We start from the raw sequence: 71,679 nt of genomic DNA, 5'->3' as shown, positions 1-71,679 counted from the left end.
CACAGTCTCAGCTTTCTTCCGCCAGGCGCCCTAGACCCAACTTGCCCATTGAGGGTAACTCCGATTGCCAATCGAGGGACTTTCATGTCGAGACATATTTCGATCACTCTCTGATGCGACAGCAGCCTGAGTTGCGGGATTCATACCGCCTACTTAAGAGGTACCATCTTGTACCCTTTATGACTCTGCCCCGGTTCTTTTATCCTCGAGTAGCTTTAGACTTTTACCAGTCTATGACTACTCGTGGCGTCCCGGTACCAACCTCGATCCTTTTTACCATTGATGGACGCTAGGGTATTTTGGGGGCTAGACAGATTGCCGACGCCTTCCATATCTCTTTTGCACCAGCAGATCCCGCTACATTTAGATGCTGGGCCCCACTTTCTGAGTGGGACATGGTTCGTATCCTATCTCGAGGGACATCTTCCCAGAGGACCATTTTGAGAAGAGAGCTTCCCCCAGAGATGCTCCTAGTTGATGTGGTGCTTCGTGCCAATCTTTTTCCTCTTCAGCATAAAGTGCAAAGGCGAGGGGCCATTATGGAGGCATTATTCCGTATCTCTGAGGGCTACTACTTTGGCCCCCATCATTTGATTATGGCCGCTCTCCTCCATTTTGAGGAGAAGGTGCATACGCGGCGTCTTGCGAGGGCAGACTCCATTCCTTTACTTTTCCCTCGGCTGCTATGCCATGTTTTGGCGCATATGGGTTTTCCTGCAGACCCTCATTCTGAGACCCGCCGCCATTGTCGAGAGAGCTTCTCTCTTGACCAATGGACTCAGATATGGCTCCATCGCCAGTCCCCAGAACTTCCCGAGCCAAGGGAAGTCTCTCCTGCTCCGTCCACTTTAGATCCTCCACAGCCAGTACCGGAGGCCGCATCATCTTATGCCCCACCTGTTGTCCCTCCTACATCAGAGCCGCCCATTACTATCTCTGGTGCAGAGTATCGTGCCTTGCTCGCTTCTTTCCAAACTTTGACCACTACTCAGACGGCCATTATGGAGCGGATGGATCATTTCCAGCTGCAGCAGGACCAGCAGACTCTCATTCTCCGTGAGATTCAGCAGCACCTCGGTCTTTCACGACCAGCTCCACCTGTAGCGGTTCCTTCCACAGTTGCAGCGGGGGACCCCTCCTATCCACCAGAGGAGCCTACTACTTGATCATGCGATCACTCCTCTCCTTTTTTGTATCTATATGCTACGTTTTTGGATGTCTTATATATTTTGGACCACTTTTATACTGGGATTGGATGTATTCCATGTTTATTTTGTATATTGTACTCTCTCAGTTTATATAGACATCTTCTCTTTTTGTGTATTTTAGCTTCCATTTTATTTCCTCTATTCAGCACACTTATGATTTTTCTTTTCTTATGCAACATGTGGTTTCTCTTGTTCATTCAGAGTCCCTTACTATCAGGAGGTATCACTTCCTCCCTTATTTTATCGCTTGCTTTTAGAACATTGGGGACAATGTTCATCTTAGTTGGGGGGAGAATTGAGGAAGTAATTTGTTGAATTTTTTTTTGTTAAGTTATTTTGCTAACAAAATTTTTTGCAAACTTTCTTTGTTTTCTCAAAGATAAATTCTCAAAAGTAAATGAGAGAAATTAAATTCTTATCTTATTGCCATAGTCTCAGAGTTTGTATTATGCTTATTAAAGTTGATAAATTGTTGAAGCTCCTTTTGTTTTCAATCTTAAGTCTTCCACTCTAATCTTTTCACACACTGAACACATTAGATTCCAGTTATAAGATGGAAAACTTTCTCATTCCTTAAACTTAGGAAATTTTCGACTTGGTGCCATTGACCTCATTCTATTAGTGTTGGGACACCTTATAAAAGGCCAATGTGTCTTATGAAAATAATTTTTTGCTTCACTTGCTTTGAAACCCGAGCAAGGTCCGAGGGGTATATGGTGAAAATCTTTAAAGCCTGGTGCCCTAAGCCTTTACTGGTTGGGAGTTCACCGACCTCAATGCTCGTTACATGGGTGGATGGGTGGAGTATATTATAAAATAAATAAATAAATAAATAAATAATAAAAAAATAAAAAGGGTGCGTTCTTAGCCTTTTATATATGAGTAGTGTTGCTAAAGTTAGAGAAAAACCTTAGTTGGGGGGAGAATATAGTTTGACATACTATAACTGGAAACTAAGCACCTTAACACTTAGATTTTTGTGGAAGATTAAGAGTTGATCCTTTGGGAGTGGAAATTATTTTGATACTCAAATTTGCATAATGCCCGCTCTTTGCAAGTTGTGATTGGTAAGTTATTTGATAACTCTTGTTGATGATTGAGTTTTATATCCTTGACTTGCCATGTGAGAGTTTGATCCAATCATGCCACTTGATTATTTTTTGGAGTGATCAGCATGATTTTGTGAATTATTTTTATCTATTTTTCTTTCTTTTTCTCTCCTTCATTGCTTAGGGACTAGCAATGTGTCAGTTGGGGGGAGTGATTACTACCCAAAAAGTGCTATTTTACACCTTTAAGTCATTATGTTTTAAGCACTTTTGTGTAGTAATTCTTCATCTTTATTCCAATTGGCATGTTAAGGACCTAGCAATGACTTCTAATCATATTTGTGGCTAGTTTTAGTGTTTTGACATCTTTTTGGATCATTAAGACAAGCCAACCAAAGAAGAAAAGCAAAGAGAAGCAAAGAGAAGCAAGGAGGAAAACAGATGACAGCAGTTGCAGTCTTCTTTGGCACTTTTGGAGCACTTCCCGAAGTCCATTTTCTACATGCTATATACCATTTCAAAGCTCAATAAGTCAAGAATCCAACGCTTCAAAGCGTGTACGATTTGGAGCTGAAACGAGGAAGATATGGCCTTCGAAAGACAACTGCTCCAGGTGTGCGAAAGGTGTGCAAATGGTGTGCGAAATTCGCACACCCCCTCAGCCGTGCGAAAGGTGTGCGAATGGTGTGTGAAATTCGCACACCCCCTTCAGGTGTGCGAAAATTTTGCACACCCCATGCGTGGTGCGAATTCTCCTCTGTTTTTGCCGACTCCACTTTAGATATTTTCTTAAGTATTTTTTTATGTAATTTCCTTTCTTCTCCTTGTAACAAGCCAATCACAAGCTTTGCTTTTGTAAAGACTATATAAGGGGTGGAAATCACCTCTTGAAGATGTATCATGCGTGTTATGCTCAACACTTAGAAATATACAGAGCTCTCTCGTTTTCTATTTTCTCTTTACTATTTTCTTTTTCTTGGAAGCCAAACAACCTCTGAGGATGTTTTCTCAGAGGATGAGAGGCTAAACTCTTGGTTTCTTGGAGTGAAGGAAGCTAGGTGAAAAGTCCAGATGCAAAGGTGGAAAACGCTCGTGCCTTTAATATAGGTAGTTGAAGTTCATAAATGGCTTTTAAATCCAAAGTTTTGCTTTAAATCCCTTAGAATCACTTTGAATGGCCAATACATGGTAAGCTCCAGGTCTCTGTGGATGTTTAATGCTAGATCCATATCAGTCCATTAGTTATCATGTACGAGCCATTGGAAAGTGGTTCAAGGTGAAGACCCATAGTGTCTAAAGCCATTAATGGACCTTGACTACCATTTCTATTGACCTTTTATGGATTAAATCTTTATTGTTAAACCTATACTGGTTCGGGAAATAACTATAAGTTAAATCCCTAATGCGAGGAGAAAAATCCGGAATTTTCCACTTTGCATTCTAAACTTGATCCTAGCAATCCTTAGCTCCGAGAAACTTTCTTTCTTCCATTTTTAATTAGTTTATGTTAATTTAGTTTCAAACACTTTCAGAACAAATTTTATTTTCTTTTAAACTTTAAGTTTTTGATAAAGGAAATCATTAAATTCAATTTCTAATCTCGAGTATATCACTGGTAGAATGAAAACCCATCCCAGAGTTCGACCCTAGAGCCACTATACTATAGTAGCTTTGCTACACTAGTATGAGGTCAGAGGTTTTATAAATGTTTTTGATTAAATGACCCGACTGGATCATTTTGCGCGAATCAGTCCCTACGGATGTGCATAGACTACCGGGCACTCAACAAGGTGACAGTAAAGAACAAGTATCCTATTCTGCTCATCACTAACCTGTTCGATCAACTTGGAAGGGCAAGATACTTCACAAAGCTAGACTTAAGGTTAGGTTACTACCAAGTCAGGATTGAGGAGGGGGACGAGCCGAAGACCACATGTGTGACCAGGTACGAATCATATGAATTCTTAGTGATGGCTTTCGAACTCACCAACTCCCCAGCAACGTTCTGCACCCTCATGAACAAGATCTTCCACCCATACTTAGACAAGTTCGTGGTGGTATACTTAGATGACATAGTCATCTACAGTAACACCCTAAAAGAGCACGTAGAGCACTTGAGGAAGGTCTTTAAGATCTTGAGGCAGAACGAGTTATACGTGAAGAAGGAGAAGTCTCATTTGCTAAGGAGGAAGTGAGCTTCCTAGGGCATCGCATCAGAGATGGCAAGCTGATGATGGATGATAGCAAGGTGAAAGCCATCCAGGAATGGGATCCACCAACCAATGTACCATAGCTCAGGTATTTCCTTGGTTTAGTTAATTACTACCGATGGTTCATAAAGGGTTATTCGACAAGGGCAACACCACTCACTGATCTTCTTAAGAAGAATAAGGCATGAGAATGGGACGAAAGATGCCAACAAGCCTTTGAGGACCTAAAAAAGGCTGTAATTGAGGAGCCGATGTTGGCACTACCCGACCACACCAAGGTCTTTGAGGTACACACAGATGCCTCAGACTTCGCTATTGGGGGAGTCCTTATGCAAGAAAGGCACCCAATCGCATTTGAGAGTCGCAAGCTAAACGACACGAAGAGGCGTTACACGGTATAAGAAAATAAGATGACTGCCATCATCCACTGCTTGTGCACTTGGAGGCATTATCTTCTGGGGTCTCACTTCATAGTGAAGACCGATAATGTTGCCACTAGTTACTTCCAGACATAAAAGAAACTAAGTCTTAAGCAAGCTAGGTGGCAAGACTTCCTGGCCGAGTTCGACTATACGTTGGAATATAAGCCAGGAAGTGCTAATCAAAGCGGAGCTAGCATCCATGACGAGTCAGCCCCAAGGAGACATAATGGATCTTCTAAGGGAGGGACTACAACATGATCCAGTGGCTAAGAGTCTCATCGCCCTGGCTCATGAAGGGAAGACTAAGCGGTTTTGGGTGGAGGACGACCTACTCTACACCAAGGGGAGACGACTCTACGTCCCTAAGTGGGGGAACATAAGGTAGAATTTAATAAAGGAGTGTCATAACACCAAGTGGGTTGGGCACCCTGGACAATGACGCACGAGGGCACTATTCGAGTTGGCTTACTACTTACCTCAGATATGGGATGAGGTTGAGGCCTATGTGAGGACTTGTCTTGTGTGCCAACAAGACAAGGTGGAGCAACGACAACCTAAAGGCTTATTAGAGCCACTATCTATAGCAGAGCGCCCATGGGATAACATCACCATGGACTTCATCATTGGGCTACCCAAGTCGGAGGACAGCGGCTCTATCATAGTGGTAGTGGACAGGTTCTCTAAGTATGCAACCTTCATAGTAGCCCCGACTGACTGAACAGCGGAAGAGACGGCGAGGCTATTCCTAAAACACGTAGTCAAGTATTGGGGGTTGCCTAAGTTCATCATTAGTGATCGCGATCCGCGCTTCACTGGGAAGTTTTGGACGGAGCTCTTCAAGCTTATGGGTTCGGAGCTTCACTTCTCCACAAGCTTTCACCCATAGACGGATGGGCAGACTGAGAGGGTGAACGTTTTATTGGAGCTATACTTAAGGCACTTCATGAGTGCTAACCAGAAGGATTGGGCTAAGTTGCTAGACATAGCCCAGTTCTCATACAACTTGCAAAGGAGTGAGACGACCAACAAGAGCCCGTTCGAGCTAGCCACGGGGCAGCAACCGTTAACTCCTCACACTCTAACGATTGTCGATACGGGGAGAAGTCCAACGACTTTAAAGTTCGCGAAAATGTGGCATGAGCAAGCTGACATAGCACGCTCATACTTGGACAAGGCAGTTAAGAAAATGAAGAAGTGAGCTGACAAGAAGCGACGACACACGAAGTATAAGGTCGGAGACATGGTGCTTGTCAAGCTCCTTCCTCAACAATTCAAATCCCTAAGGCTGGTGCATAAGGGCGTTGTGAGGAGGTATGAAGGACTCTTCCCCATACTTGGGAAGGTCGGCAAGGTGTCCTACAGAGTTGAGCTACCACCAAGGTTGAAGATTCATCTTGTCTTCCACGTAAGCTACTTGAAACCTTATCACGAAGACAAGGATGATCAGAGCCAAGGGTTGTCTAAGAGGGCACCTACAGCGGTCGTGACCTCCTATGACAAGGAGGTGGAACACATCATTGCAGACCAAGTCATCAGGAGACGAGGTGTACCTCCTGATACGGAATACTTAGTGAAATGGAAGGGACTACCGAAGAGCGAGGCTAGCTGGGAGCCAGCAGATGCCTTATGGCAGTTTCAGGAGCAAATTGAGCAATTTCGGGCAGAAGGCGCGACAAGGACGTCTGCGACTTAGGTGGGGGAGAGTGTCACAAGCTGATTCAAATGAGCCTCCCCATGGGCTTATAGAGAGCCAGGAAACTTCTGGAGACTCCTAGAGTGGGAATACTGTGGAAGGTTCTAGAGAAGCTTGGGAGAATCCACACAATTCTACACTATGGTGGAAGGCATGAGAAGAGTCTAGGGCTTTCTAGAGAATTCCAGAAGTCTCTTGTACATAGGCCTGTACCTAGAATGATGTAGGACATTCTAGAATATACTTGAGTTGTAAGGAACCCTCCAAGGTTCCAAAGAGTTCCCTTGGTGCCTATAAATAGGTGAGGGCCTCATTTGGCCAAGGCACCAAGCAAGTGAGCTTCCAAGCACTTGTAAAGGTTTCCTTGAGTTAGTAAAAACTTCCATTCTTTAAAGGGTTGCCTACTAAGCTTCTTAAGCTTTTGAGTCGCGAGTGTCATAGCCAAGCAAGCTAAACATTGGGGGAGCAAGGTTGACTTAGCAAGATCAAGCGTCTTGACTTGCCTAAGTGCCGCACGAGCTTAGTGAACGACTAAGTTCGTGACATTAGGCCCACTTAGGCACCCTAGGCCCGCTTAGGCACCTTAGGCTCGCTTAGGCACCCTAGGTCCATTTAGGCACACTTGGCCCATTAGGCATCACCTTAGGCCCACTTAGGCACCCTAGGCCCATTTAGATCATTTTTTGCATGGATGCATGGTTCGCATGGCTTGCACAGTTGCATAGCTCGTATGGGTTGCATGTGCTTGATTTTGTTTTTATTTTTTTTTTGTTTTTATCTTTCTCTATTTATTAGTTTTATTCATTTATTTATAGAAAGTTGCATGAGCTTAATAATCATATTCATTTCGTTTTTTATTTATCTATTTATTAATTTATTTTAATAAGGAATTGCTTGAGTCGATAATTCATTTTAGTTATGCATGTGATCTATATTTTTAATTTATTTTAAAATGACGTAATTTGGATTTTTAATTATTAGTTACATGTTTTTTTTTTTTTTTTTTTATTCTAACCCTTATTTCTTTTATTTTTTATTTTTTATTTTTTTTGTTTTGTTGCCCAGGATTTTACATATTCCATATTGGAAAGAAAATTATTGAAAATGATGATTATGGGAAGAAAATTAAGAAGGTTGGGTTTTGGCAAATGAAAGAAAATGGTGCAGCGTGTATGTAGACAAGAAGTGAGGTTGTGTTCAAGAAAAAAAAAAGAAAAAGGAAGAAGGTGGTCTGAAAAGAGAGACGCACTCTTGAGGAAAATTTGAGAACAGTTGCACCAGTCTTGGCGTGAGAGACACACGATTGAGGGAGCGACAACTAGATCATTCTGGGGAGTGAGGGTGCACGTTTGGGGAAGGTACAGAAGAGAAGAGAAGAGGTGAGGCTAGTTTTTTTGGAGGAAATCAGTCCATGTTTGAGAGGGAAAAAGTGAGGCTGTCATTTTTTAGAATTTGAGGAATCAGTCCGTGTTTTGGAAAATGGATTTTTTTTGTAAGGAAATCAGTCCACGTTTCAGAGAGAAGAAGTGAGATTGTCATTTTTGAGAATTTGAGGAATCAGTCCATGTTTTGGAAAAATGGATTTTTTTTTGGAGGAAATCAATCCATGTTTCAGATAGAAGAAGTGAGGCTGTCATTTTTGAGAATTTGAGGAATCAGTCCATGTTTGAGAGAGAAGAAGTGGAGTTATCATTTTTTAGAATTTGAGGAATCAGTCTGTGTTTTGGAAAGAGGATTTTTGAGGCTGCCGTTTGGATGAAATCAGTCCATGTTTCAGAGAAGAAGTGAGGCTGTCATTTTTGAGAATTTGAGGAATCATTCCATGTTTTGAATGGACATTTTTTAGGCTGCTGTAAGGGTAATCAGTTAGGGTTTTTGAAATAGCATTTTGGGGCTGCTGTAAAGGTGATCCGTCCGGATTTTTGAGGTTGTTGTAAGGGTGATTAGTCTGGGTTTTTGAAAGAGCATTTTGGGGTTGCTGTAAGGGTGATAAGTCTGGGTTTTTGAAAGAGCATTTTGGGACTACTATAAGGGTGATCAGTGTGGGTTTTTGAAAAAGCATTTTGGGGCTGTTGTAAAGGTGATCAGTCCTGGTTTTTGAAAGAGCATTTTGGGGCTGTTGTAAGGGTGATCAGTCCAGGTTTTTGAAAGAGCATTTTGGGACTCCTGTAAGGGTTATTTGTCCATGTTTTGAAAGAGCATAGGAGGCTGCTATTTGGGAGAGGATCAGTTCGTATTTAGGAGAGGGCATAGAAGGCTGCTGTTTGGGACGGAATCGGTCCAGGTTTCAGAGAGATTCAGGCTGTTATTTGGGAAGGAATCAGTTCGTGTTTAGGAGAGGGATTCAGGCTTTTAGGAAGGAATCCTAGAGGTCTTTAGAAGGTACATATTGTCTTCCACGCACTTTAAAAGTCTCCTGTTAAGCAGTTTACAGTTTAGAATTTAGTTTTATTGTTTTTAGCCATGTTATTTAAATCTTTATGTTGCAAAGTTTGACTAGTTTTAATATTATTTTATGTACTTATCTATTTATTCATTATTCATCGTCTCTTGGTATTAGAATGCTATTCACTCCCATGTTATGTAATTTTGTATCTTATGAAGTTTAATAGATTTAACATTTACTTGTTTTTGTCACGCTTAATTTCATGTTATTAGGATGCTCTCCATGCTATTAAAAAAAAAAAAGATTTTATCTTGCAAAGGTCGATAATGGTTTTTAATCTTGTTTTAGGTTTGTTTTATTAGTTTATTTCCCATCCCATAAATAATAAAAAAAAAAAAAATTGAATTCTGTTTAGTGTTGTCTTTGATTCATTGTATAAATTCTAAAGGTTTAAAATTTTGCTTTGTTAATTTAATTCGTTTCAATTTGAAGTTGATAATTAGTTAGTTAGATTACTTTTTACTAGTTGTTAATTATAATTTTAGTCTTTAGTTTAGTTCATACTTATTTTAAACTGATAATTGGCTAGTTATATTAATTCTAGTTAGTTATTAAGTTAGGTATAATTGTATTTTTAGTTTAATTTATGCTTATTTTTATTTGATAACTTGCTAATTTGATTAATTCTTAATATTTGTTAAGTTAGTCATAATTTTAATCATAGCTTAATCCATGCTTATTTTTTTAATTGATGATTCGTAAGTTTGATTGACTATTGCGATTTTTAAGTTTTTTTGGGAATTTCAATTGATTAATTTAGTTAACCTTATGTTATTGTTTGTATGTTTTCAAAGTTTATTAATTTAGGTTTTGAATTGACATATTAATTTTGCTGCCATTTAGAATTGTAGTTAACTAATTTAGTTAATCTTGTGTTTCAGTTTGCATATTTCGAAGTTCGTTAATTTAGGCTTTGATTTATCAAATATTTTATGTTGTAGTTAGTTAGGGTTTGAGTTAATTAATTTAGTAAATTCCATGATTTTGTTTGCATATTTTTTTAACTCGTTGATTTTAGTCTTTAGTTTTTAAATATTTATTTTGTGTTTGTTGGAATTTCAGCTAATTGATTTAGTTAATCTCATATTTATTGTTTCCATGTTTTCAAGTTTGTTAATTTTAGTTTGTGATCCAATCGTGTTTTATTTTATGTGCTTTCGATATTCTAGTAGATGGTTCTTGATCAATGCTTCATTGTTTAGTTTGGTCCAAAATTCTTAATTTATTGTTTTGGGTGTTCATTTGTTAAAATTCAATTTTTAATGGCTATTGGAAAATCATGAAGATTGACCTCTACCCTCACCTTTATCATTTTTGTTAATTACTAAAAAAAATTTACTTTGTGATTTCATTTTCTTTTGTTTTTGTTTGGTATTTTATTTCTTATATTCTATTGTTTTTTTAAAATTAATTTCTTTTATTTTAAAACAAAACACTTTTCTCAAAAGACCCCTTTAAAATTTTTATTTAAAAAAAAAAAATCATTTAGAGTCCTTAGAATCAATTTTTTTTTTTTAAATAACATGCAATCATGTCTTGATTGGTTTGCATCTTTCTCAGTTTTCAATAAAAATTATGGTTTTGAGTAAGACACGAAGCCAAGCTTGTGGTCCCAAACAAATGGGATAATTTTAGGCTAGATTTGTGCATATCAATTGGGGAATTGGTGAAACCCCTATATAAAAATCATTATTTTTCAAATTTTATCTTTGTTTCCACCTTTTCTACTTGTTGTAATCTATATATTTTTTTTTTAAGAATTGTATACAAGATGTATGTGAAAATTGATTATTTTGTATATTTTGATCATTTTTGCTATGCTAATTAGATAAAAAAAAACATACTAGGATTTCTTTATTTTATTATTTATTATCTAACCCCTCATGTCTTGTGGAAGCACATTACAAGTTACTTATGCTATCTAGGTACGCCCCCTAACACCCACTATCTAAATTCCGTGAATATGCTTGTCACTATGAACTATGTCTATGTTTGATAGTGCTTGGGTGTCTTGATATATTTGCTTCATTGTTCGATTATTTATGATAAAGCGCATGCTGGATGATATATTATTTGAACTAACTTCAATGTTTTATGATAACGCTTGAGAAGTAGTTCAGGTACACACTTTGACTCTCTTTTATGATCATGATTGGACTTTCTGGCTTGGTATGTTAATTCTGAAATCACCTTAGTCTACCTAGGTATCTATAATTAACCAATTAATTGCTACATTTCCCTTAACTTAGTCAGTGGAGACCTTTATGGGGCTTAGAGGGGTGTTTCCTCCTAGAAATACCTTCCCAATAAGTAACTTGATCCCCGGACCTAGACTCAGGTTTTTCAAAAGACACATTTTTCCAAAAACTATGGAATCATTTTTTAGGGTTTTATTTTCCCTTTAAAATAAAATAAAATAAAATAAGTGGTGACTCTGACTTTTCCAAAACAAAGTTTTTCACCAATAAAAAGCGAGTCTCGCCGATCGAGTGAGGCTGCACGTGAGAAATGCGGGTCCACACCAAGTCTTAGACTTGATTCTTTTGCATCCACTCCAATTCATCTTCCATTGTTTTTCTTCATTCATCCTTAGTTGGACAAGTAAGAGTCTCTTGAACCAAATTAGGCTCAACATCATCATATTGAGTGACAATATGAATTTCCCCTTTAATCTCAAATCGTCGTCAATGAATAATTTATTGAGAACTTTTTTCTCAACATTGACTCTTTTATTGTACTTGTTACAAGTACTAGTTCACTCCCACTCGATTCAAGCATCAATTGATGTTTGGGTATGGATCTTATTTCGAGATCCATCATTTCATAAAGATGTAAATCCCTATCAATCTCACCTATGCGTGGAAAATCGTCCTCTAAGAACGTGACATCTCGTGATTCTAATTTAGTTACTATTCATCTTCATGTTCACCTATGAACATATACCCTTTGGAGTGTTCACTATATCTTATGAAGATACATTTCTTTCCTCTAGGACTCAATTTTCCATATTTATGAGAAGGCTTATGAAAATAAGCCATTGACCCTTAAGGTCACAAATTGCTAGGATCAGGCTTTTAGTTATTTCATAACTCATATGGAGTAGATGGAACAAACTTTGAGGGTACTTGGTTAAGTACATGACAAGTAGTCAACAATGCGTCTCCCCAATATGAAATAAAAAGATTTGTTTAAGCCACCATTGACCTAAACATGTCTAACAACATTCTATTCATCTTCTTAGCAACACCATTTTGTTGTGGAGTCTTTGGAATAGTTTATTGTGTGCTAATAATCTTTTCATCACATAAATCTTTCAATTGTTTTGATAGATATTCTCTACCCTGGTCTGTTCCTTATGTTTTAATCCTTTTGTCCAATTGATTCTCAACTAAATTAATGTAGTGTCTAAAACAATCTAATGTTTCCAACTTATGAGAAATAATAAAAACATGATTGTAACGAGTAAAGTCATCTATAAATGTGATGAAGTAAAAGATCCCATACCTTGCTCTAATACTCATAGTACCACGAGTATCAAAACAGATCAATTGCAATGGTATTTCAGTTCTAGTTCCCTTTCCGTGTGGTTTTCTTGTAGTTTTATCAACTAGACAACATTCACAAATTAACATATCAATTTTTGTTTTTTTAGTGAATTTACCAAGAAGATTTTCTCTAACTAGTCTATTCATTCTTCTTTATCCAATATGTCCAAGTCTAGCATGCCATATGATCACATTATCACACACATTTCTAGAAATAGTCATTAACAAATAATAACTATCATTAGTATTAGACAACACATAGTTATCAATGTGAAGAATCATAAAACCATCCAAAATAAATCCAGAACCAAAGTATGTTGTTCCCAAATATAACTCCATTATTGAATCATGAAAGTTTAAATTGAAAAACTAAACCAAGAAGGATGAACACAGAGACCAAGTTTCAATCCAATATCTAGAGCATTATATATATATATATTGTATATCATGTAGAAATAGGGTACATCCTCTACACAATTCCAATTTACACATTCTAATACCCTTAACCTCAACTTTAAAGTCTTTTGCTACATAGATTCATCTTGTACTGAAACTAATTCGTCGAAACTTTACATATGTTCCTTGGTCTCTAGCTATATGATTAATGGGAACTAAGTCTAGTTTGACTCGGTGCACTCATGAGTAAAGTGACCTTTGTTGCAACAGTTATAGCATTTGAACTTGCTCTTATCCTTCTTAGCATGCTTAAACTTCTTGTGTATCTCAATCTTTCCTTTCTTTGAAGCATCATCAAATCTCTTGTTCTTCTTAAAGAATTTTTTTGTTACACTTAAAGACGAAAGTTTTGTTAAAATTGGATTTAACTACATAAGTTTGTTCATTAGGCCTAACAACCATAAGTCGCTCAACTTACAATTCAAGATGGCAAACAATACTATCAAAGGTCTTGACACTCTCATTATGTGTCATATTCAACACCATAGGTTCCCAACTCTTTGGTAGAGATTTGATGATCGCCTCAACCTGTTGCTCATCAGTGAAGACATGCCAAGATGTCTTAAGCTCTCTTATCATTCTTTTCATCTCCCTGGGATGTTGTTTCATTGTATGGTTCGGTTGCATCTTGTAACTTCCAAATTTCATTACAAGTTCTCTCAACTTTATAATTGAAAGTCCACCATACTTTTCCTTTAGAGCTTGCCACTTTTCATGAGCAATTTGGTAAACCTCATACTCAATCAGGAAATCATCTTGTATATAGCTTAACAATGTAATGCAAGCTAAAAAACTCTTTTTCTTCCATGTTGAGCAAAGTTTATTGTTGAGCAAAGTTTCCTTATTCAGGTTCTTACATGCATGATTTATTGTTTCAAGAGCCTCTTGCTCTACAAGGATATACTGAACTTTGCAATGCCAAACCTCGTAGTTATCACAATTCAGTTTCTCATCCTTGTTTAATTCTACTATGATGTTCCTAGTTGTAGTCGACATATTCAACTACTTAGAGATATTGCATACTGAACTTTATGGATATTGATACTTTTACTTGCTCTAATCATCTTCTAATATGTAATAACCTTAAATTGCAATAGAAATGAAAGCTCACTATGTTCCTAGTCAACTCCTATATACAATTTTAATTATTAAAAATTAGAAATAATCTATGCAAGTATTTCTAATTTTAGGCAAGAAATTACTTAAATTTCATTTTAGCCTAAAACCTCCCACTCCATAAAATAATATTATACAACTAGCATATATCAATAACATATATAAAAGAATTGAAGACATGTATGTAAATGAAATATATACTCATTTATGAAATGAAAAAATAATCATGTCATATATTGCATATAAGATATTTACATTTCATGTACAAAGCTTAAAAAAGTAACATGTAGAAAAAGAACTAATCTTCTCTTTTGAAGCTCAAATGAACAATATTAGGATTATTCACAATGTCTTCCATAACTCTAGATGTTGTTTTCTATAACCGTAATCTTCTTATGAAAACAAAAAAACATCTAGCCTAGTTGGTAGAATACAAGACTCTTACACTTATGGTCAAGGGATCAAGCCTAAAATTATATCAGACACTAAGTCAAAAATCTTGTAATAGGAATGAGGACATCAAAGTGCGAACTTAGGTCTCAAGTGAGCATGAGAGAGGTTCTAACCAAAAAAACTAATTCAAATTTGATGTTAATAAGTAGATTAGAACATATTTAACTTGTTTGTATTATTATTACTTTAAAAAAAAAATCCTAGAAAAATATTCCACTTTAGTTGTCTTGAAAAGGGCTTTTGTGGAACCATAACTAGAAAATTATTGCTCGTCTTTTATTTTTATTTTTTATTATTGTCTATTTCAATTTCGTCTGAGACATCATGTTCAGTGGGTGCACTTTGCTCCTATTTTTTCTCCAAGTGGTTTTTATCTTCTTTTTTTTAGAACAATATCCATAATCATATTTATCCCAAAATCTTTTTGGTTTATTTATTTAGTTTTTCTAGAATCACAAAAAAAAAAAAAAAAAATTCTTCTTGTTTATTTTTTTTTTTTTTCAGAAAAAAAAAATATTCTTCTTCCTTTGAAATACAAAAAAATAAAATAAAAATAGAGAACAACCTAATAGGGCTCTGATACCAATGATGAAAAATAAGGTTTTCGGGTTACCTTATGAAATGCCCAAGAATCCTGATTGGTTGTTTCATTGACCAATTTTCTCACCTAAGTCATAAATGGAACTACGAATACGAGAACCATTATTTTCTCACAACGCAAAAGCCTTGACCTTCGTTTCAACGAACAAAAATAGGAATAACTTCGAGAGAAATTAAGGACTTTGTGTTTTTTTTAGAAGCATTGTATTCTTTCTTTTGGTTTTCAAGGAAGAGAAGAAAACACATTTCTTCTATTTTTAGTTTTTTTTATGTTGTGTTTGGTTCCTGGAAATTACTATATAAAGAAAAAAAAATGTAAAGGAAAATGATTTTCTCATGTTTGGTTGTCCTATAAAAAATATTAAAGAAAATTAAATATAATTAAAACTAGTTAAAAACTTGTATATTTTTAAATTATTTAATCTTTATATTGATAAATTAAAATAAGTAAAATGAGTTTGAAATAATAAATAAAAATAAATTATCGACTTTTAACCTATTTTTTATTTTCCTTCACTTTTTATTTTCTTCTACTTTTCTTTTATATTTTCTTTCTCCAGCATTTTTCCTCAATTTTTTCGAGAACCAAACACAACCTTAAAGAGAGAAGAGAAAACCTATTCTTTCTCTGATTTCTAGGAAGAAAGAATTCTCATCAAGAAAGAGAATTTATTTTTTAATAGTGGTAGTTTCTAGGTAATTTTAAAACTCCCAAAAACGACTTCCCTTATTTCCCCCATTTATTAGGTCGGGTCGGGTTAGCCCACTTGGGCACCCAAACCCAACTCCGACATATAAGGTATAGTTTTCCAATGCAAGTTGCCCAATTATGAAATCACACGTTATATAATATGTTGGTGGGAAATCGTGGGTTGAATAGTTATTTTAGAATTTCATTTTTTTTAATAAAATTTTCATTTGCTTATGACTTCTCAAGGAATGATTTCCACATAGGAAATCTTACCTCATTAAAGTTGCTCATTCACATGATAGTACATAAATTGGGGTATGCATTGATAGGAACTTAGATTACGCTCCTGACTATAAATCATACAGGGTAGATGCATACTATTCCTAGGCTCTCTAGATCTAAGTACAATAGAATATAGATCTAGAGATTTAGTCATACCTATAATCTGAATTTCCCAAATCAAATGCGATTTAAAGAAGACACTAAATTTACAATAGTCATCGTAGATCTCATCAACCCATCGATATTCCATTCGATCTCTCCTTTCACGACAAGAAAACAGTAGACTTTTCTCTCTCTCTTAGGGTGGTTAGGGTTTGCTCTCTCTTTGGATGATGATGACAAAAGGCTAAAGTCCTAACCCCTAAAGAAACTATTTATAGATTTCTCTATAAGCTTAAGTGACTTGAGCCTAAGTTTGGGTTTGGATCATGTAATCTAACCTACTTATATCTTAACTAATTAATTGGACGCTTTAATTAATTAATTAATCAAATTTAGAAAGTCTATCCATAAAATCTAGTGCAACCTTGACCAAAACACCCTTATGCACACTTATTAACTACAAAACTAAAATCCCTCAAATATATGTGACCTATAGAAAAATACTAGCTCTTTCAAAATTTAATTTTGAAGTTGACTCAACACTTCATTAAAGGAAGTCAACTACACTCTAAACGAATAGATATGAAAAACAAAAGGCAGGATGATGACCAAAAGTCAGTTGATCCATTAGGATCAAAGAAAGGTAGAATGGTTTGGTCCCTAGATCTACATCAGAAGTTTGTGGGTGCCACAATCCAAATTGGCTTTGATAGTGAGTTTTAATTTCCTTTTCACTAGTTTGTATCAAGATAGATCATCAATCTTTCAATTTTTTATCAAACTGGAACTTTTCTTTTGTTTATGGTTTACAATTTGTTAGCATATGTTATGGTTTTGCATTGGCGGAGTCTTGATGGTAATTCATCTGACAGAAGCCAGGCCCAAGAAAATTCTGGACTTGATGAATGTTCCCTGGTTGAAGAGAAAATGTTGCTAGCCATCTGCAGGTAATTCTCTCACTTTGTTCCCTGGTTATGTCACAATGATAAATTACAATTAGCTAGGTTACATGATGAAAAAATAATTCTACCACTTTAGGACAATCACATCCTGGTGTAAGCTTAACTCTGAAAGCTAAAGAGGTCTCTGTTCAAGTTCAATAAGCACAGATGACTCTGTTGAGCTTTCAATAATGGTTTGTAAGCAAAGCTTTGGTCAATTAGTCCCAGATATGCAAGTGTTCAGGACCATGTATATAAGGGATCGAGTAATTCCTTGCTGTCTATTTGATGGGAACATAAAATGTTGAACACAAAATTGGTAGAAATGACCATTACTTCAATACAAAAGTAAACAAGATTTAAATTCTGTTGAAACCTTAAGAATTGGTTCCTTAACAGCAGTGAAACATGTGTAGAAAAGGAAAATTCTTTGACTGTTTGATATGGTTGCCTGTCAGTGGATTTTCTCTAAGAAATTTTATCCTTTGTGCAGAAGTACCGGTTCTACCTGAGTAAGTTGCTGAAGGAGAATGAAGTAAAAACTTCTCAAAGGATGAAGCAGCAAGATTTCACCCGTCCTGAAAGTTTTGGCTTTCAAACCTCAACTCTAGACACAGGCAACAATACGGTTCTCATAGACATGGGCACAAGAATCTGCCGCGAAGCTGATAAGAAGGCTACAGCTTCGATTTTGTCTGTGGATCTCAAAGAAACTTCAGCAAGTAATTTCCTTGACCGTCAGAGGCAAGTGTTAGTTCTAAAACCATTCTTTCCCATTCTTTCAACTACCAATCATACGACCACCCAGACGCGAAATGAAGTCCTAATGGAGCAATTTAAACAGCCGCCAGATCAAGATCCTGATCTGTGTGCTCTGCTGGATGATGACTTTAGTCATGCACTGCAGTCTGCTTCACAGCATCTTCTCCAAGTTGATTTCCAATATTCTGCTTATGCTGTTGGTCTGGAAACTTCAGTTCCAGAAAGAGATAAGTCCGGCTCTGTCATGATCACACCTCTGTGCTCGCAATCCAGAAGTGACAATCGCTGGATTGCAGATCCAAAAACCTCAGATGCCATCTCCTGCTTCAAAAGTTAGCATGAAAACTCAGGTGGTCAATCTGAATTGCTTGAACGACTGGGAGCCCTCCCAACAAAAGGTATTTGCAGTAGGCAATTCCTCCTTGGGGTCTCAAGTCGGATGTGCTTATACCGAGAGCATTGGGCTCCAGGACATAGACCTTTTCAACTACTACAATTCAGAAATTCTTGCTGAACTGGAGGAGACATGCTATTATGATCACTTGGGGTTTAAATGGAGTAATGATTGGGATTCAATTCAAAATCCTGTTGTAGACCAAGGTCTATTCACGGCTGACTACCATTGTTAGCAACTGGAAAACCAGAGAGCATTTTCTTTGGTTGATGTAGTGAGATAAATGTAGAAATATGTACCATTTTAATGTATCCATGCCAAGCACACTGCTTTGACTAACCTAACCTTTTAACTTCACGATCAACAGCACTAGTTATTGCTGAAATATCCTCCTTTATATTTCTAAAATCATCCTTGGCGTATTGCTTTATACCTCCTTTTTGAGTTGTTTAATGGGTGTTTGGTACTGCAATTTGAAGTGCTGTGGTGTGCTGATTTTCTGGGAAACTTGCTGTATCAATCATTGAATAATTTTTTAACATAATTTTACCTAAACTTATATAGAATCAGTTGTAAAAGAACTACAAAAAATAAAATTAAATTCAAAAGCATTTCCATATAGATTTTCCTCAAAACTAACCACTACTTCAAATCCAATTTGCTTTCAATAATAACAGAAAGAATGTGATATATCGTAAGCATCTGTAAAAGCAAATTCAGCTCTATTATATTTGGCAAACAAAACCACCACAATGTACAACAATGCCTCAAAAAATTGGATCAATTCCTGCTAATAATATTTAAAAACAACTCAGTGCAGCACCAAGGTGGGTGCGTGTATGGTGTGTGTGTGCATGCGGGGCTGCGCAGGCATGTGTCCGCGTATTTGTACTGAAAACTGTGACATTTTTAATATTACAACTAAATCACCTGAATAATTCATACTGATGGTATGTCTTGAAGCTCGAACTACTTTTGGGGAGCTGAACGCTTGCTGTTTTTCTTGTTGCCTCTCTTTCTCATACTAGTCTCCACTCCTTCAGCCTCTTCAGCCTTCTGCTCTACCTCTAGTATAGCCAACTGTATGCACACGAAGAAGATAGACATGATGCCATACCCTTATTAATATAATTATGTTTCATCTTCAATTGGCAGCACCATACACATCTTGGAAAACAAATTAAAAGAATCACCTCATCAAGGATTGGTTTAAGCTCTCTGTATCGAGCTTCAGCAAGATCAAAACCATCCTTTCGTAGCTCCTGCAGTTCCAAGGAGACAATATCAACACCCTTGAATGCATTCATGGAGAGTACACAATGCATAGGGAGACTTCTATTCAACGCCATTAGTACCACATGGCAAATATTAGAAAAGTATGGCAAAAGCAAAACCATTTAGAAAATTTCAAGGATTCTTTCCTTTCTCATCACCTTACATTGTCTAAATAGAAGAAGATTTGAAATCAGGATTCAAGTAAATAAAATCATCAGCATAGTGAAAGGAAAAACTTTACTGCAGGGAACAGAGCTGCTCAACATTATCCAGAGCACAAAGAGACAGATCAAGACCTAGCAAGAACCAACAAAGCTCTCCACCAACAACCATCCCTCAACCCCCTCTTAAGTCTCTACCCACTCTGCCATACCCACACACACCAACCACAACCACAACCACCACCAGCACCACCACAACCAAAAAAGGAAGCAGGACATTCAAGAATTGAAATAAAATGTACCTTCACCTCAATTGATTGGTCAAGTAAATTGAAGACAATGAACAAGAGCTAAGAGAGCAAAATGTCTACCAGCTAATATTAAAACTCATGAACAGACCTTTCCAGTGTGTTGAGTGTGCTCATGTGCCGCCATTTGCCAGTACAAATTGGTACGCTTATAGAAGTCCTTCAAGGTTTCTCCAGGCTTCACAAAATACAAATGATAAGCAATCAGTTGACAAAGTAATGATGGATGAGATGAAAAGAATGGAGTTTAAATGTGCCTTTAGATGCACAACACAAAACTAACTACAATCAGCAGGTGCGAGCAAAGATCCTCCCTTTATTATCAGGAGTTCATGATGTAAATGCATTTCCTTAAAAGATTCAGGAAATGGGAAATCAGTTCCTATAGCCCAGAATGAAATCTAAGAAAAGTTATAAAAATTGAAACAAAATTAAAAAATAGTACAATTGGGGTTCTCTGTGAATCTGAAAGGCCAAGATTGGCTCTGATCTGCTCTATTCTAGCCCGCTTCTCCTTCCTCCGAAGATTCTTTCCTTCACCTTTGATTATAGCAACAGCATCTCCCATTTCGAGGGATCTTGATCCATCCTTAGCCTTCATAGAATGAACAAAAAGTAGATAACAAATCAAAGAAGGCACACATTTGTTCAATGCAAAACATCTAAAATTGTTTTATTTTTGGGCATGAATGTGTGTGTGCATACGTTGAAACTAACACAGAATGTTTCTCCAAGCTCCAAATACCACCTCTGTTCAATGCGTGCATTATATTACAGAATGCTCCAATTCCCTCCTTCCCTCCTTATCTCTCTCCCTCTCTTACACACACATCTGTTACCGAATGCTTCAATTCGCTTCCTCGCTCTCATCCATTACAGAATGCTTCAATTCACTCCCTCTCTTCCTCCCTCCCTCCCTCCCTTTCTCTCCCTCTCTCTCTCTCTCACATCTATTACTGATTTGATCATAGTGTGAGGTTATGATTTCGACATTGTATTAGCAGTGGATCTCGGGTAAATGGAAGCAGGGATGCTTTAGGTCAATTTAGTCAGAGTTAAATGGTGTCAGAATCATCTGAAAAGGCATATGAATTCATGCCAATGCACCCTACTACCTAAAACAGATACTCCAATTGATCTCACCTTTATATTTCACCACGAGTTAGAATCACTCTTGAGATATGGAAATGCACTAATTTAGAAGAAACAATGTAGACTTTATGGAAGAGACAATGAAATGCTTTATCTGCTAGAGAAGGTGCTTGAGTTTTTCATGGTTTGGAAATTTGCATTCTTATAGTTTTTGGTACTTGGGTATTTTTTTCATTTTTCTTTTATTCATTTTGTGATGCATAGTAAGCTTGATCTTGGCAAGTTGTGTGTGTGCAGTGTGTCTGTGTAATTTCACCAAGCAAGCTTGACTTTGGCAAGTTGTGTGCGTGTGAAGGGTGCGTGCGTGTGTGTGTGTGTGTGTGTGTGAGAGAGAGAGAGAGAGAGAGAGAGAAGATGTGTGGGGGAGCATGTACCTAAAACTCCTTTTAGAGAAAAGGAGTAATTAATTCACAATAGGATCAAGAGCTAGCTAATTACAAAGCAACACAGGTATTCTTGCTAATCAATGAAAGAGAGATACCTCTACATCGTCGTCAGTCTCATCACTATTGCTTCCACTATTGCAGTCTTCATCTTCACTATCATCTTCGTCTTCATCCTCATCTTCTTCCTCTGAAGCTTCTATCCACTCAGATTTAGAAGCCTGAAGTTCAAAAGGAAAAGAGCAGGCACTGTAAGGCAGATAGAATCAACTATATACATCTTCTATGACAAAACTATGTTTTGTAAAACAAATAAGGATGTCTATAACAATTTCATTTATAAAATCAAAGAAAGCATGGCATTCCATCCAGATGCAAGCTTCAAGGGACCTTGTCATACTATATCTATTTTGATAGGAAAAACAAGTATACATAGAAGTGAAGCACCAAAAAAAGCATCCCAAAGAATTGATTATTTTTCATACTATATGAGATCCAGCCACATTTGATCTTAATGATCAGTTCAAGATTTAGTTAAGACTTGACAAGTAGCATGCACAAGTAGCAAGAATTATGTGAAAGGGAAGGAAATGCAACAAACCGGTATGATGCACTTCCATTCATCAAGTTTGCTGAGATTAAGGCAATACAAATCATCAAGTGTAATTTCTTGATCCTTGACTTCCATCATGCCCCCATAAATATATAATGTGTCTTTTCCAACAACCATGGAGCAATTGATACGGCCACAAGGTTTCACAATCTAGAAGTTAAACCAGATTCCCAAATCAATATTGGAAGAAAATAAATGTGACAGACAATCATTGCAATCCACTATCACAAACCTCAGATGAAATGGAATTTTGCAGATCCAATTGGGCACCAGATTCATGAGGTCTTCCATCAGACTTGATGGATGGTCCACCATCATTAACAGTAATGTTTGTTGTCATATGACGAGATATTTCATCAATGCTACTTTCTAGGTCAGCTGCTTCTTCATGGGATTCCAAATTATCATCTCCATTATTCTCCTCACACTTCTCTAGATCAATAGAACCAATCTTATTGTCAAGAGTAGCCCCATTATATTTTTTATCAGAACTCTTTTTGACCTGCAAAAGCAATCAACTACCACCATATGGTATCAAGAGAATACAAATACCACATTAATAGGTTCCAAATAATTCCTGCATGAAACTATAAAATATGTTGATGATTAAGCAATTTATTCCAAAAACAAAAATAGGTAGTTTCTGGGGAAAATGCAAGAATAACTAAACATGAGAAAATTTTAACTACTTATGTTTCTGCCATATGAACATGAATATAGTTGCATCATTATATAAATGTAATAACACAGCTTTTTGCTTCATTTACATAGCCCACAACTAAATAAGACAGATAGGCATACACACATGAAATGTTAACACAGATAATGATGGAGTAGTGTTGGCACATTCTAATAGTAACTATTAATATAACAAATTTGCTAGAGAATACCTTATCTTTTGTTGATTTTTCCTTCCGCAGCTCCAATGGGTACCTAAATGAAAAGTTTGAACAATTTTTCACTGAGTTGGACCACATCTTCAGAAAAAAGTGTTCAAATAAAACTTCAATCACTGTATTGTAAAATAATTCAAGATGGAGGAGATAAAAGAAAAAGATGAATATAATTTTTCTGCATTACAGTGCCTCGTATTGGATCCACTGGGAAATATATTATTATTTTCCTTTTACCTAGAGAACCATTTAGGCTAATAGGTAGCACACTGTTTACATAAAGAAGCACCATAGTTGTACTACAAAAGTCCAACAGTACCAAATCAATGCCATAAATAGGAAGAAAATCACAAAAGTACCAAATCAATGTCACAGCAAATATGTGAGAATGAAAAGGGGACTGATATTAAGTTAAATCATTCGACCTTTGCTGAAAGTTAAAATGAGGTGGCATGGAACTCACCAGCGGTGAGTATCTAATTGGAATCCATAGAGCTCATTCAAGAATAAGCTCATCATTACATCTCCTGAAAAAAACAATAAAAGAAAATAAATAAATAAATAAAATCAAAGTCTTGATCTTTTTCACAAATGAAATCAAAGTCTTGATCTTTTTCATAGATGAAATCAAAATCTTAATCTTTTTCACAAATGAAATCATGACTTAATCCTGGTTCAACTGGCATGTATCGTTATATGTCTATTTAAATTCAGAAATGGGGAAGAAAACCAACTGCAGTCAACAAAGCCCCTTCCCAACTGGTTGAGTGGGGCCTTTTCCACTTGATTTACATGACATGCATCCTATTAACCTAGGTGTCCCTGTTACGGATGAAAAGAAAGATTATGGTTTTGTCTTTGTCTTTATTTTTATTTTTATTATTATTATCTTTTTTCAATAGGAGGAAACACTGAATCTTACAGCTCCAAGCTTATAAAATTCTAAAACTTTGGTGCAGAGAAGTACAGAACAGAGGAAGCTCAGACCAAAAACCATGATCCAACAGCGGCAAGATATATTTGAAAGGAGAGTATAAATCAAACCAAAATCTATCAGATATACATCCCCTTTGCCACTTAACTAACAAAAACACAAAAAGGAAAAAGAAATTAGTATAAGTAAAAGAAACTGACCTTCAACTTCCATATCAACTACACCCCCAAATAGCACAGCCCTTTTTTTATGGACACACATAGAAAACCCAGCACGAGGTCCAGGAGGCATCCCAGATTTCTTCACCTATTAGAAAGGAAAATCAGAAGTAGAAACATAGACATCAGGCATGCTCTTTGACGGAGAAGTAGGGCGGTCAAAATTTTTTAGTTACTTAGCATTAATTTATTTAAAGAAGATATATACAAATGTACAACTAAGGCAAGGCATGAGTTTCTAAAATTGTCATGAATTATCATTTGATATTGAAAAGATTACAGAATTATTAATATTCCTATGAATTATATAAAAAAATAACTAAATGATTTATATCCAACATTTGGTTGCAAATCCTCTACAAGGGTTTGTGATATAATTATTAGGAGCAATGTCACTAAAATATTTTGACTTACAAATAAATAAAGTACCTGAAACTAAATGAATAAACTATAAAAAGTAAGGCATGCAGCACAATGAACCACAGACATAAGATTCAAACCTTGAACATGGAAAAACCATTTAATCCTCCCTTTCTTGACATATACATCACTGATTAGTTACAAAAAGAAAACAATCCAGACCACTTTCTTTTTTTCTTCTTTTTTTTATTTTTTAAATAGACAATAATATAGTTTTATAAACAAGCACCATAGAAAGAGCGTAAGAAAACAAGACAGACCTTGTTCCACTCCCAAGTCCTAGGGTCAAGGGACCACATGTCTGAATGAACAATTCCTTTCTCTGAGTTGTTTTTATCAGATGAAACTTCTTTGGAGTAGCCACCATACAGAAAGATCTGAAATGATAAAGGTATTAAGCAAAATATAAGATTCAACTTTCTGTCAAGCGTACTTTACTTAATACTGAGGAAAAAGAAGGCACCATTAAATTCATAAAAGGAGCATTGACATTACAAATTTTATATCAAATCATCAAGTTAGTAAAATTGGAAGGACCATCAGTTTCTAAAACACATTAAAATGTAGCCACAAATCAAACAAGAATTCATAGTCATATGATAAATTCCTCCTAAACCTGAAACGAATTCCCATATATAACTGACAGTTATAAAAACTGGACACTGCAGCACACCTTGCATGCAATTAAATAAACCAATAAACACATGCAATATTTAAATTAGAAAATAAGTTCAATATAAGCAGAGAATATTCCACAACAACCATAATAAAGAGGATCTCTATATCACCCACCTCATCTTGGAACACAAAAAACTGAAAACCACTCCTGGCACTTGGCCACATGGAACCAAGCCTAGGTTTTATTTCTTGCCACTGCAATGCAAATTGCAATTACTTCAATAAAACAACAAACATGGACCTTAACTTAAAAAAGTTACATAATGTTAGCATAGTACAATAATGGCCAAATATGTTCACCTTGAACTGATCCAGGTCAAATACATGCAAATCATTAAAATACCTGCAAAACATAAAATAGAAAAAAAAAAAAAAAAAGGAAAAAAAATATATCAACCTTCACATGGTAGAATGAAATGCCATGGCAAGTAAATGGCATTATAACTACCAAGGTTCTACATTTTTTGGTTCAGCCACCATCTTTCAGATTTTCTTAAACAACTAAAAAGTTTTGCCTTTGGTCCTCCAAATTGCCACAAGCTGAAAATCTCAAATTAGTGGGGAAAATAATACTCTTTTTTCTTTTTTCTTTCTTCTTCTTCTTTTTTTTTTTTTTTTTTTTTTGAGCAATATACATCAACCATGCTTTCTTGAGCAACTTAAGCAAGAGCCAAACTTCTTCATCAGATTCATGCCACCTTAACAATGCTTGATAAAGGCCAAAAAAACAACCTTACTTCTCTGAGAGTGTCATAGAAGCCACCAAAAACAATAATCTTGTGCTTGTATAAAACCTGTAACATGTCCAAAATAAAATTAATTTAAAAAGTGAAAAAGTGCAAAATATCAAATAAGATGAATAAATGACCTATGATACATTCCTATAGAATACAGGCATTAGAACCCTCATAATTCAGTGTTGAATCAATCATGTGCAATCACAAGAAATATTACAACAAAGAATAATTTTCATGACTTTTCATGGTGCTAGTGAAATGAATAGATGTCCTCAGTGATATATATTCCAAGTACTAATTACTTCTCCTTAAGCTACAGAATAAGAATAAACATGCTCAACTTAAATCAATTTTCAAGAAAATATATATTTTTTTCTGCATATTTCGGCAATTAGTTCAACCCATGGATCTTCTGACTTAACCATATGGAATTATATCTTTTTACTCACCATTCCTCAAATAAAATAGGTAGTCACTCCAGTAAGCATAGTCCTCTAATTAATTTATGACACTCATACATTCTAACATACATGTTGGTGTTTAATTGTCCAAACAAAAGGAGCACTCAATCTCAAAAGAGTTAAGAGAGAATGTAAAGGTACTACTAGTAAACAAAGACACAATTTTGAGTTGGTCATACAACCTGTACCTCTTGGAAAGAATTAGAGCCATGGATTTTGAAATCTTGGGACTTCACCCAAGCCAGCCTTTTTTTGACCAAAATCAACAGGTTTCTAGATTCCAAAACTCCAAAATCCTTCAAGTTTAAAACTCTCATGTTTAGTTTGAATATTTAAGTTCTAAGTGAAGACAATTTTTTACCCTCTGTTTTAATTAACAGTAAACATCCCATCTCAACCTTCAAAACAAAGCTACCATAGTGCTCCTGCCTACTGACACCAACAGATTTCTTTTCTTCTCCTTTGAATATTGAAATAAGAGATATCTTAATAATTACCTAAAAAGGTTGAGAGGTGTGGCTTTGTACATAGTAAGTATACAAAAATCACAAAGGCAAAAAGAAAACAAGCAGAAAAAGAAACTAAGAACCTAAGCTAGTCTAATCCCTTCCAAACAACCAAGAAACTCCAATAAGGAATGATTACCCAACCCAAACATTTCCTGGAGCAATAAAACAAATCTGAATCTTTCATAGTCTAATTTAACCACCATGGACATCCCCACCACCATCACTATGTTACAACACCACATCCATTAATGGCATCACCACCACCAACTCCATCTTTGCTACAAAACCAGCTCCAGAGCCACCTTCTCCACCTTTAGTTCCAGCTTCCTATACTACAATATCACCCCCACCTTGTCACCACCACATCCACTAGTCAATGTTATTCTTATCTCTTTTCTTTTTTCCCTTTTCTTTATCAGAAACAAAAGGTTGAATATATTTAAACATAATGCTCAAGAGAACAAATATGTCATGGTTAGAAAAGTCTCTCATGGCATCAAAATTGAGGCGAAGTTAGGACCCAAAAAGATCGAATGAAACAATGTATATACAAGTAAATCCCTTATGAATTCTAAGGTAAACTTTTAAGTTAAAGAGGATTCATCATTCATCATTTGAAGGAAAGTTGTCAAAAACTTGACACAACCACTACCATCCACACAAACTAACATTTCCAATTGTCTCCACCACTTCCATCATCCTCTCTTTCATAACACCACTTCCACCAAAAGCACCATGGCAAATTTCATCACATCCACTCCACTGCTACTGCACCAAAACTATGTTTAAATTGAATTCTCCATTGTAAATTGTGTTTTTCTGATTACAGATATGTGTGTGGGAATAACAGGCATGCTACTCAAGTTTCATTAAAGCCTATTTCCAAAAAAACAGTGGGAACAAGAATAGCAAGATCTTCTTGTGATTAGTTGGACACCCTTTAATAGATCAGAACTCACCATTCGATGACCTGACCGTGGACTTGGACATCCTTTCAGATTTAGTTGTTCCCATTGATTTGTTTTCAGGTCCAACACCCAAAAGTCCTGCAACAACAAAATAGCAAATGCATTGTTCTAACCTTGAACACAAATTATAGAAACACAACCAAGACTCCAATGAACAATAAACTATATTGTTTTCTTCAAAATAAGAAGAAACATGGCAAGTGTCGTACCTTGTAGTGATGGAAGCGCTCTTGATTCGGGGACGTAAACTCACCACCTATTGAAAAACAACAGTTATATCATTATATCCCAAATTCCAAACATATGTTGTCACAATTTCTTTTAAAGAAATAGGACCAGGATTTTGTCAATCTACCAAAGATATAGAGATAATTCTTCCAAGCAACAGCTTGATGAGAACTACGAGGAGGTGGACTATTAGGGCTAGATATCAATTTCCACTCCTGCTTCTCAATATCATGTCGATAAAGATCACCATATACAAATGTCTGAAACATCCCAATTCCATATACACATTCCAAATATGAGCAAAGATTAGCATCAAATCAAGATTCTCTAAAAACAGAACATCATGTCTCAATTATACAAAAGTTGACCTTGTTGCCATTGTAGAATTCACCTCCATAAAGAATCAGCTCCGTCTCTTTCAAGGGATTCATCGTCAGCTACACCATGAATAACAAAATCATCAAATTGAAGTAAAATTCAAGCTTGTTTGGTAACACAATCAAAACGATTTTTTCATAAACCCTTTTGTTTTCGAAAATAAAACCAATAAACAGAATGGCATTTATTGGACTTTGAAATGATTGGACTTTGAAAACATGCCCATTCATTCTCTCAGGTTTTGCGATTAAAACAGAACTTCTTAAACCAAAACATGTGTAAGACTCAGAAATTTATCAGAAAAAAAAAATAAGTGAGAAGAAGGAAAGAACAGTACGGAACAGTTGGAGCGAGGCGTCGGCGCAGGGACATTTTCGTCGATGTGAACTTCCTTCTTCTTAGCCTCCTCCTTCTGTATGCTCAACTGCGGAACCAAATACACAACATCATTCATGATTCAATTCCCATCTGTTTCTTGCGAAAATAAATTCGATTAAGAGAAATATAGATTATACCAGAATGGCATCGATGTCATCTTCTTCGGAGATCTTCTTGTTCTCTCTGCGAGCTCTCTTTTCCTCAGCTTTCGCAGTTTTTTTCTCTGTTTTCTCCTTTCCTTTCCCGGGCTTTTTCGTTTTCTTCCCCATTTCCCACTCCGCTGCTACTACGCTGTCGAAACAACTCAGTTCAGAACTGAAGAGGCCGCGAGACACCGTAGGGTTGTTATTGCCGGTATATAACGACGTCGTATCATGAACACCAAATTTTCGATTTAATAATAAATAAATAATTTTATTTAAAAAATATTTTATTAAAAAAGATGAAATAATTCTCAAAGAATCTAACCCTTTCCATACTTTTTCTTGAAAAATAATTCATTTTTAATATAAATGTCTTTCACTATTTCAAGTATTTATATTTAAGTTTTCAAACAAGAGGTTATTTTTACAAGAAAATAATATAACATTTTTGTCCAAATGAGACAAAAAAAAAAAAAAAAAAGGTAAGAAGGTTAAGGATGGTGTGTTTTTAAAAATTATTTTTAAATGGAGAACAAAAAATGGTTTTTTTTATTTATAATTTTTTAAAAACTAGAGTGTTTGGCAAGATATTTTTAAAAATGGCTTTTTAAAATAAAAAACAAGAAACTTGTTTGAATGAAAAAATATATATTGTTTTTAAAGACAACCTATTACTTTTATTTTATAAAATTAATTTATAATAATATGAAATTAAATTCAAATTAAGTCTTATTAAAAAATAAAAATTAAATTTATAATTATGTATGAGTTAAAGATAAATATTTTTTTTTAATTATGAAACAATTTTTTCATTGTTGTGAAACATAAATTTCTATAACATAAAAATCATTTTAATATTCATTTTTAATACAAATAAGTACTTTAATTATTATTTTTTTTAAAAAAAATTGTTTGATCATGATTTCTTATGTTTTTTTAGAAAATTTTTAAGTCAAAGAATATAAAAAGTTTTTAAATTTTTTATAAAATTGAGGATATTTGGTAAGTTATTTTTATAAAAGAATTTTAAAAATAAAAAACAAAAGGACTTGTTCGAAAAAATTGTTTCCTTTTTTTTAAAAAAAAAAAGTTGTTTTGATTTTGTAAAAACATTTTAAATTCAATGTATATAATATTAATTAATTAAATTTAATTGAAGTCTTATTGAAAATGAAAAAAAAAATTGCAATTATAGATAAATTAAAAAATATATAGTTTTTAGTAAAAACATAAATAATAATATTATAATAAAATCATAAATTATATTTTAAGTAGAAAATATACTATTTTATTATATGTTAGAAAAATGATATTTTGTTATATTCATGTATTAATGAGTTTATTATTTAATTTTTTAATTATTTTAAAAAATTAATAAGCATGTTAAAAAATCCAACGCATTAAGCTTATTTAATTTAGAGTTAATTTGCTTAGTGAAAAAAAATAAAAATAATAATAATTCTATGTAGAAGATAAATAACGGAGTGTATGTGTCTTTCTATTTTATTTTATTTTTAAAAAGGCATAGTAAAAACAAATTTTATTTGTTCTTTAAAAGATGTTCTCTATTTCACTTTGTCTTTAAAAATTAGAAACAAAGAACAATAAGCAAACAATATTATAAATTTTTAAAAATTATTTTCTATTTTTAAAAATAGAAAACAGTTTTTAAAAACTTTGCCAAACATACTCTAAATTTCAAATTTGAGTTTTCACTTACCCTTTTAATCAAATAATTCTTCATTGTATTGTGAACGCTTAACTAATGATGTATTTTTTTTATATTTATATTTGATTTTAACTATTTGATAAAAATTATAAGAAAATAATTTCTATATATTTTATGGTTGTGATTGAATTTATTTTATTTGATAGCAATTATCTTTTTCCATTTTTACATTATAACCATAGTCCAAAATAAAATTATGGCAAAATATTTTTTAAGTTCTGCACGAATTTTTTTTTTAAGAATATTTTTCTATTTTCAAAATGGGAAAATAAATTTTAGAAAGAACTTGTTTGTTTTGTGTATGTAAAAAATAAAATAAGACAATAGACTTTTTTATATATATATAATAAAAAATATTGTATAATTTATCCAAAAATATATAAATAAACCATTTTTTCTCGTTTTAAAGTTTTTTTTAAGGATAATTCCATGAAGTGAAATGTCAACCAAACAAATCTGAAATATTAGTGGTTCTTCTAACTTTTTTAACGGTAATCCAAAACAATTGCTCTAATATGGCAGTGTTTTATATACCCACCAGCATGAAAACTAATAATGTGTGTTTGATATAATTATATGAGTTATAATTAATTATTTTAATAAAAAATAAAAAATTATTTTTTATTTAATATCTAGAATTTTTATTACGTGGTTTTCAAAAGCACTTTAGAGCCTTAAAAAATGTTTTTGAAGAAAAATAAAACATTTGGTAAAATTCAAAAAACACTTTTAAAAAGTTATAAAATATAATAATTCTTAGAGAAACACTTGATAGACGATTTATTTTTTTAAAAAAAAAATACTTCTATTAAAAGTATTTTAAAGAGAAAAACTATTAAAAGTGTGTTTGATAGCATTTTTGTTGAAAGTGTTTTTAGTGAAAAATAATCAAGTGTTTATCCATAAAATATTATAAGTGAATTTTTAATCATATAAATGTTTTTTTAAAGTGTTTATGCCAAAGACCTGATTTTTATTTTCAAAAAAAAAAAAACACTTTATAGGCAAGTGTTTTTTAAAAACACTGTACTCTAAATCTACTCCAAATTATATGAGACCATTTTTAAAAGTTTTATCTAAATATATTTAAAACATTTAGAAGTTATTAAACAATTCAAACACTATTTTTATAATGATAAATATTTATTTGAGAATAAGTATTATTCAAAAGATAATACATTTTATAAAATAGTAAAGATTATCTTGACTCTAGATTGGACAAAAGTTATAACTCCTCTTTCAAGCTCACATTTTTAAGGAAGTTATCGGTTCACAGTTCACTGGTCGGAATGACAGTCGAATCGCAATCAAATTGGTAATATCATAAATATATAATTTATATATTATTTAAAAATTAAAATTTTATTTAAAAAAAATCAGAGAATTAGTTTCAAATTAGAAGTTTAAATTAAAATCAGAATTTTAATTTAAAATTAGAAAATTTAATTTTAAAGCAAAACTTATTTTAAAATAATAATTTTATTTAAAATTATAATATTTTCATTAATTTAAATTAAATTCATGAGTTTTAAAAATCATAAAGTTAAAAAAATAATAAATATAAAGTAAAATAAAAATAATGGATATGAACTAATAAGTAATAAGGTAAATTTAAAAAAAAATCTGGAAATGAAATGGGAAAATGGGACACATTGCGTTGGAGATGGGAAGAGAGAAGAGGGGTAGTGTCGTAGGAAGGAGAGGGGGGTGCTGGTTGGAGGCGCACGTAGTTGGAAAAGGAAGGAGAAGAGAGACAGTGTCGTAGTGACCAAGGATGAAAAAATCGGTAATCACAGATATATCGGTACTTCGATTTTACGGATATATCAAAGATATATCGGTGGATATTTTGGAAAAAAATATCGGTAAGCTTAAAATTGTTAAAAACTCATGAAAATGTAAGGAAAACCTCATAATAATATAATTAGAAGTATAATAGATATTTTAAAGTTATTTTATTGAAAATTTTGATATATGTATAACATGATTTATCATATTTGATAATAATATCGAATATATCGATAAAAATATGAATTTTATAAGTGTACATTTATTATTAAATTACATATAATATTATGATATTTGATTATAATATGTCTAATTTTAAAATATATATTAATATTAAAATATGATCCATTTAATTCAATTGTATTAAATAATATAAAATAAATTATGATATATATATATATATATATATATATATATATATATATATAATTTTTTAATATTTAATTAATTATTAATGATATTAAAAACATTATGAAGAAAATTATATAATTTTTATATTTTTTGTAATTAATAAAAAGAAAATTTTGCATTTAATTATAAAATAATTATAATTAATTTGCTCTTTAAAATATTCTTTTAACATTTTCTTTATATAATGATTTTAAGTATATATATGTTTGGTGCACTTTATATTACAAAGGCGAGTTAGCCTAGATTCCACTCGAAAGTTGAAGCGTGGGCACTGTAGCACATTTGACTTTTACTGTAGCGCGTTTGACTTCGTTGACCCGCGTTGACCATGCAACGATGGGGTGGTTGAAAAAAACCTTTTATACACAGCAAAACAACGTCGTTTTGAAGGGGAAAAAAAATTAAATAGTTGAACTGTCCAATTTGTTGGTCGAATCGCTAGCTCACCCGATCTGATTCTGGTTTAACTATTCGCCAGCTCAATTCATCGGACTAGACCAGAATTGTGACTAGCTAGAGGTTAGACTGGTCGGACCAACCTGTCTAGTGCGACTTTTAAAACCATGCAAAAAACAAATAAATAATATCCAGCTATAATTCAATTTTGTGGAGAGAAAAAAATGTCTTGAATTTTCAATCATTGAAGGGACTCGAACCCAACCAAAAGGTTCTCCAAGCATTGAGCCAACCACTAGGACAAGCTTACCCCTTATTTTATAAGTTAAACCAAATATATAAACTCAAATTCATCATATAAATATAATATTAAAACAAATTTTTTAAAAATAAATTAATTATAATTATTTTATAATTAAATGAAAAATTTTCATCTAGCTAAATGCCAAAAATATAAAAATTATTGTGATAATTTTCTTCATTATGTTTTTAATATCATTAATATATTAATTAAATATTAAAAATTATACATATATTATCATTTATTTTATATCATTTAATACAATTGAATTAGTATTAAACATATTTTTAAATTAGACATATTATAATCATATATCATAATATTATTATTGAATAATATTTGATATAATTTAATAATAGATATATACTTATGAAATTTATATATTTTTTTTATCAACATATACAATATTATTATCAAATATGATAAATTATATGATACATATATCAATTTCTTGAACAAAACAACTTTAAAATATCTATTATACTTCCAATTTTATTTTTAAGAATCTTTTCTTACATTTGTATAAGTTTTGATTAATTTTAAGTTCATCAATATTTTGTGTCAAAATATCCATTAATATATCTTTGATATATCTGTAAAATGGAAGTACAAATATATCCATAATTACTGATATTTTCATCATTGATCATACCTCAACCACCCATTCAAACACACACCAAAAAAACCCTCATAAAAATAATGTGAAAGCATTTCCAAATCTCAAAACTAAACTATAAAACAAAATTAGTGATGTCATTGCACATAAACAACTTAACTAAACAAAGACCATGAGAAAGAATCAATGAAACCGAGTCACAAAAGTCTTCAAATTGATAAATGGTAGTTTTTTCATTCATTTTTTCATTCGTTCATGTATAGAGTATATATAGAGGGTAATCACCATTCTAAGAATGGGAAAGAATGATACAAGGAAAGAATGATATAAGGAAATAACAACTAATATCCTAATATCTCAACTTTTCTAATATCTCAATATTCCTAATATATCAACTTTCCTAATATCTTAACATTCCTAATATCTCAACACTAAATGATACAAGGAAAGAATGATATAAGGAAAGCATTCCTAATATCTCAACACTCCCCCTCAAGTTGGTGCATAGATGTCACACATGCCCAACTTGTCTAAAAATTTTGAGAACACTTGACTTGAGACAACTTTGGTGAGGATATTGGCTAATTGATTTTCTGATCGAATCTTAGGCAATTCCACAATCTTATCATCCAACTTTTCTTTAATGAAGAATCTATCCACCTCGACATGCTTTGTACGATCATGTTGTACTGGATTATGAGCAATGTCACATGCGGCTTTATTGTCACAAAACAATCGGATTGGTTGCCTAGATAGGTAACCTAAATCCTGTAAGAGGAGTCTTAGCCATAATGTCTCACAAAGTCCTAGAGCCATACCTCTAAATTCCGCTTTTGCACTTGAACGAGCGACAACATTCTGCTTCTTACTTTTCCATGTCACAAGATTACCACCTACAAAGGTAAAGTAACCAGATGTAGATCGCCAATCATCTACTACACCGGCCCAATCAGCATCAGTATATACTTCTATACTTTGATGATCAACATTTTTAGCGAACAAAATTCCCTTCCCAGGAGCATTCTTCAAATACCTCAAAATACGCATGACTGCATTCATATGTTGCTCTCCAGGATTATGCATGTATTGACTCACTACACTCAATGCATAAGCAAGATCTAGTTTTGTACGAACTAAGTACATTAATCTCCCCACAAGTCTTTGGTATCTTCCCTTATCGGTTGATACTTGATTAGGCTCAACACACAATTTCAGACCTTCTTCTATTGGTGTATTAACAGGTTGACATCCCAACATTCCAGTCTTCTGTAAAAGATTTAAGGCATAGTTTCTTTGAGACAGAAAAATTCCTTCACTTGATCAAGAAACTTCAATCCCAAGAAAGTATTTCAGAGAACCTAGATCTTTCATTTCGAATTCTTTAAATGGATAATTTTGCAAAGCTTTTCTTTCTTCGGGATCATTTCCTGTAACTACCATGTCATCCACATATACGATAAGTGTTGTAATCTTACCATGTTGCTTTTTCAGGAACAAAGTGTGATCTGAATTACTTTGACGATAGCCAAAAGCTCTCATTGATTTTGTGAACCTTCCAAACCATGCTCTCGGGGATTGCTTCAACTCATACAATGACTTCTTCAATTTGCACACCTTCTGACATTGCTTTTATGACACCATGCATCCTGGTGGAAGATCCATATATACTTCTTCAGATAACTCGCCATGCAGAAAGGTATTTTTCACATCGAACTGTTGTAATGGTCAATCTAGGTTTGCAGCTAAAGACAGTAATACTCGAACTGTGTTGATCTTAGTTACATGTGCAAATGTCTTTGTGTAGTCAATTCCATAAGTTTGAGTGTACCCTTTTGCTACCAATCTTGCTTTAAATCGTTCAATACTACCATCTGCCTTGTACTTCACAGTATAGATCCAACGACACCCAACTGGCTTATTTGCTGGTGGACATTCTACGAGTTCCCATGTTTCATTCTTCTGCAATGATTTCATCTCTTCATTCATGGCTGCTTTCCACCTTGGATCAGCTAAGGCTTCCTGCACACTGTTAGGAATAGCTACAGTAGATAATTGATTTACAAATGACTTATTTGATTTAGACAAACGATGGTTAGACACATAGTTGCTCATGGGATATTTGACTTTGGTAGACAATTCAGGTTCATATGTGGATTTAGGAATACCTCTATTATGACGGCGTGGTAACCGTTTCATGAATGGATCAGGTTCCAAATTAAGAACATCCTCAGCAGACGACGATTGGTTTGGTATTTCAGTGAAGACATCTTCGGACCTAAATTGTTGACCACTCATATCCAACTCACCCACTTCCTAGTTCACTAGTTCAGATTGTCCAGATTCATCCTCCTCAGAGATATGATAATCATAATCGAGAGTCTGAATTTCCTTATGGTGCTCCCCTTAAAGTTCAGACTTAGATGAAAAATACATCGAATCTTCATGAAACACCACATCCATTATAATAAACATTCGTCGAGTTGGAGGATGGTAACATCGATATCCCTTTTTGTGCAATGCATATCCAACAAACACACATTGCAATGCATGAGAAGTTAACTTGGTGTGTTGGTGTTTGTGTAGATGCACAAATGCCACACAACCAAAAACACGAGGAGGTAGATTTGGGACGGTTGGGGCAACTATGGCATTAGTAAGAGCTTGAAGAGGTGTTTGGAAGTTAATTGAGCTAGAAGGTACCCGATTGATCAAGTATGCGACAGATGTGATTGCTTCTCCCCAATAAGATATCGGTATTTTTGCTGCTATCAAGGAAACACGAACAACCTCTAACAAGTGCCGATTTTTCCGTTTAGCGACTCCATTTTGTTGGGGTGTATTGGAACAAGTAGTCTGATGAATGATGTCATGTTCTTCCAAATACTTTTGAAGATCAGAACTCTGATATTCTCCACCATTATCACTACTCAAAACCTGAACCTTTGCATTGTACTGAGTTTCAATCATTTTATGAAAATTTTGAAACAACAAGTTCACTTCATCTTTGGTCTTCATCAAGCATAACCATGACATTCTGGTACAATCATCAATAAAAGTAACAAACCAACGTGAGCCACTCAAAGTTGGGACTTTGGATGGGCCCCAAACATCAGAATGTATAATCATAAAAGGAAGCGGACTTTTATTCAAAATTAACGGAAACGAAGCACGATGACTTTTAGCCAATTCACAAATATCACAACGGAAACCAGAAATATCACTCTTTGCAAACAAACTAGGAAACAATTTTTTTAAATAACTAAAGGAAGCATGTCCCAAACGTCGATGCCACAACCAAATTTCAGACTTTTTCTTCTCCTCCTCAGATCCATCTGCCATCAAGGCTTGTTGCAACTTATTTGAATCCTTTGACTGCAAGTCCAAGTAATAGAGTTTTCCCCGCTTAATACCACAACCAATTGTCTATCTTGTTTGGATGTCCCTAATCACACAAAATTCAGGCCAAAAAATGACAATACAAGATAAGGCTGTAGTGATTTGAGAAACTGACAAAAGATTGTAATCTAGAGATGGAACAACTAAAACAGAATCCAAATTCAAAGTATTAGTACGAGTTAAGGATCTTTCCCCAATGACTGGGGTTGTGTTACCATTGGCTGTGGAAACAATTTTTTGTGAGAAAGGCCTAATGGGTGAAACCTGTCTAGAATCAAAAGTCATATGATCTGTAGCATCATAATCAATTATCCATGCACTATTAATAACAGGTATAAAAGTATTTAAAAACTTACCACCATGATCTATAGCAGCTACCAATGCAGAGGCTTTCTCAGCAACATTAGCCTTTGTTTTTATTTCGGCAACAGTTGCAGTCGAGGTTTTCTTGGAATCCTTCTTCCGTTGATCACAATTATTATCATTAATAACAAAGTGGTGATAGCCTAAACATGATCTAAAGGTCCATGGTTCAAACCCTCGGTTCCTCATTGTTTTCTTGGTCATACCAAGAGTCGTTGCTTTGAAATTGTGGGATATCCAGACTGGTGGGATCAGTCTTATTGTAGTGAGTGCATTTGAAGGTTGACTTATCAATATTAGGGCTTGTCTTAGGATGGTTGATTGCTGTCGGACTACCATAGCGACAAAATATCCAGGATTTCAATTCATGGCTCTGATACCATCTTCAAATTGATAAATGGTAGTTTTTTCATTCATTTTTTCATTCGTTCATGTACAAAGTATATATAGAGGGTAATCACCATTCTAAGAATAGGAAAGAATGATACAAGGAAAGAATGATATAAGGAAATAACAACTAATATCCTAATATCTCAACTTTCCTAATATCTCAATATTCCTAATATCTCAACTTTCCTAATATCTTAACATTCCTAATATCTCAACACTAAATGATACAAGGAAAGAATGATATAAGGAAAACATTCATAATATCTCAACAAAAAGTGTACTCACAAAACGAAACTGAAGAACCAAAAGGGTGATGTAAAAATCATTCTCTCTCTCAAGGTTTAAACCTCTCTCTAGTTTCTCTTTGTAAAAAACAATAGTAATACATTAAGTTTTAGATGTATGTCTTTATATTAAGGTGTTCTCTTTAAAGAAAGGAAAGTGTTCCTTCTATATGCGATATTGAGGTGTGTGTTCAATGATGCCATGGCAGTGTGTTTATCATGTGATCTTGGATGTAATAATGCTCTTATTCAATGAGTGTTGAGTGCACTCCGAGTGTGTATGGTGGTGGTATGAATGGTTAAATTATAGCTGCTATTTTAAAACTAATTGTTGTGGTGGTAATCATTGTATTGGCACATTTGTTGTGTGTGCCCTCCATTATTCCACACCAGCCCCACGTATCCTTCCACTCCCCCACACGTTGATGGGAGAGGCTTTTACAATTGAATGTAAAATTTATTCCATTTTTTCTCATTTTACAAGGATGCCATTTTTAATGAGTCAATAAGTCAATGATACTTTATTGCTTATATTGCATTAAATGGATGAATGACACTTTCGTGAATGTTAAAAAAAATAAGGATGAAAAGGTTATCAAAAGTTATAACAAAACTTAATTATGGCTTTTATAGTATAAAGATACTTTCAAAAAAAATATAAACATTGTCTTCGTTTTCTAAACATATTATTATTATTATTATTATATCATTTTTTTTTTAGTTTTTCCTAATATTTTTATGAATTTTTTATTAATTTTTATCTACTGATATTTTATGTCAAAATATCTACCTATATTTTCTTGATATATCTGATATATCTGTAAAATCTATGTACTAATATATCCGTGATACATGATTTCATGATTCCACTATACCTAATTCTTATAACCATAAAACAACATAAAAACTTTTTAAATAAGAGAATAGAAAAGGAAAAAAAAAGAAGAAAAAACCTAAATTGTTCCTACATTTTGGTGTCACTTATGGGAATTGTTGGTGGCGAAATTTCCCTGCTACAGTGATTGTTAATCAGCAACGAAATCTCGGTCAACGCATAGTATCAGTCCTTCCTCGTTCCTGCAAAAAGGCGTCCGGATGGGATGTCCGGATGCACCCTCCGATGGTTCTGTTAGCCATGACTCAAGAGATCAAGCTCTCAGGTTTGTTTCAGGGAGAAAAACCTTACCTTCCTCTTTGTGTGAAGCCTCTTTTATATAGTGTCAGAAAGCATGGCACCGCTTGGCTAGTGGGTCCCATTGTTATGATTGTGGCCCATAAGCAAAGCAATCATGACATTTCTGGTGTCAGAAGGCGGTTGTCAGGAAGGTATTTAGGCAGTGGACGTCGCCGCACTTTATGACTTTTTAAATATCGGGAATGTGTCAGGAAAACAGAGAAGATTTGGGAATGTCTTGTCAAATGTATCTTGCATTAATGATGAGTGACAGTTCAGTGGGCTTGGTCATCAGTGTTGTCAGAGTTATCTTCTTGATATGCGGGCGAAAGTGGATCCGGTGATTCTGCGAAAATCCAACGAGCTATGCTGTCCGGGTATGCTGTCACAAGAGTAGCCGGACATGTCTATCTGGGGAAGTTGAATCGTCTTCCCTTTCCCATCCGGTGGAAGATGCCGGATGAGATATACTTGGAGAAGGTGGAACGTCGCCCAGATCCGGATATGAGATATCCGGCTAAGGGGGAATGTCAGCCGGATATAATGGCGGTTGCGAGACACCCCGGGTGGATTGAGCGATGATTCCCCCGTCCGGGTATAACTAACTGTGCTACGTGTCGCAGGGGGATCGTCTGCGTGGCCAAAAGAGAGAGAGACATGTGACACTTTTTAGTGGGGATCCCACAATGCCCCCTTTTATACTGCCTGTCTGGCCTTGTCAGAAAAGGTGGGATAAAAATGTTACCTTTACACAATTTTTGTTTTATTTGGATGATGATGACACGTGGCGCTTTCTTGTTTGCGGGAGTTGGTGAGGCGCACTGACTTTTGAAAATTGTGCCAGACGGTATGTCGCTTCAGAACTTGTTGCCATTATGTTTCCTGCCGTTTGGGGGGGTTTTTCGAGGCGTTGCTTTTATAAGTAGGGGCCCAGAACCATCTGTCGATATTTTTCATTCCCTTTCCAGACTCTTGAGTGCCCCCAAAAATTCTTTAGAGCAAGCTCGAAGACGTGATAACTGGTTTTTCCAACTTTTTCCAGAAATCTTTGCAAGGTTTGCTATTCCTCTCTTCTCTTCTCTTTCACTTTTGTTGGTTGCGATGTTGCTTGTTTGTCCTTTTGAGGGAATAGATTGGGTTGGTAGAAGCGAATGATATATGTTGGTTTAGGGTTTGAGGTTTGAAGAGGTCAGTGCTACGCGGGAGGTTGACGAAGGGTTTTCAATGTATTTTGAGGGTTATTCGTAGGTTTCTTTGAATGTGATGTTGTTGAGAAAATGGCTTTTCCGTCGGGGCTGAGTGGTGTCAGTATAGTCTTCGAGTTAGGGTTTTTGGGTTTAGGGTTTTTGCAATGTGATACGCTTGGAATGCGCTTTGACTGGCGTTTTTCTTGTAATGCAGGTTTCACGTAATTCACGATGTCTTCAAAGAAGGGAAATGTGGCAACTGGTGCAGCCAAGCAGGGTAGTTCAAGTGGGCGAGTTAACCCTACTGATCTCCTAAATGAGAAGGAGTTTCGAGACTGTTTCAATATTCCAAACGAAGTATCCGTCTGTCTGTTAGAGGGTGATGTCGTGTCGACTGCCAAATCGGAGGATAATTCCATTTGCTTTTCCAATGAGCAGTTTAACGCGGGTCTTCGATTTCCGCTTCCCTCACTCTTCAAGCAGTTCCTTCACTATACACAGATTCCAGCGGCTAAGATCCACCCCAATATTATCTGGGTGCTGATGGGTTGCAGCATCCTGGATATGTTGTTCAGCCTGGATTTGTCCTTGTTGGAGGTATTGTTTGTTTACTCCATCAAGAAGGGGAAAAACAACATCTACAGTTTTTTCACCAGTTTTCCATCACTTCAACTGGTGACCAACCTTCCTGACTCGATTAAGGGGGGCGCCACAGGACATGTGATTGTTGCGAGTGCATGGACGGGTTCGTCAGTGCATCCGGACAAGAAATTCACTCCCAATCGATTGCTGAAGCACCCAAGTAGGAATAAGTTGTCTTTTGCTCTTTTGTAGTTGCGAGTTAAACTTGCTTTGTAAGATGATTAATCGGTTCTATTTTCTCGGATGCAAGCAAGGAAAGAAGGGGGAAGCTGGTGGAGTGGGTAGAAAAAGCTTCATTCAACCGTTTGAATAAGATGTTTGAGATTACGGCGGATGAGAGAAATTGGGAAACACTTCTTTCTGCGCAGAATCTGCGTTCAGTTACCCAAGAGCCTCAGCCGTATGTACTCAATATCCTCCCCAGGCGGCTTCCCAAATAGATGGTGATTGGAGAACATTTCGTTCTCAAAGATCTTCCTTTCTACGCGGAAGCGCGCGAGGCAGACGCCCAGGCTCGCCAGGCACTTCTCAGCAATCGGGAGGAAAGGAGGCAGGAAGGAACTTTACGAAAGGCTCCCGGCAGTAAACGCCCTGTGTCCTCTTCTCCTGCTAGTGCCCCAACAAAAAAGAAGAAGAAGAAAACTCTGAATAAGGGGAAATAAATAAAGGTGCCAACTCCTCCGAAGGAGTTTGTACCACCCCTATAGGTTATGAAAAGGAAGTAGAAATAAGAGAGCCAGAAAACCTCCTCACGCCTTCTATTTCAAGCGGCTTCGGTCATCTTGTGGGCCTAAACCTTTCGGGGCCTTCAATGGCAGCAGACGTTCGGATGGCGCTTCTGGCTGAGGAAGCAGCCTCCGTTTGCCAACCTGGCTCCCCTCACCCGGATGAGGACGCAACTGGGGCTTCTTGTGGTGAAACGTTGCTTCCCCCGGTGCCTCCAATGGAAGAAACAGTTCCTGAAGACCAAGGTTTGCCCCCTGGTGAACCAAGTTCGCGTGCTCTTGTTCCGGTGAAGAGGGCACCAATGAAGAAGGCATCCGCGGGGATGTTTCAATCGGCTCGCGACCTGACGTCTGGACTCAGCGGAAGGCTTCAGGATTGTTTTGGGGAAACCATTGAGGTCAGTTGCTCATCCGCTTAGAAGGTTCATCCGGCGGAGAGCGAGACAGTGATGGCAAAAAGAAATCCAACCGACCCGGTTCCGATTATGGAGGAGGGTTCGCCCGAAGAGACCCATCTGGAAATCCAGCCGGCCGCGATCATTGAAGGTCCGATTCTGAGGGATGAGCCACATCATAACGTCCCGTCAGAGGGGCGCCCGGTTGATGATGCAACTTGCACTTCCGCCAACTCTTTCAGCAGCTATGCGGAGTTGCAAGAGATGCTGAAACAAATTCCCTCTGGCTCAGAGGTTACTTTGCCTTCGATAAAGATGTTTGAAGCGGCGGAAATGGTATAGCTCCTCTCTCCTGAGTTTTGGTTTCATATTGACGCATCTTTCTTAGGGCTGGTATTGAATTGATTTGTTTGTGGGTCTTTTTGTAGCTGGTGAGCGGTATTCGCGGCATGGTTCAACATCGCAACCTTTTTACGGACCTGCTGCAGACTGCTAATTACATGAAAGCCTTCGTCTCCTAGCGCATGAGCAATGAAGATGAACTGCGCTTAAAACTGGAGCAGGCTGAAGCTAGTTTATCCGTTACCCGGAGGGCCTCTGAAGAGAGTGCTGAGGCCTTGAAGAAGTCCCAGGACGATAATGAAGCTCTCCGGTTAGAGCTGGCAGAGGTAAAAAACCTTGAGGAGGCTACCAATGCCCGCCTACGCGAGGCGGAAGATGAGGCGGCTCAGCTAAGGAGGGAGGTGAGACAGTTTTGGACGGAAGCGGCAGTTGAGAAAAAGCAAAGAGAAGACTTGCAGTTGTGTTTATTAACGCAAAAAGAAGAGCTGGAGGCTGAGTTTGCTGCGCAAAGGGAGGAACTCGAGGTTGAGTTTGCTGCGCATAGGGAGGAGCTCGAGGCGGATTATCATAAGCAGGTAGACGAGATGTACTTTTTTTGCTACCGTTGCTGCATGAAGAAACACGGTATCAAGCGGGATGTCCCCTCAATTCCCCCGGGTGAGGAGGAAAATTTGCGCCGCAAGCCTTCCTAGTGAAAACTTTTCTTTTTGTAATTTTTACTGGTACTTCTCTTTGTATCCGTTGTCCGGATGTCTTTTGTATAATATTTCACAATTATTAATGAGATATACTTATTCACATTGTCTGCCCATTTTTCTTTCATTGATAATATTGCTTCAAGTTAGCTGCATTCCAAGGACGAAGTAGAGGGGCTCCACTTAAGGTTCGCAAATGGTATGACCCATTTTCGTTGGCTTTTGACACCATATAAGGACCTTCCCAATTGGCTTGAAGTTTTCCGACTCCTTTCTCAACTGTATCTTCAAAAACTTTTCTAAGTACTAATGAACCTTCCTTGAAAATTCGAGGTTGCACCTTCCTGTTGTAGCACGTAGCCGCCTTTTGTTGATATGCAGCCATCCGGATGGATGCTGCTTCTCTAGCCTCATCCGCCCAATCCAAGTGTCTCGCAAGCTCGTCGTCTTCATTTCTTTGGCCTTGGATAGCAGTCCGGGCTGTTGGCATACCCACTTCAGTTGGGATGACAACATCTGTTCCGTATGCAAGGGCAAATGGGGTATTTCCTGTTGGCCTTCCGGGTGTGGTACGGTAGGCCCATAGGACGCCAGGTAACTCTTCTACCCACTTTCCTTTGGCTTTTTCCAACCGTTTTTTCAACGCACTTAGTAAGGTTTTATTAGTTGTTTCCGCTTGACCGTTGCTTTGAGGGTATCGCGGTGTGGAGTACAGATTCTTGATGTGAAGTTCCGTGCAAAAACCTTTAAAGACAGAGCTATCAAACTGAGGGTCGTTGTCGGTTACGATCGCCTAAGGGATTCCAAATCAACATACTATATTTTTCCAGGCGAAACTTTTGACGTCCTTGTCCTTGATGCTTGCATAGGCTTCAGCTTCTACCCACTTACTAAAATAATTGGTAGCAACGAGCAGAAACTTCTTTTGAGCGGGTGTAGTAGGAAAGGGTCCCATGATATCCATCCCCCATTGTGCGAAAGGCTAGGGGCTTGTCACTGAGTTTAACATCTCAGCGGGCATATGCGGGATTGGCGCATGTTTTTGGCATTTGTCGCATTTCCTGACATGGACCACTGCGTCCTGCCTCATTGTAGGCCAATAATATCCTTGTGAATGCGCCCGGTGCGCTAGGGTTTTGCCCCCTGAGTGGTTCCCGTAAACGCCTTCGTGCAGTTCAGACAGAACATACTGGATATCCGGCTGGATCAAGCACTTGAGGTACGGACCTCCGAAGGATCACCTATAGAGATCACCTCCGATTAGGGTAAAACGGGATGCTTGTACCCGGACATTGTGGGAGTGTTTGGGATTTTCAGGTAATGCCCCCGATTGTAAGTAAACCCTGATGTCAATAGCCCAATCATTTTCCTTTGGGCTCACGTTGCAGGCGTGTGATTCAGCAATGGCGGGAGTGATTTGAACATATATTGGTAGCATTGTTGACTCTTTTATGGGAAATGATGCAGCTATTCTTGCCAAAGCGTCGGCCTGCACATTATCCCCCCTTGGGATTTTCTCGATGATCCATTCTTCCAGCCGGTTGAGTGTCTCTTGTACTTTTAATGAGTATTTAGTCATGCACTCGTCCTTTACCTCGTATTCTTTTAGTATTTGCCCCACGACGAGCTGAGAGTCGCTGTGGATTTTGAGTTTTGAGACGTTCAAAGTGATTGCAAGGTTCAATCCGGATAAGATGGCCTCATATTCAGCCTCGTTGTTTGAGGCGGGAAAATTCAGACGGATGGATTGCTCCAATCGTTCTCTTGTTGGCGTTTTGAGAAGAAGTCCAACCCCTGATCCAGACGAGCGGGAGGCTCCATCAACATATAGAGACCACCAATTATCCGGAGTTGATTCTTTACCCGGGGTGCTTGTTTCGGGCAATTCTGTTATAAAATTTGCCATGACTTGCCCTTTCAGAGATAATCTGGGTTGATATCCTGTTCCATATTCCCTCAACTCTATCGCCCATCGCAGCATCCTGCCTGTTATGTCGGGTTTATGAAGGATATTCTTGAGAGGTTGATTGGTGAGAACGGTTATGGGGTGAGCTTGGAAATAGGGACGCAATTTCTGAGCGGCTGTGCGTAGCGCTAAAGCAGTCTGCTCCATCCTTGAATATCTTGTTTCTGCGTCGGCAAGCGCTTTGCTGATGAAATATACGGGTTTTTGCTCTCGAGGCGACAAGAAACGGAGCAAGACTACGCTCACAGCCCAATCGGTAACTGCTAGATATAGGTATAGTCTTTCCCCAGGTTGCGGACTGCTCAGAATGAGGGGTTGAGAGAGATACCACTTGATTTCTTCAAATGCATTTTGGCAGTTTTGCGTCCATCCAGATTTATTAATATCTCTGAGTGCCAGGAAGAAGGGCTTCATCTTGTCTGTGAATCGAGCTATGAAGCATCCGAGAGCGACGAGTTTGCCAATGAGGCATTGTAGCTGCTTCTTGTTTGTTGGTGCGAGCATGTTGGCGACTACTTTCACTTGATCTGGATTGATTTCAATTCCTCTTTGGGTAACCATGAACCCTAGGAACTTTCTTGAGCTTACTCCGAACGCGCATTTGGCTAGGTTAAGCTTCATGCCATACTTTCTCAATAAATGAAAAACTTTCTGTAAGTGTTGGGTGTGTTCGTCTCGGATTTTGCTTTTGACTACCACATCGTCAATGTACACCTCAATAATATTGCCAATCAGCGGCTTGAAGATCTTGGTCATCAATTTCTGATATGTAGCACCAGCATTCTTGAGTCCGAAGGGCATGACTTTATAACAGTAGAGCCCATGAGGAGTTATGAAGGAAGTTTTTTCTTCATCATCCGGAGCCATGGGGATTTGATGGTATCCGGAGAAAGCGTCCAGAAAGGATAGTCTTTCATGCCCAGAGGTTGCATCTACTATCTGATCTATTCGTGGTAGTGGAAAACTGTCTTTGAGGCACGCGTCATTGAGGTTGGTGTAGTCTACACACACCCGCCATTTTCCTCCCTTCCTTGGGACCACTACTACGTTCGCTAACCATTCTGGATACTCTACCTCCTTAATAAATTTGACCTCCAATAATTTTTCCATTTCTTCCTGAATGACTTTCTGCCGGTCCGGATGGAATCGTCGGATTTTTTGTCGAACAGGCTTGGAGGTGGCTAATACGTTGAGCCTGTGAAAGGCTACGCTCGGAAGTATTCCAGGCATGTCCGAGTGGGCCCAAGCAAAAATATCTCGATTTTGTTGGAGCACTTTTTGAAGTTCAAATTTCTCAGCTATTGGTAAGAGGGTACTAACGTACGTGAAGTGTTCACCTTCCTTTGATATCCGGACGGCTTCCAATGGATCTGTTGCCGGGGGATCTTTGTCTCCCGGGTGCTGTAACTGCTATTGATCAGAAGTAGTTGCTCCTTTGGAGGAGTGCTCGCTGTTGGTACTGGGTCCGGCTTCGCGAGCGATCTGATAACATTGTCAAGCAGCAAGCTGGCTTCCGTAAAGATTAATTTGCCCATCTCGGGTAATGAAGCTGACCTTTTGATGATACGTGGAAGGAATGGCTTTCATTCCGTGTAACCACGTACGTCCCAAGATGGCATTGAAAGGAGATAAATCCTCAACCACAGAAAACAGAACGTTTAGGATGACTGGCCCAACATAAACCAACAGTATTACATCTCCGAGTGAGGTTGTGGAGGAACCATTAAATCCGGACAAGGTTCTTCCGGGATTTTCTAAGCTGGAGGGTTTGAAGCCCATTCGTTTAATGACTGCCACCTGCAACAAGTCTGCAGAGCTACCTGGGTCGATCAAAATTCTTTTCACGTCGTAGTCTCTCACCCCTACTGTTAGGACGAGAGCATCTCGGTCCGGTTGCAGCAATCGGGTTGGATCTATAGCGGGGAAGATAATGGTTCCATCTATGGGAGGGGTGCTCCCAGTGGCTAATCCTGGTCGGATGGAGCTCACGTGTTCTCGAACCGTGGCTGCTCGCAGCAGTCTCTGTCTTTTCCTTTTGGAATTGTACTCGTCATCCAAGGGTCCTCCGTATATGTAGTTGATCATTGTCCTAACAGGAGCTGCTGGGGCGCGTGGGCCTCGGTTACGGGGAGATTCTTCACCTTGAGGAGCTGGTCGAATATATTGTTTCAAATGACCTGCTTTCAGGAGATCCTCCACCATGTAACGGAGGCTTATGCATGCTTTAGTCGTGTGCCCGTGATCTTTGTGGTATTCACATCTTTTGTTGCGGTCCCTTTCTGAGGGGTTAGATCGTATTGGCACTAGCCATCTGAATCCGGGCAGATTGCGGATTATAGGAAGCAGTTTTTCGTATGACTTGGTGAGAGGTGTTTGAACGAGTGGTGGGCGCCGCTCGTCTTACCTCCGGTTGGATGTCCCAGGATGGCTGGGTGTTTTGAAGCTTCTGGTGGCTTCGTTTTTAGTGGCTTAGCCAGTTACCAGGATCGGCTGTGCAGCGGCACGGATGTCGTCCTCTAACATGGAGTATTTATTCGCTCGCCGGAATAACTTGTCCATGGTTGTGGGAGGTTTTTTAGCGAGGGACTCGAAGAAGGGGGTCCCTGGGCATATGCTCCGCTTAAAAATTTGGAGGATTGCATCCATGCTATACGATTCGACTTGTAGAACAGCTTGTCCGAAGCGCTTAACGAACTCTCTCAAAGTTTCATTTTCTTGCATTTTGAGGTTCTGCAGGGTGCTGATATTCTGCTTATGTCTGGCTGAGCATAAGTATTGCCCCACGAAGACCTCGGACAAATCCCAAAAATTGTCAATCGAGTTTACGGGCAGTCGGTGGAACCATGAAAGAGGCTGGCCTTTCAGACTGGCTAGGAAAACCTTGCACAACAACATATCATTCCCCATGTCAAGGGTCATGAGCTGCCGGTAATGCATTATATGATCAAAGGGATCGCTGGATCCATCATATGCGGAGAATTTCGGGATGATGAATCCTCGCGGGGGTTCATATTTAACGATACGAGAGCTGAAAGGCGTGGAGAGCATGTCATCTAAGCGCCTACTAATAGAGCCTAGAGGGGCTGTACACGAGGGAAGTTTGCCACCCTGCACAAATGGGGGGTGGGTAGCACGTCTTCGTAGAATAGGTGAGCTCGAGGGCTCAAAGTATGCATCCAGTGGTATGGTGACGCGAGGCCTGCTTTTGTAGGGTGTTTGAGGTCCCAAACGCGCGTACATGGCGTCAGATAATTGAGGCCTCCTCTTAAGTCGTGATTTGGATGAGACTCGAGTAGAGCCTGAACTTTCGTCTCGTCGGACATGGTGAGCATGCACTGGGGTCTGACTAGGCCCTGCTTCCTGCAGCCCAAGGGTTGGGCTCGCTTCTCGGGGGAGTGGAATTCCCTGGCTATGACAGGGGTCCTGCCCCCGCTGATAGTGCTGAGGTTGGGGAGAGCTTCTGATCCTCAAGACACTGTTTTCTTCCCTGAGTTTCCTCGTTTCTTGGAGCAGAATTTGCATCTGCCGTTCATTCTCTCGCTGTCGTCTTTCCATGGCGTCCCGCCACTCGGAGTGACTTTCGACACCTTTGGCTGAAGCACGACTCCTTAAGGGTGAAACCATCTTTACAGTTGGAAGGTATAGGATTTACTGAGTAGAGAAGACGGTTCCCACAGACGGCGCCAGTGTTGGTGGCGAAATTTCTCTACTACAGTGATTGTCAATCAGCAACGAAATCTCAGTCAACGCATAGTATTAGTCCTTCCTCCTTCCTGCAAAAAGGCGTCCGGATGGGATGTCCGGACGCACCCTCCGATGGTTCTGTTAGCCATGACTCAAGAGATCAAGCTCTCAGGTTTGTTTCAGGGAGAAAAACCTTACCTTCCTCTTTGTGTGAAGCCTCTTTTATATAGTGTCAGAAAGCATGGCACCGCTTGGCTAGTGGGTCCCATTGTTATGATTGTGGCTCATAGGCAAAGCAATCATGACATTTCTGGTGTCAGAAGGCGGTTGTCAGGAAGGTATTTAGGCAGTGAACGTCGCCGCACTTTATGACTTTTTAAATATCGGGAGTGTGTTAGGAAAACAGAGAAGATTTGGGAATGTCTTGTCGAATGTATCTTGCATCAATGATGAGTGACAGTTCAGTGGGCTTGGTCATCAGTGTTGTCAGAGTTATCTTCTTGATATGCGGGCGGAAGTGGATCCGGTGATTCTACGAATATCCAACTAGCTATGCTGTCCGGGTATGTTGTCAAAAGAGTAGTCGGACATGTCTATCCGGGGAAGTTGAATCGTCTTCCCTTTCCCATCCGGTGGAAGATGCCGGATGAGATATACTTGGAGAAGGTGGAACGTCGCCCAGATCCGGATATGAGATATCCGACTAAGGGGGAATGTCAGCCGGATATAATGGCAGCTGCGAGACACCTCGGGTGGATTGAGCGATGATTCCCCCGTCCGGGTATAACTAACTGTGCTACGTGTCACAGGGGGATCGTCCGCGTGGCCAAAAGAGAGAGAGACATGTAACACTTTTTAGTGGGGATCCCACAGGAATGAAGATGAGTTCTTTGAAAAATGACTTGCAAAAACCTCCTTAGCTTAAGGGGTTCACCTTGCCAAAACTATAGGAATATTTGAACGTTGGAAAGGACATTTTGACTAGTAAATATAAGCTTTGATCTAGCAAAATGAAACTTTGATGCATGACAATGAAAAACTTAGGGTGTAGTTGATGGGACAACACTCACCAACGTGCTATTCTAGGCAACACCCTCATTATCAGTCCCAACAAGCTTATTCTACCCATTTGATGAAGAGGCAAATTAGTATGAAATGGGGTAACTTGCTCCATCCAAGACAAAGGAACACTTGAATTACAACTTGATGAGTTAAAGGCTTGTGTCAATTCCATGAAGGGGAAGACAACTTAGCGAATGTTTACTTGAAGAATGTAAGTATTAGTTGGGACACTATTCACCTCACACATTATTAAAATTGACTTACCAATTGGTTTTGTGTTCCCTAAATTCTAGATGTATTACAAGATAGGTGATATCAATGATCACCATAGGCATTTTTTTTTATAATTTATGACACTTATGCAAGGGAACAATGTGTTGATGTGTCAAAGCTTTTGTGATCAATTTGCAAGGCCCTACACTCATATGGTTTCATAATCTACTAAGTGGATACATTTTTAGAACTTTGCACAATATTTCTTTCATAGCACATGTGTTCTTCCAAACAAAGATGGGACATGGACTTACTTTTCAATATAAGCATGATGAATGGAGAGAGACTCTTAAGAATATGTGCAACACTTTAGCATTGCTCTAGTACAAATGGAGCGGTATAATGATGTAATTGCCCTTATTGCATTTAAAAGAGGGTTGCTTGTGGACTCTGACCATTACATGTCTCTTCACAAAAAAAAGTTGAATAGCATGGAAAAGGCTTTCACAAGAGCATACAAGTATGCTAATTTAGAATAAGACATCACCATAGCTAAACCCCAAAATTCTTATAATAGCAAGTGAATAGAATATTAAACATTCGGGTGGCATAAAGGATTCCCAACTAAGCAAGTCAAATATTCAATTAAGTCAAATTAGAAGTCTGCCCAGTCATTATCTACCAACCCACTTATAGAGACCTAATTTTGGCATAGAGCCTAGAAAAGAATATGGGACACCCTTACAATGATGCCTTGGTACTAGTAGTTATCTTGTTGATTGCTAAATTGCCAAGTGCAAAGAATACTAATTGACCTTAGAAGCTCGACATACATCATATTTACATATACAACATAAAGAATGGGGTTATTGACTCTCATATTGTTTCTAGATATGGTTCATTAATTGGCTTTACCAGTGACTTGATGTTAGCAACGGGGGAATATTACATTACTTGTCAGAGTGAAGTTGACTATGATAATGATAAAATTCCTCATAGTGGATGTGTCTTCTCCCTATAATGCAATATGTGGAAGAACCTAAACCCACCAGATATAGGTAGCATCAACCACTTAACACCAAAAGATCTTCTATTGACAACATAAGAAGTAATGGAGATAGTGGGGGATCATCTCCATGCTTGGAAATGTTATTGTGTCACTACAAAAGGAGTTTTGAAAAAGTTAAACGCTAGTGCAAGAGACTTCTAACAAGCACAAGATATGGCAAGAAAGCATGCAAATTCTTTCTCGGTTGTAGATAACATCGAGAGATCAAGAGATATCAATCTTTAACAAATAGAATGGTAAAGAGTTATGAGAAGATAGAGATTGATTGAAAGACCTATAAAGGCGTCCCAATTCCTCTTTACTAAATAGAAATGTTTCAATCATGATTATTAGTCTTTAACTCGCAGTCTGTATGCCTCAACCATTTTTTCATTGAACCTATCATTACTTTACCAAATTCTTTCTCGATTGTAGATAACATCGAGAGATCAACTCTAATAAGCCTTTAACGAACAAAATGGTAAAAAGTTATGAAAAGATAGAGATTGATTAAAAAACCTATAAAAGTGTCCCAATTCCTCTTTACTAAATAAAAATGTTTCAATCATGATTATTAGTCTTTAAGTGCCTCAACCATTTTTTCATTGAACCTATCATTACTTTACCATTTTAATATTATTTCTCGAAAAAATAAATTTTAATAAATTAAATGGGATTGGGATGACCCAACTCGTCCGTGCCCCGTTGTCATCCTATTTCCTTTTAATCAATCTTATTTTATTACTATTATTAATATGATAGATAAAAAATAATGATATACTTCATGGATGCCATCATAGTTAAAAATCTTTCCTTTTAATCAGTTAGTAAAAACTAAAAAGGAATATCTTTTTCATAAAAAAGAACCGTACTTTCCTTTGCTTTGCCTTTCCATTTTGCCAGTTCCTAGTCTCCGAGGACGAAAGCTGTTTTGTTTTCCAAACAGGCCCTAAGAGACTGGAGGGAGCTTAACCCCAACAAGGGTTCGGGAGAGAGAGAGCTGAAATGGGAAGGGCTACAGAAATTGCATCTATTCTTCTCTTGATTTCGCTTTCTCTACAAGGAGCACTCCCAATTTCATCTCTCTCACACACTACCCAGGTGCTTTTGAGCAAATTAATCTATTTTTTATTTTGATTTGATCCATGTGCGGTCATTATTTGTTTGGTTGATGAGAAAATAGTGGAAAACTCAAGGAAATTTGGGAACCTTATATGCTCTATGTGGTTTGGGTTTTGGAGGGTATGAACTAATCAGCCCAATTACGGATGCATGGTTGTTTGGATGAGTTGAAATGTAAATTTCCTTAATCTTATCTGCAGTCATGCAAATGGTTTGCATTTTTCTTTTATGCCTGTTGTGCTATCTGGAGGAAAACTGTTCTATCAACTCCAATTCCTTGCAACTAAATGCAGCCCAAAGAAGAATAATTGGTGAAATTGGCTGGGATTTCTCATATTACACCCAAGCCTGCAGTATAAGAAATGATTCAATCATTGACAAAAAAAAATATTATATCGCCATTGAATGTGGGGTTTCTTTTTTTGGTATCTTTGGTTCTTTGGGAAATTGTTTGTGACATGTTAATGGTGTTAATGTATTAAATGAATGCTTGCTTTTTAATTGGTCTACTAATTATTTTTTTCAAGAATTAAAAAGGTTAATTTTGCGCCTCTAAGAGCTTGATTTTTGCTAATCATGATAAACTTTATTAAAGCAACTTAATTATCAACAGTTCCCAAAAGTATGCAAGGGGGTTGATGAAGTAGAATCAGGGGTTGTGCTTTCTCCCTCTACTCGGTTAAGGTTATATTTTATTTGAAAGTGGTTTTCAAACTCAAAAGAGGAAGTTTTTCATTCTCCTCACCATATTTGCTTCACCTTACCATTTTTAATATCTGCCCTGTTATTTGTGTTGTTAACTTTGTTTAGCATTGCAGTATGTAATATGCAAGCGGTATTGCCCTTGCACTTCTTTGTAGTCATCTTGGTCCTTTGTTTAATTCTTTTAGTCCTTGGTTCAACATATTTTTCTTAGTCTAGATGGTTCTTTCTTCAGCCTAAGTCTTTTGTGTGCTATTAGCTTCTTTCATTCGACATTTTCTTATTACATGATACTATATGTTGCTTCCTATGCTTTCTAATATGAAAATTTTCAATTTATTCATGTTCCAGGACTTTGAAGAATCTGCAGCTGCGAGGTATGCTTGCTTGCATTGTTGTTAGATTAGACATAATGTTTTATTTGTTATTCATCACTCTCCTGAATATTCACAATGAACGTTGGCATGGGATTTCATGATGAATACGTGAAACATAACAAGTTATTATCTGTTCATATATGCCCCAAATGTTCTAGCCTATTCTACATCTACATGGGATTTCAATATGAATATAAACAGATACATGAATAGTTCATCATTTACATTACCATGAGATTGGATTCACAATTGCTAGTCATTGGTTGCTTCAGATGTTATATTTTTCCAAAGGTTAGCCATCTAATGCCCATGTTGTTTCAACATGAAGAAATCTCAAACAACAAAAAGATCATGCCCATGAAGTACATTGTTCAAGAGAAAGAAGTAGGACAGCTTGGAAGATTATTGAGGAGGTAGTGGCAAAGTGCATCTTGTATATCTCTGAGACAATAATGTGTGACATTGATTCTTATGATGTTTATTTATATTCTACAGTATTTGATGCCGTTTGTGGAGCGAGAGCAGTATCAGATATCAAGTTCATGTAAACTTCATCCTGACAATCACTTATTCAGAGATCAGGAGCAGCATAAGATTCATGTGGATATAAATGAATGGCGCTGTGGATACTGCAAGAAAAGCTTCCGTGCAGAGAAATTTCTTGATCAACATTTTGACAACAGACACCATGATCTTCTGAATGTTGTATGTGGTCCCTGGTTCCTTGTCCATTTTGTTCATACCATTAGTTGTCAAGTTCAATCTGAATGCTCAAATTTATCAAATTGTCTATTTCATTTTATGTTTACATTTGTGCTTCCTGTAATTTGTTTGGGGCTGTTTGGAAAGTTCCTGAAGTTGTCTAGAAAGAGTAAAGCCTGCCTTAGGGGCTAAGGTTATCAAACAGCAGAAATCAACATGGAGTTGGTTCCAGTTTGGCTGCATAACATGTGAATTTTTAATGCAAAGGTACTTGTCATACAACTCCAAAGTTCAAAACAAACTTAAAAAATAAAAAGTTCATCCTCAGCTGAGTCGCTGATAGGAATTTTATGTTTTCCTACCATCTCCATAAGTCATGTCATTGTGTAGATTCAGGTCATATACCTTTTATTTTAATTTAAGATTTTATTTCTTGTTATTTTTAAAATTTTTATGATATTATATATGTTAATTACAGTTGGAAAGGAGCATTACAAGTCTAGAATAAATTGTCACTACCAATTTTTACGATATTTTGTTACATAAAAGAGCATCTCTCTTAGAAAAAGGAAGTCCTCACGATAAGCTTTTTCCTTCATGAAGAATATGTGGTTATAGTTTCTGATTCTGAGTAAGAGAAACACAGCATTGGAGGGCAATATCTACTCTATCAAAGCATTGTCTTTGGTTTTTCCAAAGTAGTCATGTTGAAAGTGTTACTGCTGGTGAATTTATGTCATGTTTCTGACCATGCTTTAACACTATACTGTGAACTGTTTGAAGGTTCCTTTTAGGATCTAAGTTCTTATTATGATGTTGGCATCTATGCTTTTTCTCTATCAGAGCATGTTTTATGGCAGTGCCACATGACAATATTTCATGAATTCAGAGTCATAGCAAGTGCTTGGCGGATTTATGTGGGGCGTTGCATTGTGACCTTGTAATGAATTCCAAGGCGCCCAAAGCCAAGTGCAATCCTGCAGCTGCAGTGAGGAACCGTCACCTTTGTGAGGTTGTATTTGACTCATATTTACTTGCTTTATTCCAATCTGGTTTTCTTCCTTGTTATAGCCAGCCTTTTTTATGCAGTCTCTTGCTGATAGCTGTTTTCCTGTTAATCATGGTCTCTCAGCAAGCCGTCTTCATGGTACCCTTGTGTTCTTAAAAGATATTCTTTGCTGTTACTGTTCTTCTGTATTGACATTCTGTTATAATACTGTTTTGCTTTAGCTTTTCAAGAGAGATACTGTGCTGCTGTAATTAATTTACAATCTGATAATTGTACTGGCAGACATTTTCTTGCGCCAATTCTGTGATGCTCATACTTGCTCAGGAGGAGGAAAACCTTTTTCCAGAGGGGGCATGGTAAGGCTTTGCTGTAATTTGGATGTCTTTGGTAGAGCTCAAAATTACCTTAGAAGAATAGACTGTGATGCTTTTTGGGAATATGGCCTCCACATTTCCATCTTAAGATGCTTTACTCATGCAAGGTGTTACAATATGCCTCACAAGAAGCTTCTAGAACAAATGTAAACAGCCTTCGACAAAACTTAAGGATCAAATGAGTAATGCATTGATGGTCATTTGGCTGCCAGGGTGAAGAATTTACTTTTAATTTTGGGATGCCAAAAACTCCAAGCTATATGTCTGTCTGGAATGCACTCCATTAAGAATACGCAGAATTCCCTTTTTTCTTTTCTTACCAATTTCAACCTTGGGGTTGTTTTGATTGATGTTTGTTCTTGGAATGTTTCATCTGTACAGAAGCAGCCAAGTATTTTCTACCTGGCTATTTCAATCTTGACTCTGATGATGCTTCCTGTGTTCTACATTATTGTATATCTGTACCAAAGGTACCAACTGTACCATTTCTAGCTTTTCCATGTGTGTATTTCTCCATGCTTTTGATTCAAATTTATCATGTTTTGCACAAATCCATGTTGCAGAGAAATGAGAAAGGGAACCCAAGAGCTGAAGCGCATCTCACGACATGGGTTGAAAACAAAGCCGTCTTAGTTGGTAAATCTTCTTTTAATTGAAGAAACTTCTTGAATTGATCCCTGAGATTGATATAAGAGAAACTTTCTTTCTTATAAGGGTCCATGGAGGATGTTTTGACCACTATCATTTGTGTAATGGGTTTTAGCTAATCATTGTTTAAGATATTTTTTTCTGAAATATTTTCCTATTCAAAGGATGCGTCCTAGTATCTAATGCTTTTGAAAACCATCTTATGACATTATCAAATAATCAATCAACATTTGCTAGGTTTTCTTCACAAATTGAATTAATGTTCTCTGTCTCCATCATTTTTTGGTTGTAGGTCAGGCTATAGGAATTGTCAATCAACAGATGGGGGATGCTCATGGAACATTCAATCACAAGGTGAAATATTGGATGTCATTGGAAGGCTCAACATATTTACATGCCTCAAACAGGCCAAACAGGCATGAATTTTTACTGTGTAACCTCTTCACAGAGATTTGTTGGTTGTACAGATGTATAAAAACGAGTTCTGGTGAATCAATGCTTGTCGATTCTCTATGTTGTTTTGAGTAGCGCTGAAACGAGTTAAATGGATAAGTATGCATTTAAAATTGCAGTTTGAATCTCTTTAAGGCTCCTGAAAAATTGATGCAAGATGTTGTTAGATATTACTGGGCTGTAAACAAAATGTGATTGTACTGGGGATATTCCTAAAAGCATAGGATTACTTATCCTCTTGGAAAACCCATTTCCTTATTACAATGCTGAGATTCATGAATAGAAAACAGCTTTATTAGGGACAACTGTAAACAAAGGTTGATATCAGGGAAAACTCATCAGAAATGGTTTTAGAAAGTCAAGATTACCATTACATTAGCAACAAGGTTGATACTTTGATTTGGGAGGAGGCTGCTAAAAAGAAAACAGGATGATTGCCTATGTAGAAATACCTACACTATAGGACGTTGGCAACAATGTCGTACTTATAAATTGCCTTCCAAGGTTTTATTTCCACTAGGACAGGAGCCTCATACTTGACAGAAGCTTTGAACAATACAAGCTGTTCTATACAGCTCCATGCTACTTAGTTTTGGCTACATGCCTGTATCACCAGCCATAAGCAGCTAATGCACGAGTAAAACCTTAGGTGAAATCTAGGCAGTTGCTCTGTCAAAGTGTTGTCACCTGCTGGTCCAGTATGACAGCAGAAGTTATGTATATACATCCATCCAAATGAAATGAAAGTTTATCAAAAAATCTCATCTGACTCTTGACCTTAGCTTGGAAGCACAATCTCCAGATTCGTCATCTGCTTTGCTTTTGAGGCCAGTTCATCCTCTTCATTCTCCGCCATAAGTGCTCTGAAAACAGAACAGTTGGCCTATTGCCTCACTGAAATTTCTTGTTTATTAAGCACAGAATAACCAACTAGCGAAATAAGCTTACCTAGTTAGTCCTCAAATTTCATTCTTCATTTCAGTCCACTCACCTCAACGGGCCATATTGATCTCAGCTATCCGTCTACTGCTTAAGGCAGGTTGATCCAACAACTGGTTAACATCCTTGAGTAAAGTATGGTTGTAATAGGAGCATCCTTTGTCATCGTATGACGATCAAATGCTTCAAGAAAGATTCGCAGTTTTTTAAGGAGCTATGGCCTGAAATGCTAGTGATATCAATTCATTTGATAGGAGGAAACCATCAGGATCACTAAGCCGAACAAATGCCAGCCGTTCTTCAATCCCATCATCTTTGGATAGCAAGGAGCTGAATTCATTTGCAGTTACAGGTCTCCTCTGCTCATCCAAACAAACCACATGCCCACTTTTCACATAGGGTCTATAGGCCTTGCAAAGAGAGGCAACAAAAGAGCTACCAAATGAATTTCTGAAGGACTTCAAATCCAAGCCTCTGGCAGTTCTAAGAGACAGCATCACAACATCCATTGCCACATCCTTGGCATCAACAGAATTACCCCCACAACCCACCACCTCGGTTTCCAAGCTCTGCACATAACCCATATACTCTTTCATCTTTCTCGGCCTTGAAAACCTCACTCCACCAACATAACTGGCAGACCCAAGGCCAAAACCATAGAAAGGTTTGTTCTCCCAATAGGTAAGATTGTGCTTGCACTCAAACCCACCCTTGCAGTAACTGCTGATTTCATAATGATTATAGCCCGCATTAGAAAGGGTGGTGGAAGCCATTCTATAGAAGTCTGCTGATTGGGTTTCAGAAGGCAGAGGGAACTCCCCTGGTGTGTACCTGAAAACAAACCAATTTCAGTTTCAAATCCATTGTAAAGTTAAAACACCACTACTTTCACCAAAGACACTGCTCATTGACTTACAGTATTCCAAATTTGGTGCCTTGTTCAACTTGCAAATCATAAACCGACACATGGGTAGGCTGCGCTTCAATGACAAGCTGCAAACTCTCCTCCCACATTTCTGGTGTTTGGTGAGGGAGAGAAGAGATGAGATCCACACTCCAGTTCTCAACCCCACATGACTTGACTGTCTCAATTGCCTCATAAATCTCCTTCACACCATGTGCTCTCCCACATCCCCTCAACATCTCTTCCTGAAATGCCTGAACTCCCAAAGACACCCTATTCACACCCAACTCCATCAATCCCTTCAGTTTCTCTGCATCAAAAGTCCCAGGGTCCATTTCCATGGACATTTCAGCATCCAAGCACAACCCAAACTTCAACCTCAACGCTTCAACTATATCAGAAACCAGCCTCGGCGGCACAAGGGATGGCGTGCCGCCTCCAAAAAACACTGTTTCAAGAGGTGGGGTGGGATAGCATTCTGGTTTTGTCGCTTCAATTTCTCGACAAATGAGTTGGGTGTAGTTCAAGATTCTGGGATCGTCCTCAGGTGGTGGGGTAAAAGAAGACCCGAGAGCGACAATTGGGAAATCACAGTAGTGGCAGCGCTTTCTGCAGAAAGGGAGGTGAATATAAGCTGAAACAGGAGGGAGATTATGTGGTGGGGTTGTGGTGGAGGGGTTGTGTGAATCATTTTTTCGAACAGTTGGTGGGGATTGTGAGAAGGCTTTGGTGAAGATTTTAGAGGGTTTTGAGGTTGTGGGTTTGGGGGTGATAATCGAGAGAATGGGAGTGAAGGTTGATTTGAGCATGACGTGGCTACGACAATGGAGGTGGTGGAGATGGAAGAGGCAAACCAAAATACTACAGGGATGAAAGCTCGTCGGAAAAGCACAGGCAGTGTAAAACGACAACGTTTTTCCCAACTAAATCTTTGATGGAAGAACGCAGTTTGAATTTACCTTTTTTGGACAAATATCTCGAAGTATAATTCATAAATAACCTTTATATCATAAAGAATAAAAAAACATGGCCATTATTTTAAGAAGGCAATAATAAAAAGAATTATCTTTCGCAAAAAGATTTAATATATATAAGTTTTAACAAATTACGTTTACCCCCATAAAAACACTAAAAAAATTCTATTTGGATTGCTTAAAATTAAAAATAAAAAAATAAAAAAAAGGAAAAAAAAAACCTAAAATTTCTCATTTTACTTATGGTGGAAGGGAATTCCACTAAACTTCCAAGTTTTTTTCATTTTAAAAAATATAAGTGTGTTTAGTCATATGATTTAAAAATTGTTCTTTATTTTTAAAAATAAAAATTTATTTTTAAAATTTTCAAATATTGTTTGGCTGTAGTTCTTTATAAATAATTTAAAAAATATATATTTAAAAAACAAGTAGAAATTATTTTCATCATTTTAATAAAAGAAAAACATAAACTCTTTTGACTATATATTATTGAAATTTGTTTTTAAAAATGTTTTTAAATTAAAAAAATAAAAAATAATTTTAAAAACAAATTTTAGAAAACATGGTATAATGGTCCCTAACATACTAATAAATTTTATATAAAAATATAAAATAAGTAAAAATTTTCATTCAAAACATATTAATTTATCTTATTTATTTAAAAGATTATTCAAATTTCTTTAGATACGTTCATTTTCTTAATTTAGTTTAAAAAATCATTACCTTTTTAATGTGCATATATATATATATATATATATAGGAAAAGTGAATTTTAACTCACTAATATGAAAATATATGAAAAAAGAAATCTTAAAATTTTAAAATTAGTATTATCTTCATTATTTAAAAATAATTTAAAATATATGCATTTTTTATTTAATCATATAATTATTCTCTAAATGTTTTTTTTGCTTGCCATATTATCAACATAGAAAAAGTGAAAACCTAAGACAAGAACAAAAAACAACTTGCACAAATTGTTGGAGTGACAATAAATTATTAAGGTTATAAACAAAGGGAATGCAACAGAGCATGCTAAGAAGTAATTTTTTATTTTATTTTTTTTGGATATTCTTAGCTACCAATAATTACATCAAGAATTTTACATTAAAATTTTTTTTAAACAATAATATATTACTTTTCATCTGTATCTCTATCTCTTGAATTAAAGGTGAAGTCAAAATAAATAAATAAAATGTTCAAAGTACTTCAAATTAACCTCAACTTGTCTCAATGAAAAAATCCCGAAGAGATTGTAAAAAAATTCATAAATTTTATTATCAGTAAAACTCAAATTCATCTACATTCCACCTCGGTTTTACTACTTCTAATATTTATAGTTTTCACTTTTACTATCCGATATTTGTTTATAGAGAAAAAACAAAGTCTCGACTTTTTGAGAAAAAAATGTCTAATAATTTATACAAAAACTAATACTATTTTTTGGTTTTATAAATAAAATAAAAAAAGAAAAGAAAAGAAAATATACGCAACTAGGTACAGATTGAATTTAAATTTAATTTTTCATTTCCGTTACTCTGTAGCAATGTTCAATTGGGAACAACGATCTCGGCATTATTCTTACACCGATTTCAGAAATCAAAACTCGTTTTCGGCTATATTAAAATCAAAAAGTACAACTGCGAAGGGGATTTCTGAACGGACAGGCTCATAATATACAAATAAGTGATGAATACGAAGTTCTCCATAACATAAATTACAAAATTGAGTCAAAGACCACCGTGGTTATCTTTGGTCATACAAGATATTTCACCATGTACGGCCCTTCAAGCTCATACCCCAGTTTCCTGTAGTAATGACGCGTTCCAACACCAGAAATAACTGCTATTTTTGTTGATCTGTGCTCTCTCCCAGCAATCCCTTCTGCCGCCTCCATCAGAAGTGTACCATAACCCTATCAAACATTGAAATGGAAAACAATCATCCAATAGGTGGCTAAAGAAATCAAGGAAGCATTTTTTTTTTCCGCTGTTTTAACATTGATTGTTGAAAATGCGAGGGCTATTACTGCATTTACCTGGTGTTGAAGCTTGTCAGCATCCCGTCCATGGACTGGGACTGCAGTCCCATAAACATGGAGTTCACGAACAATTGAACATCTGCCAATCAGCTCTGGGCAAGTAGTGTTTCGCCCACATTTGCGCAAGCGCAACAACCCAACAAGAATATCCTGAGCCCAAACAGAAAATGAGCATGTTATTCGACCAGGCCAAGCTCTTCCAGAAACAAGATGATAGGAATAAGGAGCATCCATGTCACAAATCCAACACGAGAACATTTATCTGTAAACTAGTGACACGAAGAGGAATGTCTAGCCATGAACATATGGGATCCTCAACTAATCAGTGAACTGCTACATGGGATCCTTAACCAATCAATGAACTGCTACAATACGAAGATCTGCTAAGACATTCTTGTTAATGGTTGCAAGCCAACAACAGTTATGTGTAATAGGCATGTCAACGGCTTTAGGATCTGGGAGTTATTCAGTGCAGAAAATGGTTCAAAATTAGACAGTTACACACAAGCAGACAAGTTGGGGAGGATTATATAATGAATCTTAAGAGTAAGGTACCATTGTGTGTCAGTAGACACGGAAATTACTGTTTGTTTTATCCTGAGGTCATTGTGTTGGACACTGCACCCATGTCAATGCCCTTACCAAGAACTTTGGAAGACAATGTGGGAATTCCAGTGATAATCTGAGAATCACTCACAATATTCCTCCAATCCTCTTATCAAAAAAAAGGGAAATGGATAATTTTTCCAATCACCCACTCAGTAGCCACCGTATGGAACAACGCAACGTTGAAAAAGTGTTGTTGTTCTGCCACTGCTTATGAAAATGGCAGTGATTTTCTCAAAATATTCAAGACACACCTAGTTAGGAAACATAAATGTCTTAGCCCAAAGACCTATTGTAATAAAATCAGATGTAGTTTTTTATTCTACCTTTGTAAATAATAGCTTACAATAAGATTTTGTTAAGTGCCTTCCCAAGCATAGACTTGATATGATTTCATCACTTGTGTTCTTATGGTAATGCAACTTTGATTTGGGTAGTTAGACAAACAATCAGGTTACTAAAATAAGGTTCATCAAATGAATGGGGATATATCTCACATACTTATACTTCCTCTTATAATTGAAATTTAGCTCAAAATTTCTATTCAAGGCTTAGATACTATCTAACAGTCTGTTTTCTTCTTTTGCTTTTTGGAGCAAAGATGCAAGGAGGGACTACATAAACAAACACTTCGAAGCATTTCTTTTATTGGAAGCAAAAGTTTGTTGCTTCTGAATGCAGTTTTGCCCACCTCCTTTTTTGGATGTGTTCCCCTTCCACCCCTCTATACTTCAAAAAGGGAAATGGTCTATTTCTCATGGCAAGGCAACAAGAAAATTGGTGGCACACACATATATACATATACAGACACAAAGAAAAGAGGTTTTCAAATACCTGGCGTGTATCCTCATATGAAAGAAAAGTTTCCCAACCTTCATTTGCTGTATAATCACGGCGAACAAGCTCAACCTCCTCTGGCTTAATTTTGTGGTGGATGTCCTAGATTCATCACAGGCAAGTTAACAAGGATTTTAAATTGTTGTAAACTTTTATAAATAACATGTCAAGTGAACATAGTTGTGTGCAACACCTGGATTCCAGCTTCACGTGTCCGAACATCACGGCATTTCAAGCCCAAGTCATCCATCCTAGCTAAAGCTAGCTCCCGTAGATTTCCTTTCTCAACCCCAGAAGTAACCAGAGGCATAGGAATATCCCTCTGAACTCTATAAACACGAGTCCAAGGGGGTACCATGGCTAGAATTCTTGCTACAATGTCTACAAGTTGCTCAGGTGGGTAATTCCTATACCTGCAAACAGGACATGGATGAAATTATTGATTTCTCATTGAGCCATGCAGTTGTTGCCAGCTTATTGAACAGGAATGACATTTTACCTGCCCGTTTTCCAAAGCTCATAAAGCCCAGTTCCACGAATTACAAGTGTTGGATATATTTTGAGCCCATCAGCTCTAAACATAGGGCTTTCAAAAAACTCCCGGAAACTTTCCAAGTCCCTCTCTACCCCAACATTTGGAAGGTCGGGCATCATATGAGCAACAACCTACAGCAAAAGCATGAAATTAGCAACAAGTAGAAAACTTCAAAATTGCAAGATTAGTCTGATGCATGTTGTAAGGATCCAATCATTGCAAAGAAATTAAATTTTCAGGAGAAAAGATGTTAAATAGAAAGTCTGCTTCAGGAGTTGACAAGATTTCTGCTAGTTTGAGACGAATATGCATCTAAAAAAAATTTCCCTGATCACATTGTTTGAGAAATAACTAAGATTATAAAAAACCAAACAACCTTAAAACTTATCCTAAGTATTTTGTAACATTTTTATCACCTCACTTGTATAATGAATGATGATCGAAAATAAACAAATAAATAAACGAGTAATAGGATTCTTATAATATTTTTTTATAATTTATTTTATTTTACATTTATATTTTACTTTTTTTAAATATAAATCTTTATTTTTAATCAATTGTTGGTGGCAGCGAAGGAAGCTCTAACTAAATTTTAATATGAAAAGATCAGGAAATTAAGAGTTTTAATGATGATGGTTAGATAGTTGGGTTGGATTATTGTTGTTGTTAGGTAATAGGATCCTTATCCATTTTTATTTTTGGAAAAGAGTGTTTTCATATATTGATTTAGAAAAAAAAAAAAAAAAAACTTATTTAGAGTGTATGGTAAATTATTTTAATGACTTAATAACTTAATTTAAGTCATTAAGTAGATTAATCATGTTTGGTAAAATAACATAATATTAAAACTTTAAGTTATTTTTAACTTTAAGTATTAAATCAAAATAGTAACTTATTTCTTAATCTCAGATTATTTTTACTTCATTTGTTCACACCGGTGAGAGTATATTTTAAAATTATGATTCCTATCCATAACTCATTTTTTATAATAAATATTTTATGATTATTTTATGTATCTAGAATACTTTTAATATGAATATTTATAAATAAATTTATTACTCAAAATTAGTGAAAATAAATATGAGTTAAAATCAAAGAGATAAATATTAGTTAAAATGAATGAGGGTAAATGTTTCAATTTGATAAAAGGAGTAAACTAGAGAATGATGAACCCAACATCTTCCATAATTGAAGTTGTTGTCTCCAATGAACTTCTCGACATCAAGCTTTATAGTCACCATATTCTATCTTGCTTTGATACTAGTTTTTAATGAATGGAGTAATGATAGCCCATAAAGTAGCAATAAGAATATTAATAAAGATTGAGAATTGATCGAAACAACACAATACACAAAAAAATTACATGGCATAAGAAACCTCCTACATTCATGAACATCATGGCTAGATTACTAGTTATTAATAAACCAGTATTGTACAAAGTTTTTCTTCTTTCATAATATTCCGTATTTTTTACATAGAGATTAATTGTAAACACCAATATTTTTTATCATACTTGGAATCCTTGAACCGAAAACTTACCTAAACTTCTATCAGAATTTTTATTTTTACTTTTAATATACATGTGAAGTTATGAAATATTAACACTAAAACTCACTTCAAGTAACTTCTATACTAGAACTAACTCCCACTAACTTCTACACCAACATTGCAACCTTATTGTATGATACTATAGCCATATCATTTCTAATGGAGAATATGGAGAGTTGGTTCTAGTTTACAATTAATCTCTATGTAAAAAATACGGAATATTATGAAAGAAGAAAAATACATGTAATAATTATTACAAAAACATTTGCCTCAAATATAATGCAACGTATATGATAAATTAAAAGGCATTTATCTCTCTATATGGCTCTTTGATTGTCATAACTTTCCTCATTTATTATTTACATATATCACAACTAAAACTTCCATTTTGATGATTAAATGTAACATATAACATTTAAGGTATTAATTCACCTTCTTCTCAACACCCCTCCTCCTCCTCACACATATATATACCTACCTCCATAGATCTATTCTAAAATCACTAGAAGAATCAATTAAGGAAGGGAATATTGAGTTGAAATATTTGCAACATGGCAAGGCTAACATATGTGATTCCAACAATGGTGGCTTTCTTTCTTTGCAGTGCCATGGCCATAGATCCAAGCAAGATCAATGATAAGAATGTTCCATGGTATGGCCAAGTCATACCTCCTGAGCCCTTTCAAGGTTTCTATGGCAAGATAGTTCAATGCATGTGGAATCTAGACCCAGGTTGTGGGAAACAAATCTACGCACATATATTCAATCCATCCAACAATGTGGATGATTATTGTTGTCACAACATCGCAAAAGTAGGTGTAACATGCAATAGATACCTTGGTTGGGCCCTCAGTTTGTTTGAAAAATTCAAACGTTATGCGGGGTTGATTGATAGGAGGAGTAAAATAACATTTATTGAATGTATTAAGCGAAAACTATAAGTAGGTAATTTATGGGTGAATATGTACTTGTTTCGATTCTACTCTTGTAATAAGACATGTTTTTATGAAAGTTAAAACAAATCTTTCAGTTGTCAACAACATATATAATCATCGTTTCTTCTCAAATCTTGCTACTATAAAATTAATTTAGATTGTTCAAAAATAGAAAAACATGATTTGTTATGACCCAAAGTCCAAGTGACTTGAAATTCAACTCATTACCCCAAGTCAAAGGTTTGACTCTAAGGGTTATACTATATATAGGTTGGCCACCTATGTTTTCCCTTAAATACTCACCTAAGCTAGGCAACTAAGGTGAAGTCAAACATCAATATCACCCAAGGCCTTTATCGCTTAGGCCAAGCATCAAAGGTGAATTTAAACCTCAACCCAACCAACCACATCTCACCCCCTTATACTTGAGCTAGGCCTAAGGGGTAAAGTCAAGCCTCATCCTACATCAAGCCTTTGCCACTTGACCTAAGCCTCAACGTTTTGCTAGAGCCTTGTCCATACCTCAAACCTTTACCACTTCACTTTCTATTTTTTAAAAATAAAAAATAGAAAGTGTATCTAAACACCACCCATGTTAAAAATGTCATTTATTTATTTATTTTTATTTTTATTTTTGGGCAGTGATGGGGAAGGTGCTGGATTGGTATATTCATGTTGCTGAGGAAGCAATTGAATCAAAAGAAGCCAAACGAGGTTTAAATTGAGATTCCTCCCAAAGTTTAAGCAATATACATTTAATTTGGGGCAGGGGTTGTGTGGGGTGAGGAAACTACTTGCATAACCCAAATGGAGTGAAAGGAGGTTTACATTGAGATTTCCAAAAAAAAGGGGGGGAGGGGTAAGTTTGCATAAGCACAGAGGAAGTGGGTGGTGAGAAAACTAGTTGCAAAAACCAAATGGTGCTGAAAGAAGTTCAAATCAAGAGTTCCAACAAAAGGCAAGTGTATTTTCATAATGGATTAGCATCTAACCTTGAAACCAGCATCCTTGGCCAAGCAAAAACAATCAGCCACAGCAGCTACTGTATGTCCTCTATTAGTGTCACGGGCAACATCCTCGTAGGTGCTTTGAACTCCAATCTCCAGCCGTGTACAACCATAAGAAAGCATTTGCCGCAAATGAGGTCCAAGACAGTAATCTGGCCTCCTGATAGATTAAAAAAGGACAAGAATATAGGTTTGTAACTCTTGAGTCGCCTTCTTGGTGTCTCTTTCTTTAATAGAAACTCTTTTTACCGATCAAAAAAAAAAAAAAAAAAAAAGGACAAGAATATATTAAATAATATGTGTCAGTGGAAGGAGATACCACTAACTTGCAAAATGACATGGTCTTCAATTACAATGATACATGGACATTAAACCATCAAGACCAGTAAGCACTTCCACTAGACATTCATAAGGCAAAATACAGAAAAAGGAATGACCATGTTTTTTCAACTATCTAAACTATGGAGAATAAGCGATGGTGGCAATGGCTTCTCAACTGTATGCAACAAATTCAACACTTCCAAGTAGACAGTTAGTAGTTACTAGACCTCTGACCCTTACAACCCCATCAAATGGGGAGAAGAAAAATTAAGTATTGTTTTAAATGCATGCTTAGATCGAACATTGTTAGTGATGCTTGTCACACCCAGTTTGTTAAAAGAAGAAGAAAACGAAACAACAGTTACATGATTACCATTATCTTACAGGACAATTTCTAAGCACATCACTTACAAAATTATAGGAAATTTGAATCTAACTAAGACCAATGTTCAGCATAGGGATGAAGATGATGTGAATTCCCATTTCAAAGAGGGCAAATAGTAACTCACGTTTCAATGGTCATTCCAATACACTTTATTGCACTATGCTCTGAGTAGGCAACAGCCTCTTCAACATTGGCAGAAGTGTGTCCTGACAAAGCATCATGTAGATTCCTTGTAAAGTAATCACGGTACTCGGCTGGCAGTGACATGAAGGTACCACCCATTAAAATGAACTCTACCTGAAAACATGCAGCCATTGAAACAAGGTGCAAACAAGTATGCTTACCAATAAATCAAGATATTGCACAACTGTAAATAAATAATTAGATTATAACCAGACAACAAACTAAACCTTGTCTACACTATGACCCAGCCGCTTCAGCTGATCGATCCTGTTTCTAGCCTGGACATATGGGTTATATCTGCAACCAAAAGAGAAAAGAAAATAGAAACAGAGAGCATATCACAAAAAAGTTAAAAGAAAAGTTACAAGAATTTTCTTGCAGAAAAATAAGCAACGATGGTTATATGGATTCATGTTAGAATAAATTGAACCTATAACCTCATTTGCAAAATTTCTAAATTAACCAAGTAAGATGGCAATATGGTGAGATGGCCAGTTGAAAAAAATTGCTTCAGAGTTCCTCCTCCAAATTATTGATTAGTATCTTGATTCAAAGTGGTAATAAGGTTCATCAGAGTTAAGTATATAAATACTTATTATTCCTTTAAACTGGTTGGAACGGACCTCTTGCTCTATCAAAGCCAACAACTTACAATTCACAGCACATTCTCAGCACAAAATTCGAATCACTAGAAATCAGACAATAATAAACCCCTATCCCCCACACCCCGAAGGAAAAATAAATAAATAAAATCGATCATTCATGATTCAATTACCCGAAATCTCATTAGACCTCCAGTTTTCATCTGAGTACCAAGAAACACACTTGTTTGGTTTCAGGGAAACAGAGGGCTCTTATGTTTTCTGTAAACGAATATTGCAATTTGACTGATCCAGAAGAACTTTATAAGAAATTGAGTGTAACTTCAGTACTGTAGCATTTTCATTAATGAAAAGACTTAGTTCCTTTTCCTATGATTTCCCATCATCCAAACAGAGATCAATACAACAAATAAAACTAAAACCTAAAGAAAAACCCTACCTAGCACGAATCGCGCGCATGCTGGTGGGCTCGTATCCAGTGTACGACTGTGTACTGTACTCAAAATCAGAATCAGGTCCTCCAGGGCAATAAACACAAATATTCCCCGTGGTTGCTATATGTGGACACCTGTGAGGCTTCGACATCACGGCGACCACGGCGATTCCTGAGGCGGTTCGAACCGGCTTGGCCCGGAGGCGAGGGAGGAGCGAGTCGCGTTCTGACTCGGGCAACGCCGCGATCATCTCCACGAGTTTGGGGGCGCGGGAGAGTCCGTACTTTCGGCAAGCGGCGGATTTGAGGGCGTTGAGGTCGACGTTTTCGCCCCTGTGAGAGAGCTCCACCATGTTGTTCACGATTTCGGCTATGGCTCTGACTCGAGCCTCTTCTTCACTGAGACCATGCGAGACCACGCCGCCTCGACCCGGCCGAGGCAGCTTTCGAGACTCCGCCACCACCGCCGTCGCCATGAGAGGGTGCGAGAGATGCTACAGAGGGACTTCTAATAGGCCTCTCGCAATTCGCACAAAAACAAAACGCACCGTTTTAATAACAACGCACCGTTTTGGTCTCTTCCTCGCAAGGATTAAAATATGGGTTAATCGGTTAAAGGGGTAAAAATAACCCTCATATTTGCAAATATAACCATCAGTCAAAAAGTAAAAAAGTTGACCTGGTTGAGACAAAAATGTCCTTTTTTATCTCCAATACATACAACTTCTCATCTTCTACTTCATTTACAAAACTGACTCCTCATATTTTCCAAAAAATTTATCTCATCATCTTCTTCTACTTCATTATCTTCCTTTGGTGCACAAAACGGAAAGGTCATCTCCTCTTCCACTTCATTTACAAAACAAGTCTTCATCTTTCATCATCTTCTTCTATTTCATTATCTTCCTTTGATACACAAAACGAAAATCTCATATTTCCTTCAAAAACCCTAGAAAATTTCTCATATATCCTCTCATCCTCTGTTTCATTCTGAATCCTTGGAAAAATTGTTATTCTATTTTATTCAAGTTATCTCATATTATATCTTCAAGTACGAAGGAAACAATGAGTTCATTGAAGAGTGATAGGAGAAAAAGATTTTAAAAAGTGGTGACAAAGCAAAAATGGCAATTGTGAACAGAAGAAAAAAGTGAAGCAGAAGAAAGTGAAGCAAAGGAAAACGAAACTATTGAGCAAAAATCCCAATTACCAACAGAAGAGGCAAGTGATTTTGCTAAACCGGTGAGTGTAGTCTTCACATTTGATAAATTATTGAAATTTTTAGAGATGTTATACGATATGGTTAAGTTTATTAGTTAAATGCACGAAGAAAAATTTAGGATTTATTGAATTGTATTCAAAGTATAAAATTGTTATATTTATAATTATTTTTTTTAGTTCTCCATTGTTATCAATTATGTATTTTGAGTGAATAAATTTAGGTTTGTTAGTTGATGTTTGAAAATATTTGGGAACTATTACAGTGTGTTGAAAAATAATAAATTGCATATTAATATTATTTTATTTTTTTGTATTATTATCAATCATGTGTTTAGAGTGAATTGATATATTCAATGTAATAGCATCTAATTAGGGATAAGTTTACAGATAATTTATGAAATTTTAGGGATTTTTGGAAATTTTAGGGGTATCATACAATGGTGTTTGAGTAGGTCTATGTTCCAAATGCAAGCAGATGATATTCTTGTTGACTATGTTAATGGGCTTCACCCAATTCCTTCCATGAAATGGTCTGAGGTGGACATCGTCTATGTCCCTATTAATGTCCGAAGTATGCATTGGGTATTGGGAGTAGTTCACCTTGCTTAGAGGAGAATATTTGTGTATGACTCATTGATAGGCATTAATAGTGATAATCGACTAAAAGGTGCCATAATACCTTTAGCTAAAGTGTTACCACGTATTTTGCGTGCTACATCATTTTATGGGAAGAGCGGTGATCCTAAGAGTGAAGAATAGTGGGACATTGAACGATTGCATGATGTTCCTCAACAAGAGTATGATTAT

At 36.4% G+C, this 71,679-nt stretch overlaps 5 protein-coding genes across 7 annotated transcripts; 1 reads left to right on the top strand and 4 right to left on the bottom strand.

The window, feature by feature from the left end:
- Nucleotides 1-19,067: 19,067 nt before the first annotated feature.
- LOC117904867 (kelch domain-containing protein 4) lies at nt 19,068-29,382 on the bottom strand. Its single transcript, XM_034817672.1, has 20 exons — nt 29,202-29,382; nt 29,024-29,110; nt 28,677-28,745; nt 28,436-28,568; nt 28,290-28,336; nt 28,072-28,158; nt 26,138-26,199; nt 25,706-25,748; nt 25,520-25,600; nt 24,988-25,104; nt 24,290-24,395; nt 23,619-23,682; nt 23,153-23,195; nt 22,495-22,764; nt 22,251-22,412; nt 21,748-21,870; nt 20,560-20,709; nt 20,206-20,292; nt 19,564-19,632; nt 19,068-19,450 (listed from the first exon to the last, which is right to left on the bottom strand). The coding sequence occupies exons 1-20, from the start codon at nt 29,331-29,333 to the stop codon at nt 19,340-19,342; spliced, it is 2,043 nt and encodes a 680-aa protein (XP_034673563.1). The 5' UTR covers nt 29,334-29,382; the 3' UTR covers nt 19,068-19,339.
- Nucleotides 29,383-47,501: 18,119 nt separating this feature from the next.
- Nucleotides 47,502-48,209, bottom strand: LOC117904043. Its single transcript, XM_034816571.1, has one exon. The coding sequence runs from the start codon at nt 48,207-48,209 to the stop codon at nt 47,502-47,504; it is 708 nt and encodes a 235-aa protein (XP_034672462.1).
- Nucleotides 48,210-52,889: 4,680 nt separating this feature from the next.
- Nucleotides 52,890-57,528, top strand: LOC117904967. 2 transcript variants are annotated; one of them, XM_034817802.1, is made up of 10 exons: nt 52,890-53,115; nt 54,190-54,215; nt 54,544-54,628; nt 54,711-54,920; nt 55,807-55,929; nt 56,007-56,064; nt 56,209-56,282; nt 56,682-56,770; nt 56,864-56,936; nt 57,246-57,528. In XM_034817802.1, the coding sequence occupies exons 1-9, from the start codon at nt 53,020-53,022 to the stop codon at nt 56,931-56,933; spliced, it is 831 nt and encodes a 276-aa protein (XP_034673693.1). In that variant the 5' UTR covers nt 52,890-53,019; the 3' UTR covers nt 56,934-56,936; nt 57,246-57,528. The 2 variants fall into 2 exon arrangements, with proteins under 2 accessions (XP_034673693.1, XP_034673692.1); XM_034817801.1 differs by having other exon boundaries at nt 57,241-57,528.
- A 143-nt stretch (nt 57,529-57,671) lies between these two features.
- On the bottom strand, nt 57,672-60,215 carry LOC117904966 (heme chaperone HemW). Of its 2 annotated transcripts, XR_004649636.1 has the most exons (3): nt 59,257-60,215; nt 58,350-59,171; nt 57,672-58,264 (listed from the first exon to the last, which is right to left on the bottom strand). XR_004649636.1 is itself a non-coding variant. In XM_034817800.1 (2 exons), the coding sequence occupies exons 1-2, from the start codon at nt 60,051-60,053 to the stop codon at nt 58,547-58,549; spliced, it is 1,422 nt and encodes a 473-aa protein (XP_034673691.1). In that variant the 5' UTR covers nt 60,054-60,215; the 3' UTR covers nt 57,672-58,546. The 2 variants fall into 2 exon arrangements, 1 of the variants encoding a protein (XP_034673691.1); XM_034817800.1 differs by having other exon boundaries at nt 57,672-59,171.
- Nucleotides 60,216-61,808: 1,593 nt separating this feature from the next.
- LOC117904923 (elongator complex protein 3) lies at nt 61,809-70,163 on the bottom strand. The gene is made up of 9 exons (XM_034817744.1): nt 69,658-70,163; nt 68,844-68,913; nt 68,558-68,730; nt 67,713-67,887; nt 64,202-64,368; nt 63,896-64,115; nt 63,700-63,804; nt 62,257-62,409; nt 61,809-62,133 (listed from the first exon to the last, which is right to left on the bottom strand). Exons 1-9 carry the CDS (start codon nt 70,125-70,127, stop codon nt 61,975-61,977), a joined length of 1,692 nt encoding a protein of 563 aa, XP_034673635.1. The 5' UTR covers nt 70,128-70,163; the 3' UTR covers nt 61,809-61,974.
- Nucleotides 70,164-71,679: the final 1,516 nt, after the last annotated feature.

Source organism: Vitis riparia, chromosome 17 (assembly GCF_004353265.1).
Source record: "Vitis riparia cultivar Riparia Gloire de Montpellier isolate 1030 chromosome 17, EGFV_Vit.rip_1.0, whole genome shotgun sequence".
In the NCBI taxonomy this organism is placed as follows: Eukaryota; Viridiplantae; Streptophyta; class Magnoliopsida; order Vitales; family Vitaceae; genus Vitis; species Vitis riparia.
Note: the sequence above shows the minus strand (reverse complement) of the source record. Positions and strands in the feature narration are given on the sequence as shown.

Bases quoted from the DNA above. Each gene is read 5' to 3' on its own strand.
- LOC117904867 (XM_034817672.1), bottom strand. From the start codon at position 29,333: ATGGGGAAGAAAACGAAAAAGCCCGGGAAAGGAAAGGAGAAAACAGAG. The intron at 24,396-24,987 runs GTCTGTCTTGTT...CCTTTCTAATAG, and splicing joins GGACTTGGGAGTGGAACAAG to GTGAAGAAATCTGGGATGCC. The intron at 20,710-21,747 runs GTATCTCTCTTT...CATTCTATGAAG, and splicing joins AGACTGACGACGATGTAGAG to GCTAAGGATGGATCAAGATC.
- LOC117904043 (XM_034816571.1), bottom strand. From the start codon at position 48,209: ATGGTGGAGGATCTCCTGAAAGCAGGTCATTTGAAACAATATATTCGA.
- LOC117904967 (XM_034817802.1), top strand. From the start codon at position 53,020: ATGGGAAGGGCTACAGAAATTGCATCTATTCTTCTCTTGATTTCGCTT. The intron at 53,116-54,189 runs GTGCTTTTGAGC...TTCATGTTCCAG, and splicing joins CTCTCTCACACACTACCCAG to GACTTTGAAGAATCTGCAGC. The intron at 54,216-54,543 runs GTATGCTTGCTT...TTCAACATGAAG, and splicing joins GAAGAATCTGCAGCTGCGAG to AAATCTCAAACAACAAAAAG.
- LOC117904966 (XM_034817800.1), bottom strand. From the start codon at position 60,053: ATGCTCAAATCAACCTTCACTCCCATTCTCTCGATTATCACCCCCAAA. The intron at 59,172-59,256 runs GTAAGTCAATGA...GTTTGTTTTCAG, and splicing joins GGCACCAAATTTGGAATACT to GTACACACCAGGGGAGTTCC.
- LOC117904923 (XM_034817744.1), bottom strand. From the start codon at position 70,127: ATGGCGACGGCGGTGGTGGCGGAGTCTCGAAAGCTGCCTCGGCCGGGT. The intron at 64,116-64,201 runs GTAAAATGTCAT...TCCTGTTTGCAG, and splicing joins GAGCTTTGGAAAACGGGCAG to GTATAGGAATTACCCACCTG. The intron at 62,410-63,699 runs GTATTTGAAAAC...GTTTGGGCTCAG, and splicing joins CATATGAGGATACACGCCAG to GATATTCTTGTTGGGTTGTT.